At 55.5% G+C, this 69,829-nt stretch overlaps 1 protein-coding gene across 2 annotated transcripts; it reads left to right on the forward strand.

The window, feature by feature from the left end:
- The first annotated feature begins 7,814 nt into the window (after positions 1-7,814).
- Positions 7,815-45,892, forward strand: NFAM1 (NFAT activating protein with ITAM motif 1). Of its 2 annotated transcripts, none has more exons than XM_055328905.1 (6): positions 7,815-7,936; positions 23,920-24,249; positions 25,676-25,788; positions 34,527-34,625; positions 43,957-44,043; positions 45,381-45,892. In XM_055328905.1, the coding sequence occupies exons 1-6, from the start codon at positions 7,837-7,839 to the stop codon at positions 45,438-45,440; spliced, it is 789 nt and encodes a 262-aa protein (XP_055184880.1). In that variant the 5' UTR covers positions 7,815-7,836; the 3' UTR covers positions 45,441-45,892. The 2 variants fall into 2 exon arrangements, with proteins under 2 accessions (XP_055184880.1, XP_055184881.1); XM_055328906.1 differs by lacking the exon at positions 7,815-7,936 and adding an exon at positions 19,290-19,423.
- Positions 45,893-69,829: the final 23,937 nt, after the last annotated feature.

Below are 69,829 nucleotides of genomic sequence, written 5' to 3' on the forward strand. Positions count from 1 at the left end.
GCAGCCTGTGATTACTGTTGATCCGCGAGTCCTCTGGAGACTTCTGGGCCTAGAAAGACAGCAGCATCTCCTGAGGATTGCTGGGCGTTCTGTACAGAATGGGATTTTCACCCCAGCGAACGCAAGGAGTGTCTCAACTTCCAAATGAGCTGTCTTCCAGAGAAAAATCTCTGCACTCAGAAACTCTATCACGAATGATGCCAGGCTTCTGCCAACGGCCAGAAAGTGGCTCAACTCAGATGCGGCTGAAAATCCGTACATGCAGAATGAAAACAGAACAAATTGATACTTTTTGCATTTTTTTTAACAGAAAAATAAATAGTTTAATTCATCTGACCAGCGTCACTGGGGAGCACAGGTGGTTTTAGCCAAGGATGGGGAGGAGGGAGGCCCTCCAGGCCCCTCTCCCACCTCAGCTGCTCAGGACCTGACACCCCAGTCCCTCCGGCTGGCTCATTCTCTCCTAGTCCTCGAAGCTTCTATTGAGCCTTTGTGAATGCTGTGGCCTTGGCTTCCGTGGTAGGCTCAGCCTGGTCTGGGCTCGTGTCCCCTTCACACTGGGATCCCACTGGGTTGTGACTCAGCTCTATGAGTGTCAGGCTCTGCCCCAGATGGAGGGCATCCAGGACAGGATGATCCGGAGCAATGTCCCCGAGGGGGTTTGTTAAATGAATGAATGAAAGAGTGATCCAGGGATGCCTGGGTGGTTCAGTGGTTGAGCATCTGCCTTCGGCTCAGGTCGTGATCCCAGGGTCCTGGGATCGAGTTCTGCATTGGGCTCCCTGTGGGGAGCCTGCTTCTCCCTCTGCCTGTATCTCTGCCTCTCTCTCTCTCTCATGAATAAATAAATAAAAATCCTAGAGAGAAAAAGAAAGCAAGAAAGCAAGAAAGCAAGAAAGAAAGAAAGGAAGGAAGGAGTGACCCAAAGTTTCTGGTGGGTCATTGCAGGCACTTCTAGATCCTGTAAGAATTAGAGGTGCTGGCCTGGGTTCTTTGCTGTCTGTGGACTGAGGGCCTTCTGCCTGTGACTCAGTCTCCCCAGGCATGGGGTATTTGAGGGAAATGGCCTAGCATGGTGCACTAAAGAGGAGTGGGAGGAAGAGAACCTTCTGGGCGGAGAGGAGAGGGAGAGTGGGAGAGGCAGCAGCTTTCTCAGGGAATCAGACCACGCTGGTGGGAGGGTTCCTGGAGATGCTCCTGCCCCTACCCTGCCCCCTGACCCCATCTCTGGAGCCCCAGCAGAGGCCAGCTCCAGGCAGGACTCCCCTGGGGTCCTCCTCTCCTGCCCTTCCTCCCACTCCCCACCCTCCCCCCATGTTCCCCCACTGCCCCTCTAAGACCTGTTGCCCTCCACAGAGTTCCTCATCCATAACCCACACCCTGGATGTCTGGACCCGCCCCATCTCCCCTTGCTGGATCCCTCATGCTCTCTGCTGATCCCCCAAGCCCCACATAGAGACCTATCCTAGAAAGAGGCTCAGTGAGAGTTTAAGGCAGAACGGCTACTTTCAACCAACATCCCATTCTTTGCAAAGTGCTCTCGCCTCTGTCTTCATCAAACCCATACAGGGTAGATGAAGAGACTGTCCCCACTGGCTTAGAAGGTAAGGAGGGGAGGCACACGGAGGGGGCTCAGTCTACATTCCCAGGACACCTGCTGGCCTTCCAAGGGAGGGGGAGGAGGAGAGGGAAGGAGGGAGGATCAAATCTCTTTGAAGGGCTCCTCCTGGCCCCTTCAGAGCAGGCCTCCTGGAAGGCTGCCATGGCCCTGCCCACAGCCCCTTGGGAATGTGCCTTGCAAGAGCTTCAGGCATTTTTTCCAGTGTGAGAACCACTGGCTGTTAAAATACAGATCTCCTGCCCTCTCAGAGCTGAATCTCTGGGGTGGGGCCAGAAATCCGCATAATTACTGGCTGCCACACACACACCCCTCTGCCCACAGGACACTGAGGCCCTCTGGCTCATAAAACCATAGAACTGTGTGGGGTGACAGTGCATGAATTAGCCTCAGGGGAGGCTAATTGTTTCCTTAATTGGCTGAACTCACTGTGGGAGCCCTGCTCAGAAAGTCTCTGGTTGTCACTGCAAAACCCTGCGACTAGTTTGCCTGGTGGCCAATAACTGGATCCAATGAAATCTCCCCGAGGTGGGTTTTATAAAGTGTTCCCAGCAAAGCGGCTTGTGGGAAAGGAGCGGGGCGCTCCCCAGCCCGGGAAGGGCATTGCTGGGACAGCCAGCCGGCTCTGCCCTCTGATCCCACAGGCCCCCTGCCCCCTGCCCGGTCCCGCTGGTCCCCTCCCTTACCCCTGCCCACCCCCCGCTCCTGCCCCCCTCTCCTGTGGCCTCTCTAGCCCTGGCCTGAGCCTGCTGGGTGGCAGCCTCTGGAAGCCCGATACCCCCTAGAGGGAAGGAAGGGACAGGGAAAGACACCTCGGGGGAGCCACCAGGTGGCACCATTGGCATAGGACAACCCCCGGGCGGTCCGTGGCCTGTGGGGACAGGGGTGGTACCACTAGTACAAGACCTTCAAGGCTCCCTGCCTGACACCTGAGGACCTGCAATGATTAGCCTCTTGGTCGGTGCTTATTTCTCCTGAGGACACAGTTGTACCAGCCTAACAAGGCCTAACAAGGCCTCGGCATATGGTGAACGTGGAATAAATATTGAAAAATGATGCCATCTTTGTGTTTTGGGTGTTTTCCCAGATCTTCAGGATTATTTTCCGAGTGGCAGGGACCGAGGAGGGGGCAGGCCTCCTTGCTGCCTTCCCCCAACAGAATCCGCAGGGAGGGTCTTGTCTCACTCGTGGCATGTGTCCATTAGGAGAACCCTGGCCTCTGATCCCCTCTGTGACGTCAAGCAGGCCATTTGCACGATTTTTCTCTGCCGCTAAATCTATGAGATGAGGGTTATAATACCAGCCCTGCTGGGGAATCAAGTGAATTTTGCAAGAGAACATAATGATTAAAAGTGCGATTACGGGGCCCCTCTCCTTGTTCCACTGCCTACTGGCTGTGTGGCCTTGGGCAAGTGGCTTACAGTCTCTGATCTTTAGTTTCTTCATCTGTAAAATAGGGACAATAAAAATGCCTACACGCACGAGGTTTCTGTGAGGCCTGAAGTAGTCAATACATGAAAAGCCTTTAGAACCATGTCTGGTATAGAACAAATACTTAATAAACAAGCAAAAATACTGGGTTGAACTGGGCAGGCACTTTGGTGAGGGGCCCAGTCAACTGTACAAGCAGGACAGGAGGCTCTGAGTGGGGTGCAGGGAGAATGGCCTCCAGACAGGTTTGCACACCTCTGGTAACGGAGAGCTCATTTTCTCCAAGCAAGGAGGCCGGTCTACTGTGGGCCAGCCCAGCTCACGCTCAGAAAGGTCCCCTGGACTGAGTCATAGCCGGTTCTCGGGCGGAATCACGTCCCTGACTTAGTGGTCATGGTCAGGTCGACTCCAGGAGCAGGGTCACTGCCCCCCAGCCTCAGGCCTCTACATGGTGCAGAAAGGAGGACCCCAAAGGCACCCCGGGTGGCTCCAGGAGGGGAGGGAGGCTGCCCCCCAGCACTGCTGCTGTGTCCCCCGCACTCACAATTTGGCCTGAGGAGGAAACGGAGAGAATACAGGCAGCTCCTGAGCACGGGAACTGAAGCGGGGCCAGGCCAGGGGCCTCACAGTCACTTGCTTGCCCACCTTTGCTCACCTAGGGCGGCTGGAAATTCCCATCCGGGTATTGTTTTCTTCTCGAGATGGGGAGCGACTCAAAGGCAAAACTATGACTTACATCCTGTGCTTCCACTGCCTGGCACACAGTAGGCACTTAATAGGTGTGCGTGGGAACTAACTGAAAACAAAGACCAGGAATTTTGGCCCAGTTTGAAAAGCTGTAGTCTTCGTGTGGATAAGGTGCCTCCGGACTGCAGGGGCATCTGTGCTCTCCCATTTCCTCCTCCTTTGGGGCTGTCACCTCCTCCAGGAAGCCCTCCTTGGCACTCCCTCCTCTCTTCTCCCTGAGCAAATAACCTCTTCTCGTGCCTCACTCTTGGCTCTGTACACACTTCTGCTGTTAAAGGTGGGATGGAGGAGTGGACGGGGCCCCAAGAGCCAGGGGTTATCTTCAGAGTCACTACCGCTAGACATATTTCTTAGCTTTGTGACTTTAGGCAAATTTTATTTTTTTGATTTATAATTTTTAAGAATATTCATTTACTTGAGAGAGAGAGAGAGAGACAGCATGAGTGGGAGGGACAGAAGGAGAGGGAGAGAGAATCTCAAACAGCCTCCATGCTGAGTGTGTGGAGCTGACATGAGGCCTCGATCTCACAACCCTGAGATGATGGCCTGAGTTGAAGCCAAGAGTCAGATGCTTAACTACCTGAACCACCCAGGGGGGCCAGGTAAATTTTATTTTGAGGTCTCTGAGTGGCTCAGTGGTCAAGTGGCTGCCTTTGGCTCAGGGAGTGATCCCAGGGTCCTGGGAGAGAGTCCCACATTGAACTCCCCACAGGGAGCCTGCTTCTCCCTCTGTCTAGGTCTCTGCCTCTCTTTGTCTCCATGAATAAATTAAAAAATATTTTTAAAAATTATTTTAACTTCCCTGTGCCTTGGCGTCCTCATCTGTAAAATGGAGTTGGTTGTAGTACCTACCTATGGGACTGCAGGGAGGACTGAGTTGATTTATAGATTAGAAGTGTGTTGAACAGCGTCTAGAGTTGAGTAGCTGGCCTGAACGTTATTGCCTCGTTGTGCTGGAATGATCGCTTCTCACCCAAACATGGGCTCCTCGAAGCTTGGGTCTCTTACTTCTGCATCTGTCTGCAAGGCCACTGCCCAGTGCTGGAGAGATACTCAGCAGAATGTGAAGGGACAGATGGATGGACTCACAGACAGATGTCTGGATGAGCACAAGCGCTGAAGTGTAAGGACCTCACCTGCAAACTCAACTGTGGAGGCCACAGCCACCCACCAGGGATGCCACCAGAGCCCACGTCCCCTGCCCTTCCTGTCCTGCTAACCCAAAGCCCCCACGAAGAGCTCGGGGGAGGAAAGGCCATCAGATCCAAATCTAGCAGGTTGACTCTGCAGCGGCCCCGTGGGCGAGAGCAGATGCAAAGTGTTGGTGAAAACGAGGTTTCTCCATGTGCTGTGGTTTCATTTCCATCACCTGGTTCCTGAAGGCCTGACAGGACGGCCCCAGCTCACCAGCTCCCTGCCCAAGGCCGGTCCCTGCCTCTCGCCAGGAGCAGCCATCCATCCCCCTGCCGCCTGTTGGGAGCCTGCTCTGTGCCAGGTTCCATGTTGGGCACCCACCTTCACAGCCAGCCTGAGAGGAAGGCACTCCACCCCACCTTAAGCTTAACCCACCATTGATCCACCCACCCACTGACCCATCCATCCACCCACATGCCCATCCATCCACCCACCCATCTACCCACTCACCCATCCACCCATCTACCCACCCATATATTCATCCATCCACCCATCCATTCACCCACCTACCCACCCATCCACCCACCCACCCACCTATCTACCCACCCACCTACCCACCCAACCACCCATCATCCACCCATCTACCCATCCATCCACCCACCCACTCATCTACCCACCCACCCATCCACCCATCCATCCACCCACCCACCTATCCACCCACCTACCCACCCATCCACCCACCCACCCACTCATCTACCCACCCACCCATCCACCCACCCACCCATCCACCCATCCATCCACCCACCCACCTACCCACCCATCCGCCCACCCACCCACTCATCTACCCACCCACCCATCCACCTGTCTATCCACTGATATTTATTATGCACATACTAGGCGCCCACACTGTGCCGAGCCAGGAGGAGTCAGAGGTGAAGGTGACGGAGACCACCCCGGGCAGACAGGAGACCACATGCCAGACCCACACCCCGAGGCTGCGCAGCTCCCAGGGCCCTGGGGTGCAGACCAAGGGGGTGCAGTTGTTTGGGGGCTGAGGGCTCTGTGTTCGGGGTGGGCAGAGAGAGCAGCACCTGTGCGGACGGGAGCCGCTGGGCCCTCCAACGCCTCCCGGTGCCAAGTCATAAAGAGACTCCTCGAGGCACAGACCAATGCCTTTATAACGCTCCCTCCATGCACAGAGGCATTAACATGACGTCTATCACCATGGCATCGAGGTGCTTAGACAACCTGCTCCCCCCGGAGGTCGGAAGCAGCGTGAAGCAGATTATCTGTGTCTCACTGTGACATATGCGATCATGTATCACTGTGATGGATCAACAGTCAAAACCACTGGGGTCCTCGCCACCCCCTAGCCGGTAGGAGGTGGCTGGCATTTCTGCGTCCTCCTCACCTGGGGGGGCAGTCCCCACCTCCCGGCCTCCACCCCCCCTCCCGTGCTGCTGGTCAGAGGAAACAGCGTCCATCGGCCTTCAGGGTGCACGTGCAAAGCTGACGAGGGGAGAGGGTCCCCCCTTTGTGCCACGAGCAGGGCTCCCGTGGAGGCGGGGAGAAAGGAGCAGGCTTCGCACAGCCCAGCCTTGGATGCTGGCCCCACGCACCTGCCCTGATCTTGAGCAAGTTGCGCAGACTCTTGGGGGCACGGTTTTGTCTGTCTTCAAATTGGGATAATCGCATTCATCTCGAGGGTTAGTGGGTTCTGCTGGAGAGGGGCGGTGAAGTGCTGGCACACGCCCAAACTCAACCACATTCACCCCAGCCTCTTCTGGATCCCCTCCACCTCCGCGCCCCCTTCCCTGGGTTGCTCAGGGGCATGCGGACAAATGTCTGTGCCCCCAACCTCACCCAGCTCGCCCGGGCTGGGCTCCAGAATGCCGAGGGTAACAGCCCAGGGTGCTGGGGGCAGGGTGGTGGTGGCCACGCCTTATCCTACCCGTCGTCAGTGTCTGGGGGGTAGTGGTGGTGAAGGGGGGCGAGGAAGGGGGCTGTGGCTCCACCGGCTGGGGAAGCAATTCAGTTGTTTGCTGGTGGGGGAGGAGTGAGCTCAGGCTGAGGGAAGCTTCAGGAAGGAAGGACATTTCAGGTGGATGAGAGAGGAGGCAAGTGCTGGGGCTCTGTACTGTGCCCACGGGGCCCCCACTGGTCTGAGGAGGGCAGCTGACCACCTGGCCACAGCCAGGGTTGGGGCCCTGTGGCTCCTGTCCTCACCCTGACTGCCTGTCCCTTTGTCCATCACGCACCTGCCTACCTGACCCTCCCAACCTCCACCCCCCACCCCGAACCCTGCCCTCGGGCGGGCACAATATCCAGGGACTCCTGGATGCTTCCTGAGGGGACATTTGTGTGATGTGAACACAGTTTTAAAAGTTTCAGATGTGGGACGCCTGGGTGGCCTTTGGCTCAGGGCATGATCCTGGGGTCCTGGGATCCAACTCCCTCTCCGCAGGGAGCTTGCTTCTCCCTCTGCCTCTGTTTCTGCCTCTGTCTCTGCCTCTCATGAATAAATAACCAAAATCTTAAAAAAAAAAAAAAAAAGTTTCAGATGTGAGCAGCTAAACCAAGCCCTAGAGTTACTTGTGGGACTCCTGCATTTCCTCGGTCACTAGTGTCTACCGGATGGGCCACCAGCTAGAAGGGCACCCAGGACGGGAGCAGCACACCACACGGGGTGGAGCAGGAAACCCCAGATTCCTCACCTGGTGGCCTGTGCCCACTGCCTGCTCAGAAAGTCCAAGGTCATTAAGGGGAGCAGACGGAGTGAGGCCCGGAGGAAGCAGAAGCGAGGCCAGGGAGGAGCTTTGTGGGAACTCAAAGGGGAACTGCGGCTGCCAGCAGGCCATCCCCTCCGGAGGACGAGAGGAAAGAGGAAGGCTGAACAGGAGGCCCGGATGGAGAGCCGGCCTCCGTGGCGGTGGGCCCCGCCGGCCACCTCCTGGGGCCCCTGGCTCCTGGGTTTGCTGCTGTTCCCCTGGACCCTGCAGCTCACAGGTACGCTGCCTCCTTCCCACCAGCTCTCTGGCTCGCACATCAGAGCGGCTTTCATCTGCCGGTGCAGCTAATTCCTGGGGACCTGTCTCGGGAGATTTGCTGGTTGCGTTTGAACATTGCAGACTTCACAAGGGAAGCCTTCAGGGAGCCAGGAGATGTTTAGCTAATGCCTTGCCAAGGTGGCTTTTACTGGGGTGGGGGCAGTGCTCCCCCCCTCCTGGCTGTGTTAACAGCCCTCCTCCCGCCGCCTGACCTCTGGGCCTTCAACACGGTATGGGGGGGGGGGGCGTCAGGATAGGTGTGGGGCCGGTTGGGAGGGACAGCTTGCCCCCAAGGAATCTGATGGTGGAGTCACCAGGTTGTCCCTGCCAAGTGGCAGGGTCAGCCTCAGTCTTGTTCCCCGTGCTAACCAGGGAGACGAGGGGTGGCCGAGGGCTGGCCAACAGAAGCATTGTGCCCTGGGACACAAAATTGTCACTATTGCCAGAAGGGGTGGCAGTCTCCACTTCCTGAAGTACACCCAGAGGCCACCTTGTGTTATTTTATAACAGGAGCTTATGCCTTTCTCCAGGGCCAACGCTGCACCCCCTTCCCTGGTCCCAGATCCGCTCAGAAACTGGGTGGCCTGGATCCAAGCCAGGCCTGCGGGCATGTGCCTTGGGGCAAGTCCATCCAGATCCCTGGCTGAGCAGGTTGGGGGGACACCCCCAGGGGTTTGCCTCACTGGGGCTGCCCTCACTGGGGTCCCTCCCTACAGCTCAGTCTCTCCCTGGGCAGCCCTGGCCCTCTGGGGTTACTTGGATCCCCCACCCCACCCTGCTGTGCAGCCTAGATGTTTTTCTTCCTATTCACCTGCTCTTCTCTGAGGCTTCCAGGAGGGCTCCCGACTCTGCTTCATCCTCTGCCTTTCATTTAATACCATAAACAGTAAAGATCTAGACAATGAGTGGAGGTCAGGTTTAGACCTGAGTCAGCCTGAACCCTAAGCCAGGACCCTTGGCAGTGGGCCTCAGGGCTCCTCTCTGGCTTTCTTTGTAGAGAACATTCCTCATGTGATGCCTGGGTGGCTCAGCAATTGAGGGCTGAGCATCTACTTTTGGCTCAGGTCGTGATCCTGGGTCGGGGAATCGAGTCCTGCATTGGGCTCCCTGCGAGGAGTCTGCTTCTCCCTCTGCCTGTGTCTCTGCCTCTCTTTGTGTGTCTCTCATGAATAAATAAAGAAAATATTAAAAAAAAAGAACATTCCTCATAGAAAAATTTCCCTCCCCCAGGGAGGCAAGAGCTGACTGTGGTCCCTACTGCAGGCTCCTGGGCTGGGCCCCTTGTGACATCATCCCCTTTCATCTTGCACACCTTGCACCCCCTCCTGCCCCCTCCCAGAGATGGCCAGTGACAAGATGGCCCGAGGAAATGCAGCTTGTTGGTGACAGTGCATCCAACTGGGTCATTTCCAACTTAATTTCCCTCAAATTAGTATCATTTCTTTTGGTGTGGCCCCTCCTCCCCAGAAGGGACCCAGCATACCTGGGTAACAGCAGTCGGACCACACTTTGCGGGGACACTGCGCTAAGAGGCACTTTTGTAACCGTCTTAACTGTAAATAAAACAGCAGGATCCCCCCTCCCCCCCAGTATTGCAGCAAAGGTTGTACAAAAGAGAAAGTCTGCTCTTTCACAAGAGGTGAAAAACCCTCAGGGTCCCCTGGAACCTCCTGGAACGGCAGAGAACCCACAAACAGTCACTCCTGGTCCTGCCCCTGCCCTGACTCACTCTGTCTGTCTGTCCCTGAAGCCAAGGGACAGCGTGCCACTTCCCTGATGCACGTTGGGTACATACGCCAGGGCATAATCAGCTTGCCTTTCCATTAGGCGCTGATGTTCACCGCAGGGGCCTGGGCAGGTTCCTGATGTCTCTGCGCCTCAACTGCCTCCTCTGTTAAATGGGTGCAGTAGTAGGACCTCCCTGTGTCACCCCCTGAGACTGAGTGGTTCGGGCACATGGACGGAGCTCAGAGAATGTCAGCTACCTGCCAGCCTAGCAGAGCCAATCTGGGGTCCCTGTGACCTTGCCGGTGGCCTCTGGCGCACTGTGGGATGGTGTCCCAGGACTGCCCTTGCTCCCAACCCTCCTCCTCCTGTCGTGAGCCGGGTCTCAGGCCCGCTCCCCTCCAGTGTTTCGAGCTCTCCGCAAATTCTACTTTGCTCAAAGGGTCTCGCAGCCACTTGTGGTCTCGTGGGCAACTGCTCACCCCCAGAGGTGAGTCATCCAAACCCCAGACTCCTGGGAGCCGCTGCGCATCTGCTCTAGCCCTGCTTCTACCGGGCAAGGGCTTTGGGGCCCGGCGGACCAGGCTCAGGTCCTACCTTCTTCCACTGCCTATTGTGTGACCTCGGACAAGTCCCTTAACCTTTCTGAGGCTCTGCGTCCTCAGCAGATGTCAGAACTTGGCCTTCCCAGAACCCCGGGCTGTATTTATTTCTCAAATATCCCCTGAGGAGGATGGGTTCTAGGCCCTGGGGGGGGGGGGTGAGGGGACCCGGAGGTGAACAACCCTTACTCTCAGCCTGGTGCAAAGGCTGAGGCCCACCCAGAGAACATGACCCAACTTGACCCAAGGAGAGAGTTACCGATGCAGGTTTGCTCCCCACCCCCTTTGCTCTGGACTCAGGTGTCACAGCTCTCTTTGTTGTCCAAAAGATGTTCAGGAGCCTCCCGCCTTCTTTCCCGCAGCTCCGAGCCTCTGCCAGGATTGGCCTCTGCTTTTCATCTTTGTCTAATCCCAATAAAGAGCTTTCGAGGCAGGCGGAGAGAAGCACCTCTCCACTGGAGGTGGGGCAGGGGGAGTGTTCGCGGGGGCCTGGGAGCGGAGAGGGGGAGGAGGGGAGCAGGTGGGTGGGTGGCAGGCGCAGCGTGAATAAAGACGGGGAGGTCAGAAGGCAGAGCCCAGGGAGGGGAGGGGAGAGGTTCAGTCCCACGTTGTCGGGAGAGGAGGGTCTCTCAGGAGCAGTGGGATGCGAATCCCACTGGGCTATCTTCCAGGTGGATTATAAATGCCTGTCAGGTAGGGGTTCGGATGCTCTTCTGGTTGGCCCTATTGTTATTGCTTCCTCTTTGTAAGCTGTCAGCTTTCGTACCTATACAGCAAAGTACAATAAATATCAGAAAACAAAGTCCCGTGTGACTGCCACCCGGAGAATGCTGCAGGGTTCCGGAGCCCTCAGCCCCGTGGCCGCCCCCTGGACACCCCCTCTCTCCCATCCCGACTCTTAGGGCAATTGCTTCCTGGCGTCTCTTTATGGTTTTATCCTGTACGTGTCCCTGAACGATATGGATTAATCTTGCCTGGTTTTGAACTTTGTGTCATCAGAGCGATGCGGTGTATTCCTTTGTGACCTGCTTCTTTCACTCAGAGTGATTTTTTTTTTTTTAAAGATCCATCCAGGTGACAGTGTGGCTATAGTTTGTATATTTTCGTTGCTCATGAGCAGGGATCATAAACGGCGGCCCCAGGGCTGAATCCAGCCTTCTGCCTTTTGGAATGGCCTTGGAGCTAGGCGCGGTTTTTAGATTTTTTTTTTAATGGTTGGACGGACATCAAAAGAGGATTATTTCACAACACATGGAAATTATGCAATATTCACATGCCAGGGTCCCTAAATAAAGTTTTATTGGAACAAAGCCACGCTCATTCATTCATAGATCATCTATGACTGCTGTTACCGACATCGGCAGAGTTGAGTAGTTGCGAGAGAGACCATATGACCTGCAAAGTGTGAAATATTTACTACCTGGCCCTTTACGGAACATGTGTGTCAACCCCTGCTGCGGAGTGTCCCTGTGAATGGAAATACTGCAATTTCTTTAGCGACGATTGACATCTCAGGTGCTTCATGTCTGTGTCCCACATGCGTCCGATGCCTCTGGGGGCATGTGTTCCCACGAAGGCTGCTTCTTCCCGGGCTGTCTGCCTCCCTGTGGGGACTGAGAGCTTTGGCGGGCTGGAAATGCAAGGTTCAATTTCTTGGTTCAATTTCTCAACTCCTAGCACGATGCCTGGCACCCAGAGATATGCCCAGGAGATACCAAAGAGAGTGGGATGGACTCAGCTCCTCAGCCACAGACAACCCCAGGAGGAGTTCCAAGAGGGTAGGACCTGGGCTTGAGTTGTGGGCGACTTGGCCGTGTCACCAGCTCCCACTGTCAGGACACTCAACACACAGCTATGCAGGCCTCTTGCCAGGGGTATCAGGAAGGCACATCCAGAACCAGCAGTAGCCCTCGGACCTGGCACCAAGCCCCTCAACCCTGGGGACAGAATGCCTCTAAAGGAGGTGTGATGAACCTGGTGTGTATCTGCTCAACTGTGTGGACTGTGGGGGAAGAGAATGAGGTCAGAACCCAGAGCCCCTTTGAGCCTCCAGGTCAGATCTGTGCTTGCTGCTGGTGGGCCAGGGAAGGGGGCACCACGTGAGCACAACCTAAGGCAAGGCAGGCTAGCTTCCCAGAGTCAGCAGAGGCATTGCCTGCAGCGCTGGTTATAGGGTCCAAGGCATATTTCTTTTTTTTTTTTCTCCAAGGCATATTTCTGAAGGCCACCTGGCAACTCATCTCAAAATTTAAAAACTTAAAAGGGTACCTGCCCTTTGAAGATTTATTTATGAGAGACAGAGTGTGTGCACACACTTGAGCAGGGGAAGGGGCAGGGGGAGGGAGGGAGAGAGAGAGAATCTCCAGCAGACTCCCCACTGAGCAAGGAGCCTGACCCTGGGGGCTCCATCTCATGACCCTGAGATCATGAGCTGAAATCAAGAGTCGGCTGCTTAACCTACTGAGCCATACAGGTGCCCCAGCGTCCGCTCTTTGAATCCGTAACTCCTTTTTGAACCAGACAACCCTTTGCACATGGACAATCCCTCATGGGTCCCTGGAGCACGACGGCAGCCTGTTTTGCTGCCATCAGCTGGCCCCTTGCTGCAGTGGGTTTGGATAAGACACCCTCCCACTCCCAGGCCCCAAGCTATGCTCTTCTCCAGGCCCCTGCCTCGAGGGACTCCCACACCCCACTTTGGAGCCATGCTGGATGACTGCCTGCCCCTAAGCCTTTTATCCTGTTGCTCCCTTTTCCTGGAAGGGGTCCTCTCACTTGCTCACCTGGTGACTCCAACCTGTTGGTCAAGGTCAAACTCTGCTATCTTTTCTGTAGTACCCACTCTCCTGGTCCCCGACAAACCCGGGCTGCCCTGCCAGGGCGTTTACCTTTGGTTCTTTTTTTTAATTTTTTTTTAAGATTTTATTTATTTATTCATGAAAGAGAGAGAGAGAGAGAGAGAGAGAGAGAGAGAGGCACAGACACAGGCAGAGGGAGAAGCAGGCTCCATGCAGGGAGCCAGACAATGGGACTCGATCCCGGGACTCCAGGATCCTGCCCTACGCCGAAGGCGGTGCTAAACTGCTGAGCCACCGGGACTGCCCTCACCTGTGGTTCTGAGAGTCAGGAGCTTAGAGGTATGAAGGGTGTGGACAGCACCAGGGAACCAGTACTCAACCTTGAGAAGTGGGCTCTGTGCGAAAAGCCAGAGAATGGGCAAAGAGAGAAGGTGCTGGCTGGGGAGCTCTGGGGGGAGGAGGAAAGGTCAAAGGAGGTGCCTGCAGGTGAGGGTCAAGGCCAGAAAGGAGCCAAAGCTTAGCCTCCAGGTGTTTGCTGACTTCCTCTTGCTAAGGGAGGGAGGAGGCTGACAGGAGGCAAGGACAGGACTGGCACGGCAGAGACTGTGGGAGGATGGGGGCCAGTGAGTGATTTTGTGCTGGATCTTTGGGGAGAGAGAGATTTAGGAGAAGTCAGGATAAACGTGATCTGGCTAAGGCGGCTACAGGAGGAGTTAGTGTGTTGACACCCAGAAGCATTTATATTTGAAAAGGAGGCCAGAGGGGGAGGGGTCCCAAGCCCCAGAATGAGTCCCTAATGCCAGGGTGTTAGGCAGATAAAGACTGGAACTCTACAGTATCTCGCTTGTTATCTTTCTTTTTGTAGAGGTGGGGAGGGGCAGAGGGAGAGGGAGAGAGGAATCTTAAGCAGGCATCACACCCAGTGGGGTGCCCGACATGGGGCTCGATCTCACCACTCTGAGATCATGATCTGAGCTGAAATCAAGAGTCGGGCGCTTAACCGCCTGAGCCACCCAGGTGCCCCCTTCTTGTTATCTTTCTAACACACATGTAATCCTGTCAATTCCCTGCCTGGCATTCTGTCCACCAAGGCTCCCCCTGGGTTTCCAGGACAACACTGGGCCCCTCCCCATCCTCCCACCTCCCAGAGCCCCACCACCACCACCCTTAGAACTCCCCTTGTGCCTTTTGAGTCCCTCAACTACCAATGGCAACAGGAGTCTTGTTTCAAGACTTCTAGAAGCTTCATTGAGAGCTTTTTGTGCTTGAAACCCCCTCTCTGCACCCCCCCCCAACCTGGCTGCCTGCTAGTCTTGTATCAAAGTCCAGCTCCGTACAGTGAGATGTGGGAAACTCATCCCAAGGTCCACACCTGCGATGTCAGGGTGGCAGGACCGCAGGCAATTTCAGTGTTCTCGATCCTTTGCTGTGGTGTCTAGAACTTCTACAGTGAGCATGGTTCACTTACACGAAGAATTATTGACCAAGGGCACCTGGCTGGCTCAGTTGGCTGAGCGTCTGCCTTTGGCTCAGGGCGTGATTCGGGGTCCCGGGATCCAGTCCCACATCAGGGTCCCTGCAGGGAGTCTGCTTCTCCCTCTGCCTGTGTCTCTGCCTCTCTGTGTCTCTCATGAATTAGTAAATAAAATCTTAAAAACAAACAAACAAATAAATAAACAAATAAACAAAGACCCAGTCCAAGAGTCTTTGGCCCCTCCTGGAAACCTCTGCCCCCGGCCAGCGGGGTTTGTTCCCCTCCTCTAGGTTTCTGCAGACTCTGAGACTTCCCTTTGTCTCCCCACCTTCAGCTTCGTCAGAGAGCTCTGCCCAGTGGCAGGACAGCCCTCCCTGGCAGGACTTTGGGTGGACACACACTGCAGGGGTGGCCCTGGTGGGGTCTACCCCCTTGCTCTGCTTCTTCCACACCCATCCAGGGACGAGGACCGGGACCCCCACTCAGCCTCTTTGGTGCTATCGCCATCTCCACCCCATCCTGACACCCTTCTTGAGGGCAGAGGAGGGCATAAAGGGAGAAACTGAGTCTCCTGCAGACCACAGCCTCAAGCATGTTGCAGAGTTCAAGAAACTTGCCTTTTCAAACCCGTCGAAGGAGGCTGCTTTACGAATGCCAATCAATGCCCAAGAAGCTTCTACGTTTCTGGACCAAACGTTCGACATTTCTGCACTTGGTTCGTGGCTCTGCGTGGCCACGGTGCACCCGGGGCCCAAAGTCTGGAGGCTCTAGAACGGAGCGCGGGAAGGCTGTGGCCATGGCCCCCGAGGCAGGCCGTGTCCCTCTGTATCTGTGTAATTCAGAGGTGTTGAAAGATGTGACAGCCAGCCTGATGGCAGTGTTCCGAGGGCATCGGCGCTAAAAGCCTCATAACACACACTCTCTGTTCAAAGGTTGCCTTCCGACGCCTGCGACACGTTTTTCCCTAATCAGCCACTTGGCCACGTGCCGTTGTGTTTGATGCGTGTGTCCTGAAGGACTCACCCAGTTTTCTGCGGCACCTGGGATTCACGCTCAGGCACAGGCCGGAGCCCTGTGATAAAACCAGCACCCCACATCTCTGTCTCCCCAGCAGCCCTTCTTCAGATGGGCCTTAAAAAAAAAAAAGGCATGGCTCTGAGAAATGCCAGAATTAAATTGGAGGGCAAAACTCCATGCCTAAAATAAAGACCGTGGGAACTGCTTTCTTCTGCAGCTGGGGAATCAAAGTGCTTTCCTTTAGAATCGACCCGAGTTGGAATGGATACCTTTGATCGGCACGTGTGGACTCTCACACCCTTGGCTGAGGATGCCGATGCTCATGCTCCGGGCCCCAGGCAGGCTGGCGTTCCAGGCAGAGGGGAGACCTGGGGCCCAGGCCTGGGCCCCAAGTTGGTGGGTCACAGGGACTGCGAGGAGGCCAGGGCAGCCCAGGGGAGTGCGGGGGGTGGGAGGGAGGGCCAGATTCTGGGTGCGGGTGGTGTCGTCGCTGAGGTGAAGGGGGGACATGGCTGGCCCTTTGGACACTTGGCTGGTGCTGCCAAGGGACAGGTCTGTAGAGGGCTTGTGCGGCCACTTGCTTCTGCTCTGGGAGCCACAGGCCCTCCTCGAAGCTGTTTCCCCCTTAAGCTGAAGGGTCAGTTCTGATGAGTACCTTGGTCTGAAGATACCATACGCTGCTGGACCTGTCTGCCTATTAGATGACCCAAATCTAGGGAAATGGCTGCTGAATTTTTTTTTAAGATTTTATTTATTCATGAGAGATGCAGAGAGAGGGGCAGAGACACAGGCAGAGAGAGAAGCAGGCTCCATGCAAGGAGCCCCATGCAGGACTTGATCCCAGGACCCCGGGATCATGACCTGAGCCAAAGGCAGATGCTCAACCGCTGAGCCACCCAGGCGTTCCTGGCTTCTGAATTTCTAGCTCCCTTTAAAGGGTGCAGCTCTTTCATTTGAGAAATGTTTTCTTTTTCTTGCTTTTGGATTTAAAAATCATGCCACAGAGCAGGAGTTAAGAGCATGGGGGTAAGGACCCAAAGGGACCCAGCTTAAACTCACATCCTCGCCACTGACTGGCTGTGCTTCTGGGCAAACCTCTTCCTTTCTCAGAGCCTCAGTTTTCTCATCTGTAAAAGGGGTGTGTGTCCCAGAGATATCAGTGCTTATCATCACGTGGCTTAACAGCAACACCTGAGAGTCTATTCAGGGCAGGGGGACCCATGTACCCCGGAGTGGCTCAGGAAGGAAAGGAGTCCTTCAGGTGTAGAGGGCGATCCCACAGTCCTGGGAGAGGAAGGGAACAGGAGGGCTTTCTGAGCAGTGGGAATAACGTAGGCAAAGGCTGCAGAGCCTGGCAGGCCTGGCGTCTGCCGGGTAGTGGGTGAAGGGGAGCTGGAGGCATAGACTGGAAGACTGGATCTTCCAACCCAGGGACTTGCAATTTTTTTTTTTAAAAGGTGATCCAAAGTTAAGGGATGCATGTTATAGTATGACCCTGTCTGAACCTGGTTGTATGACTGTAACTAGAGCCAGAAGGTCACAAAAAGTGCCCTTATTACGCACAAAATGCTTCCTGTTCTATTTTTTTGAACTGCTTGTCCTCATCATGTAAATTGATTTCAGACTCCTTCCTGGGTCTCCTCTGGTGGGCACCCAGCAAGGTCGACAAGGTGTTTGTGGTTCCCTTGGGAGCAGCGCCAGGCAGGTCTCTGGCTGCGCGGAGAGAAGCCTGGATTCTGGAGCTGGCAGGTGGACAGGGGGTGTGTTGTGTAGGGTGTGGGGAGGGCAGACGGGGTGGGTATCCTTCCTACATCCAGGCAAGTTCTTTGATTGTGAATCTCTCCCCCCAGGGACTCGGCATGTGGTCCCTGGGCCAGGGTGGGAGTGGGGCACCCCCAGCCACCTCTCAAGAACACCATTCAAATGGCCACAGATTCAAAAGAAGAACCAGAAAGGGAAGGATCTGGTGCCAGCAGGTGGTAGACGGAATCTTTCCCAACCAGGGAACAGACAAGCAGGATGGGGGAAGAACAGTGGAGGCTGCTGGGGGGACGGTCCTCTGGGCTCAGAGCTCCTGTAGTTACACACTGAATACCTGCCAGGGTAGCCTTGAGGACCAGGCCCAGGGTCTGTGCCCCAGGGGGTCACCCACTCCCCTGCGTCCAGGCTGGGACAGGGCCCAAGGTGGTAGACAGGCTGTCATGTTTGGAGGCCACTCCATGCTGCATGTGCCCTGCACTGCAGGCCTGTCACTTACGTGGGACATTTGCCTTTCCAGACTCAGTGAGGACGCAGGACTCATCCAACTCCCTTGCCTCTTTCTTGTCACTGGGGAAAGGCAGCCTGGCCCTGTGGCAGCCTCTGACTGTTCCTGGCTCCTTTTAGTCCCATGCCAACTGTGTAAGGTTGGCGTTGTTGTTCTCCCATTTTTCTGGGCAGACATCAAGCTTCAGAGATAGAAAGCCACCTGCCCAAGTTTGCACAGCGTTTGGGTGGCAGAGCAGGGATCCAAACCCAGGCCTGATGCCTCAAAAAACTAGGCTTTTGGGACACCTGGGTGGCTCAGCGGTTGAGCATCTGCCTTCGGCTCAGGGCGTGATCCCAGGGTCCTGGGATCGATTCCCGTATCGGGCTTCTTGCAGGAAACCTGCTTCTCCCTCTCCCTGTGTCTCTGCCTCTCTCTGAATAAAGAATAAATAAATTTTCAAAAAAGTAGAAACTAGGCTTTTCCCAGGCACCCCTCACCCCCATATATCTGGCGGCGTCCCAGGCTTTGTAGCAGTCCTTGGAGCTGCTGAGAAGTGAGGGATGGAAGACACGCCTTCCCTAAAAACACTCTCCTGCAAAGCAGCATAGCCTGCCCTGCCCAGGGGAACCATCTGTGCTTGCAGTGGGGAGGGGTGGGGAGGGTGGGCTTGGGGATGCCCTAAGTGTCACAAGCTCAGGGGCAGGGCTGGCCTGGGGTGGTGGCCCTGAGGAACAAGGTCCTCTGGCTGGGCCTGCTCCTCCCCTTCCTGCCCTCCCCTCCTGGACTGCACCCACCAGGGGGGCCCTCTTCTCTGCTGGGCACCACCATCCACATCCACGCAGGCCCACGCTCCACCCCCATCCCCACCCCCAGCCTTCGGACTCTCCCCGCCCCTACGGCTCCTCCTTTCTCTCCTTCTGCGCTGGGAAAGAGCAGTTACACAGGCAGGTGGGGGATCCACCTGCCCGCATCCCCTCCTCCGCGCTGCCCTCGGCCACCTCCAGGCCCTCTCCCTGTCAGGCAGGGAGCTCGTGAACTGAATGAACCATCTCCCTGCAGAAAACAATCCAGGCTCCCGGCTGCATTTTCTTCCCTGTGCCTGTCCCGGCCCAGGCTGCACCAAGACCCCACCCGCCTCCTGGAGAATTATCCGCAGAGCAACTTTGTGTTCCTCCTGGGGCCCTTTAGGCCTTTCATATAGGGGCCTGTGCCCCGGTGCCTGGGGGAAAGCCCAGCCATCCTGGCCTATTCCAGGCACTCTGCCCTGGGGTCACTCACAGTCAAAACCAAGTCCTGGTTCTCCTTTCTCTAACCAGAGGAACAGCCAAAAGGCTGAACTTTTTTTTTTTTTAAAGATTTTATTTAATAATTCAGGAGAGACACAGAGAGAGAGGCAGAGACATAGGCAGAGGGAGAAGCAGGCTCCATGCAGGGAGCCCGATGCGGGACTCGATCCCAGGACCCCAGGATCACGCCCTGAGCTGAAGGCAGACCCTCAACCTCTGGACACCCAGATGCTCCCCCAAAGGCTGAACTTGATGCATGCTGAAGGCGGCATCTGGGACCTGCGTGAGAGGAAGAGGTGAGGGGCCTCTTCTCTTCTTCCCCCCAGACCCCCTCCCGGTCCTTCCCTGTGTCAGCTGGGTGGAGACAGGGGACTGGGAAGGAGCAGGGAGAGGGCAAGGGAGCCCTGCTGGTCAGGTGCTGTGGACAGCTGGCCCTGTGCTCTGGGTCCTCACAGGGCTTGCAGTGGACCCCCTCTCGTGGGTCACTGGGGTGTGCCATCCGGGCTCTTGTGGCTCTGCCTCCCTCCAGGAATCCAAATCCCCCTGGTCCTCCTCCCTGGGCTGTGTATCCCTCTTGGAGGCCCATGAGGAGAATCTAAGAGGATCCCCAGCCAGCTCACTCCGTGCTGGCCCACCTTGTTCCATGGGGGACATACCCCCTTTGCCTAAACAATGGACAGAGTGTGATACAACCGCCACCAGGTGCAAGATGGGTACCAGCCACTGTGCATTCGGGACACACTGCAAGCTTGGGAAGGGTCCTGCTGAAGCCCCTCTGGGTCTGGGGTGAGAACTAGGCACAAAAGGCAGGCCAAGTGACCCCTGCTCTCTGTCATGCGGCCACCCGTCCACCAACTGCGAAAAGACGTGGCTTGTGCCAGGAATCCCACGAACCCCTGTCTTCAGCAGCTGATGTCTACGGTGCTTGGTGTCACTGTGAGGGCTCCCAGCCCTATGCCAGGCCACACTTGCCTAAGTCTGAGCTGCTAGCCCTGGGGGCTGGTTTTACATTCTCAGCACAGGCAGGCCTGGGCTCAGATCCCACTCCACCAGTCGGGAGCTCTGAGCTGCTGGGCCTCTAAGACCCTCTTGGGTCTTTTGTCTGCAAAACGGGGCTGCAAATGTTGTCTCAAAGGATTGTTGTGGTGATTGGTTGACAGAGGGCTTGTGTCGTGCCCAGCCAGAGTACATTTTTAATGTATTTTCTTTCCCTTCTATCCTCGGGCCATTTCTAGCCCTGCCATCCATGCATGTGCCTGCTTTCCGTTCCCTGGTGACCTCCAGAGCTCCAGGTCACCAGCATGTCCCTCCTCCCACAGGTCCTCCTCCCACACATCCAGACAGGATTAGTAATACCCTCCCCATGAGCCCTCCCACCCCTGGCACCCTCTGCTTCCGTGATGCCAGGGCAGGGAGCCCCTCCAGGCCTGGGATGGGGCCTGTGACCTAACTGGTACTCCTTAAATGTTCGTTGGGGGTTCAACAAATGGTAGCTGAAAACCATTTGTGGACACGGGAGTTACTGTGGATCTGTCTATAGCACTGAGCCTTAATGGGGGGGGGCACTTAGCAGCCAGTTGGAGTAGCCTGTACCCCAGAGGGGGTGTGTTGGAGGCACGGTCTAGGAGGGGAGTGGGAGCTGAGCTGCAGCGGTCCCAGCTCCGGGGTGCTAACACCCTCCAAAAAAGAAGGGGCAGTGGAGACAATGGGCTGCAGCATCAGGCTCGAACCCAGGCTCCTGTCGGCCACGGCAGGCCAGCTTCCCTCTCATTTTTCACCTGCTGTCCCCAGACTGGTTGTTCTTCCAGATCGACAGAGACTGCTTCCCTCCTCACTCTTGGAGTCTGTGGTTTCTCCTGAGGTCTCAGGCTCTCCTCCAGGGCAGATCCGAGCTGGGGCCACATACTGTCATCATGATCCTAACCCTCTGACCTTAAAATACTGAATCCTGGAAGAACACAGAACAATAGTCATCTAATTTTATACGTCTCCCCCCAAATTGTAAAGATTGGCTTAATCACACTGACACATTCCATCATTTTCTAGAAAGATACCTCAAATGCAGAAAATTTTTAAAAAAGATTTTGCTTATTTATTTGAGAGAGAGAGAGAGAGAGCATGAGCAGGAGGGGCAGAAGGAGAAGCAGACTCCCCACCGAGCAGGGAGCCTGACAGTGGGCTCCACTCCAGGACCCCCAAGATCATGACCTGAGGTGAAGGCAGATGCTTCAGCACGAGCCACTCAGGCACCCCATAATGCAGAAAATTATTTTCAGACAATTGGATGGGTATCTTCCTGCCAGGACAAACAGGAAGGTAGCCTTGCAGTCCTGATGGTGTCCAGCCTCCCCAGGCCTCCTAGACACATGGAGTAGAGAAGCAGGAGGCCCCAGGGGAGGTAGAGAGGCCTCCGTGCCAGCCCTGGTGGGTCACTTTCCTGGTGGCTTTGGTCCAGTTCCATCCTCTTGACCCCCAGCAGGAAGCACCGGCCTGGCTCCGCTTGCCCGGGCCGCCTGGACAGCCACACCAGAGAATGTGGCTAGAAATCAGAGTGCTTCCCGAGCTGAGTCTGGGGGACTAGGTAGGTGGTGGCCAGGTGAAGAGGTGGGAGGCTCAGGCAGAGGGGCCTGCAGGGGTGGAGGCAGAGGGGGAAGTAGCCACTTTGGGGAGGCAGGGAAGGAGGCGGCCTTGCTGGGCAGGGCAAATAACATCCATCTCAGCCCTCTGGCCCCTCGTCCTTACTTGGGGTCACACAACCACCCCTTTCTCCACCCGCCGCATCCCAGCCCTGGCCACCGCATCTCAGGCAAACCTCAGCCCTGAGTCACTGCTCCTTGTTTTGATGACAGATCGAATGTGTTGTCATAGCTAAGCCACAACAGCCACCCTGCAGTAGAGCCCAGAGACACAAAGCACCTGTGAACTCCTTCCTGTCCCACCCACCACAGGAGGAGGGCCGAGGGTGCCAGCTCAGTGGCTTCTCCATGTGTGAATATCGTCCTATTATTATTACTATTAAAGATTTTATTTATTTATTCATGGGAGACACACACAGAGAGAGACACACAGAGACACAGGCAGAGGGAGAAGCAGACTCCCTGCGGGGACCCCGATGCAGGACTTGATCCCGGGACTCTGGGATCAGGACCCGAGTCAAAGGCAGACGCTCAACCGCTGAGCCCCCCAGGCGTCCCAGCATCATCATATTAATGCAGTACAAGGAAGCCGGTCCGCTGGGACATCCGGCCGATTCCCTGGAACTGTCACCGCCTTTAGTTCTTTGGAGGAGGGGCAATCTCTTTAGTTACTCGACAGGAATCTCAAAATATCAGTGGCCGGAGCTTCAGGGAATTGACTGGTTTAGAGGGTCACCTCTGTCCTGTCCCCAAGTCTTCCAGAGGACCTGACCTCACCTCCCCTGGGGACCCAGTGCTCAACAGAGGAGCCCAGAGGAGAGTCCAGCCTGGCCTCACGCTGGCCCCGCATCACAGGCAGGGGGACCCGCGCCTCCCTTTCCCCAACAAGATAAATCTAGCAGCTCCCTCTGAGCATCTCAAATGCATGATCTCCTCCCGATTAACAACCTGGCCGGCGTGTTCTTGGCTGCCTGCTGCTGACCTCAATTTAGACCTGTCTGCTGTTCGGCCGCGGGAGCAGGAAGGTGGCAGGGGACGAGGCCTGTGTAGGCTGAGGGGGCCTGTGGGCTGAAGTCTGGGGGTGAGAGGTGGCCGGCGCTGACTCGGGCCTGGGGTCCGACTGAGCCTCGGGAGTCCACAGGGGGGTGGAGGCCGGGCCCGGCAGGGGCTACTGTGGGGCTTGCTTTCTTGCTTTCTTTTTCTTTCTTTCTTTCTTTCTTTCTTTCTTTCTTTCTTTCTTTCTCTTTCTTCCTTTCCTTCTTTCTTTCAGATTTTATTATTTATGAGAGACACAGAGACAAAGACGCAGAGACACAGGCAGAGGGAGAAGCAGGCTCCATGCAGGGAGCCCGACGTGGGACTTGATCCCTGGTCTCCAGGATCACGCCCTGGGCTGAAGGTGGCGCTAAACCGCTGAGTGACCCAGGCTGCCCTGCTGTGGGGCTTTCAAATGGGTTTCCCAGGGGCCTGTGATGAGGACGGGTGTCCAGGTGTCCAGAGAGGAAGGAGGCTCCCACAGACCCGCCTTTGTAACGGTCATTGAATGTTCTGGTTGTGCCCAAAACGGCTACCTCTGTGTTGACAAAGTCTTCTCTGAGCTCAGATCCGGGGCAAGGTTTGTGTCTGCTGATGCCTGCCGTGCCTCCTCCTTCAGGCTGGGGAGAGCCATGGCTCCCCTCTGTGTGTCTACTGCCAGGGAGTTCGTCCTGCCAGGAAGGGTTCCTTTATTTTGTCTCCGGCCTCCTTGCTCTTTACTTCTCATCCTTCAGCAGCTTTGGTTCTTCTCAAACCGGTGCTTTTATCCAACGTGGCTTCTTGGCCTTTGAGCAGAAGAGTGGTGAGGAGTGTGGGGTCTGGAGTCTGCCCGCCTTGGGCAGGGTTGTAGCTCTCCTCCGTACCTGCTGAGAGATTGAAAGCTAGCAGCTTGACCTGCCTGACCCTTGGACTCTTCCTCTCTGTGAAGTGGAGCTCTGACACATCTGCCTTGGGTGTGTTGGGAGATGGCAAGTTCTATGTGTAAAGCACCTGGCCCAACACCTGCACTCAGTGACTTCCTGAAAGATGTGAGTGTGAGCTGAGGGCCTCGGAAGGCAGCAGAAGGGCCTCTAGCATCCTGGAGGGTGAGCTTCCACTCTTTCCTTTTCCTTCCCCTGCAGGAGGGCAGTCGGTGACCCACAGTGGTGACCCCATCTTGGTCTCCTTGGCCAACAGGGCCATTTCCTTCAACTGCAAAATCACCTACTCATACACCCCAGAATTCAAGGACTTCACAGTCTGGTACTTTCACGTGGACCTCAAGAGCCAGAGGAGCCTCAACAAGCAGGTTAACTGCCCACCCACCCAGGGCAAGGAGAACCAGACATACACCCTGCAATGCCAGGTCACCCTCAAGCTGCCCAACGCATCAGCCACGGGCACCTACTACTGCTGCGTGAACTGGCCAAACGTCCACAGAATCAGCGACGGCGTCTTCATTCTGGTCAGAGGTGAGGCTTCCCGCGGGGCTCCTCCCAGGGCTAAGGGCCCAGAGCTTTCTCACAGCAGCATTTGGGGCACAGAATCTTAAAATGGGCAATGTCTGTCTCATCTGCCAGCTTTGGCAGAACAGAACGTTGTCCTCCGGGGGCCGCTGGTGGTGCAGGTGTGCCGACGTCTACCTTGATCTGGGAAGGGCAGAGGCCTGGGATACAGATCTGTGTCTGGCCCCCTCTGGGAGGTGCCTGAGAGGAGTCACCAGCGCCTCAGGCTCAGCGTCCCTCCGGCACCGTGTGTGTGTGTGTGTGTGTGTGTGTGTGTGTGTGTGTGTCGGGGGGGGGCAGTGAGTACACAATTGGGCTCGTGCACATGTGTGTCTGCGGCAGCCCGCGAGCGAACACTTGGCTCATGTACATATGTCTGGGAAAGGTTCCTAGTTTTATCACATCCCCAAAGGAGCGATGACTGTAAAAAGTTATCATCAGCAAAGCCATGATGCTGTGACCTGCCCCTGTGCTTCCCACCAGTAGGGGTTGGGGTTTGGGAACGCCACCGAGCTGGGCTGGCCAGGGTGTGCTGTGGGCCTGGGCTTCATGGCTTTTATGGGGAGAATGAGATCCTGCGGGCAGGGGCTGCTGTCTGGTAATAGGAAATGTTTGATAAATAACAGACATGGATGTGCCTGGCACGTGGCTGGCACTCTGCAGTTTTTTGTCAGCCAGATGGATGGATGGATGGAGGAGGGGGGGCCGGGGGAGGGATAAAAGGATGGATGGCTCAAGGGGAGGGGCCGGGCTATGCCTTTCACCTACCCCTGGTACAGGCCAGCCACCGGCGAGGCCCAGTCCAAACCCATCCCCCTGCCCTCAGCACACCTGCGCGTGTGACCACCATTTCACGTGCCGAAAACAGAAGGCCCCGAGGGATGACGTGACTCACCCAGGGTCCCACGGGGAGCTCTCAGGGGGCTGATTCAGCCCAAGGCAGGGACACTTCAGAAGCAAAAGCTATGGTCCTTGCCCCGAACAAGAATCAAGACAGCAGGGACCCCTGAGTGGCCCAGCGGTTAAGCGCCTGCCTTCAGCTCAGGGCGTGATCCTGGGGTCCTGGGATCCAGTCCCACATCGGGCTCCCTGCACGGAGCCTGCTTCTCCTTCTGCCTGTGTCTCTGCCTCTCTCTGTGTCTCTCATGAATAAATAAATAAAATTTAAAAAAAGAAAAAGAATCAAGGCAGCTAACACAGAAAAGGGTTTCACCAAAAGCAAGCTTGGGAATGAGGAGCTTGGTAAAGGTGGGTGTTTGGGGAGTTCCGTGTTGTAGGTGGAGTCCTGGCTAAAGGAGAACGTAGGAATTAGGGGCCTAGGGTTTGGCGGGGTGGGGAGCACCCCAGCCTTTCTCAGGTGATTAACCCTCTGCTTCCCTGCCATCCCCCCTAGACACAGGGTACCGAGGACCTCCACAGAACCCCCAGAAGCTCCTGCTCCTTTGCTTCACTGGTCTCCTGACTGCGCTGAGCATCCTGGTCACAGCTCTGCTGCTCTGGAAGAAGGTAGGGGATGCACACGCACAGCAGCGCTGCCCCTCCACCTCATTCACTGTGGCTTCGGGGTACCTCCTGGGGAGCGGAGGGGCCACCCACCTGCCCCCACGGTGTCCCCGTGGGCCTTGGTGAGGGGGCCTGCGACAGGTGTTCCTCATGGCCTCTTACACCCTCGGCCATCCCCATAGTGGGGCCTGTGCCGCCAGCTTGCCACTCCCCAGGGTCTTTGGATCTTGTTGTACAAAATCAGGGCTCTTCAGCCTTTTCCAGGTCATGGGTCCTCGTGAGTACTCAATGGAAGGCTCAAGCCCCATTACTGGCCCTTCAGATTAGGAGCCCCTGGCTAGGGCTTTCTGGATCCCCAGCAGCCCAGAAGAGAGGAAGAAGCATTTCCTAAGAGCCACTGTCTACCAGGCACCCTGCTACGTGCTCTCCTCCGTGTCCCACCGTGATTCCGTGAGGGAGGTTTCTTCCCATTTTACAACCCTGGAAAGCAAGGCCCAGAGAGGTGGTGACTTGCCCAAGGTCACACAGCAAGCACAGTCAGAATCAGGGCTGGAACGCAGGTGGATGGGTCTGGCTCTACACCTGGCTGATTCCTGCTCGGCTGCGGTGGCACCAATGCAGGGAGAGTTGTCTCTCCAGTGGGCTCTTGTCACTCTCATTGTCACCCACACCTGTGGTTTCTTGTTCGATGCTGGCCCTCCACACCAGACAGTAAGTGCCGCAAAGACAGAGGCCACGCTGAGCTTGTTTCCATGGCTCCATGCATGCCCAGGCATGGTCGGCGCTCAGTAAATGTTGGGTGGAAGAATGCATTGCCCAGGGGGGTGCCAGGTTCTGCCTGGCTCTGGGGGGGAAGATGACCAGCACAGCTCCAAGCTGCCATTAGGGCCCTCTGTCCTGGCTCCTTTTTTTTTTTTTTTTTTTTTAAGATTTTATTTATTCATGAGAGACACAGAGAGAGAGGCAGAGACATAGGCAGAGGGAGAAGCAGGCTCCAGGTCGGGGGCCTGATGTAGGACTCGATCCCAGGACTCCAGGATCACACCCTGGGCCAAAGGCAGGTGCCAAACCACTGAGCCATCCAGGGATCCCCTTTTTTTAGATTTTATTTATTTATTCATGAGAGACCCAGAGAGAGAGGCAGAGACACAGGCAGAGGGAGGAGCAGGCTCCCTGCGGGGAGCCCGATTCAGACTCGATCCCAGGACCCCTGGATCACACCCTGAGCTGAAGGCAGATGCACAACCACTGAGCACCCCAGGGGTCCCTGTCCTGGGTCCTCAGAGGCTTCAGTCAGACCCACTTGGGCCAGTGCTCCACCATCTAGGGACCAAGAGCTTCTCTGCTCCTTGCCAGCCTTAGGGGCTAAACCTGGGGATCAGCTCAGTCAATGAAGGCCTTGAGTGTGGGAGAGGTTCCACACCACCATGCGTGTTCCTTGGGTCAAGAAAAGCTCAGCCCTTGCACCCAAAGGGCTGGTCCCTATCTACACCCAAGGAAGCCCCCCCACTTAGATGGGAATTCATGTGTTCACTCATTAAACACATATTGAGGACCTACTAAATTCCAGGCCCTGTTAGGCTTTGGGGTTCCAGCAATGACTAAAATTGATCCCCAAGAAATTCCTGCCTTCGTCAAATTTGTATTTCAGCTGAGGGGAGACAGACCATAAACAAACGTATGAATAATTAGCATAACGGACGTGGTCAGTGTTGAGGGGAAAATACAATAATGCTAAGAGAGGAGTGAGCGAGGGAATGGGGGAGCTTGGAGTCTTTAATTAAGAGTCAGGAAAGGGGGATCCCTGGGTGGTGGAGCGGTTTGGCGCCTGCCTTTGGCCCAGGGCGCGATCCTGGAGACCCGGGATCGAGTCCCACGTCGGGCTCCCGGTGCATGGAGCCTGCTTCTCCCTCTGCCTGTGTCTCTGCCTCTCTCTCTCTCTCTGTGACTATCATAAATAAATAAAAAAAATTAAAAAAAAAAAAGAGTCAGGAAAGGGGGCACCTGAGTGGCTCAGCAGTTGAGCATCTGCCTTTGGCTCAGGTCATTGTCCCGAGGTCCTGGGATCGAGTCCCACATCGGGCTCCTCACGGGGAGCCTGCTTCTCCCTCTGCCTATGTCTCTGCCTCGTTGTCACCCATGCCTGTGGTTTCTTGTTCGATGCCGGCCCTCCATGCTAGACAGTAAGTACTGCGAAGACACGGGGGTCTCTCATGAATAAATAAATAAAAATCGTTTTTTTTTTAAAGATTTTATTTATTTATTCATGAGAGACATAGAGAGAAGCAGAGACACAGGCAGAAGGAGGAAGCAGGCTCCACGCAGGAAGCCTGATGTGGGACTCGATCCTGGGATCCCGGAGTCAAGTCCTGAGCCAAAGGCAGATGCTCAACTGCTGAGCCACCCAGGCGTCCCAATAAAAATCTTTTCAAATAAAGTCAGGAAAGGCCTCCCCACACTGCACCTGGAAGGAGGGGAGCAGGCAGACGTCAGGAAGAGTGTGCCCAGCAGGGGAACAGCAGGTATGGGCTCTGAAGCTGGAGCTGCAGAGAGTCTCACATGGGGGTGTGGTGTGGCCTGAGCTCAGGGAGCAGAGGAGGGAGGGGAGGGGCATTGGCTGGTTGTACTCAAAGTGAGTGGGTGGTCCTGCAGGCTGTGGGGAGGAGTGAGATAGGATTTGATCTCCGTGGACCCTCTGGCCGCTGTGAGAGTGGGGAAGGGAGACTCCATGAGGAGCTACATTAGTCCAGGCGGAGGTGACCAAGGCTGGGACGAGGGCAGCTTCTGGGGAGGTGGCAAGCAAGGCAGGTTAGAGGCTGAAGGTGGGGCTGCTGAGAGTTGCTGAGGAGGCGACACAGGGCTAGAGCCCATGGGCTGGGGGGGAGGGACTCCAGGTAGGTGCCTCCAGCTCAGGACCCGCTGAGGTGGGTGTCAGGGAGACGCCTGTGGGATAGAAGGATGGCAGAGGCAGCCCACGGTCAGAGGGCCAAGGACTTGGCTGAGCCACACACACGGCCAGGACACGCAGGCCTGAGACTTGAACCTGGGCCTCCATTCCCCACCTTGCCTCGAGGCTGGAGACATAATCACGCCTCCAGAAAAGGCTCCAAGGTGAGAAAAGAAGGTGAACGTGACCCCTTGATCTGCCGTGGAACTCCGGAGGTTGCCTTGCTGCCATCTGTGAGCCGGAGCCTGGTGACAAGCCCAGTACCCCTCTAGTTCCTCTCCTGTCCTGTGATCTGCCTTGGGACGCCACAGATGTGGGGCGTGAACTTGGCGTGACCCGCTCATCCTGCTGACAAGCTGCAGAAGGAGTTCACTCTGCTCTGCCCAGAAGCAGGCTCTGCTATGAGGTCCTGGGGGGGCCATGCCCCCTCCGTGGGCCCCCGGCTCCCTGCCTCTGGCCTGGTCACAGGGACCACTCAACAGCGAAAACAGAAGATGATGGGAAATGCTTCACTGGGCCTCCCGTGAATCCCGGGCTGAGGACAGAGCCCACTCGCCCCTGGGCCCACCTCAACCAACACATACTGAGCACCTACTATGTGCCCAGCTTGGCTCTCACCCCCCAATATGTCCCCCCACCCCCACCCCACTGCTCATCCCATGCTGGTAGCAGGTGGGACGGCTCTTGATTTGTCACTCAGTGAACATCTGCGGAGAAGCTACTGGAACTTGGGTGTGGACACAGGGACTGTGCTTCGGGCAGGGGTCATGAAGGACCCATACTCGGTCCGTGGACCCCCACACAGGCTAGGTGCCTTCCGTGGGCATGAAGCCTCCACTGCTCTGCAAAAACAGGATTGTAATGACTGGATCTTGGGGTCCTGCAAGGCCAGGGAGGCACCTGGCACATAGTAGATGCTCAGGAAAGTCTGGTGAGGAGGAGGGGAGGGGGTGATAGCCCCAGCCAGACTTCCGAGCCCAGCACCCCCCCTGCTGCGGGACTTCCACGACTCCTGGCCTCTCTCCTTCCAGGAATAGCTCCTGAGTATCTAGTACGTGCCAGGCACCGGGCTACGTGCCAGACACTGTGGAAAGCAAGACAGATGCAGCCCCTGCCCTCTCATCGAGCTACAGCTCTCTCTGAGCCTTGCTTTCCTCCTCCAGAAATGGGGATAAGGGTGGATCCCCGCTCCACCCCCACCTGGAAAGGGTGGAAGAGAGCATTTACGAGGCACCAGCTGGGTGCCTGACCCAGGGTGGGAGGACAAGCCTAGACACTTCCTGTCTCCCTCTGGGCACCTGGAAGAGGAAGCGAGGGTGAGGGAGCGGGGCCTTGGAGAGGGAACTCAGAAGCTGGAGAAGTGCCCAGAGCTCCCTGGAACCGGATCTGAATTTGGGATGTGGACCCTGTGGATGATGCTCCAGCGTCAGAAAGTCCCTGGCAGCCCTTCACTTTGCTCGCCAGCTTGCTTTTTGTTTTTGTTTTTATAAGATTTTATTTATTTATTCATGAGACACACACAGAGAGAGAGAGAGTCAGAGGGAGAAGCAGGCTCCCCATGGGGAGCCCAATGTGGGGACTATCCCAGGACCCCGGGATCATGACCTGAGCCAAAGACAGCCGCTCAACCGCTGAGCCACCCAGGCGCCCCTCGCCAGCATGGTTTGAATGAGGTGCAGGAACAGAGTCGTCCCCCCCCCCCTCCCCGGTGACCAGGCCGGGCAGTCAGCCCTGGAGACTGAGAGGAGGCCAGGGAGGAGGAGGAGGAGGCAAGGAGGGCCCTAGAGGCACCGGCGGCTGCGGGTAAATGAATCGAAGCCAGGAGCTGCTGGCACAGAAACAGCAGATGGTTCCTGCGTGGGAGAAGCCCAGAGGGCTCCCACCCCAGCTTCCCAGGGCGGCAGCCTCTGACCTTGATCGCTGACCCGTGCTCATTCCCTAAGGGCACCCTCCTCCCCTGCACACTTCTTCCCTTGCCTGCAGGACCCCCAGGCAGCCCTGTGCTGGTCACCTGCCTCGTGGTGGCCTCTGGCCATCACAGGTCTGAGGTCCCTTCCTCGGAGCACCCCCCCCCCACTCTGCCTACACTCCCCAGCGATAGTTCTGCTCCTGGGGTGACGATCCTCACCCCCCCCGCCCCCCCGCCCCGACACTGCCCAGGCCTGTCCCTGAGCCCTAGACCACCTCCACCCTGGGAGACCTATGGGCACCCGCACCCACTGTCCCGGGCACCACTCTTTAGCATCTGAGTCTGCCCTGCCCAGGCAAAGGGTGCCAGGCCCCCAGAGGCTCAGGCCAAAATCCTCAGAGCTGCACTTGGCTCCCTCCCAACCCCCCCACCACCCTGCCCCCAGTCTGTGAAGGATACAGCCCTCTCCCCTGCCCCACCCCCCTCACCCACATGCAGGTGTCCCTGCTCCCACTCTGTCCCCTCCAGCTCTGCTGCCCATAAGCTCTGTGCTTAGGTCTTTGTCACTGTTTCCCCCCTCCTTAAGTCCTTGAGGCGGGGGGGGGGGGGGGGGCCTGACACGCTAAGCACTTGTGGGAGGAATGGCTTAGTAAGTGAGCGCTGAGACCTTGGAAGAGGAGTGTGGGGGGGGGGGCAGGCTGTGAGGTGGGCGAGGTGACAGTATTGCTCCCATTTTACAGAGGGGGAAACTGAGGCTCTGCAGGTTTCCTGAGCTGCTGGTGGCCACATTGATTGGTTTATTCATTTGAAAGTCACAGCTGGAAGGGCAAATGTTGATGGCAGAGAACGAGGTAGCCAGGGAGGGCAGGGTCCCTCCTTGCCCATCACAAAGTGCACCCATCTGATTTTTCGAGGGGGGCACCCCCTGTGTGCCACAGCCCAGGCCTCTTCTGCACCCCTCTCCAGCACCCATCCTGGAGATCTCTTGCCTCCTCCTCTTAGCAGCCCTCCCAGCTCGCAGCCCACTCCCCAAACTGACGGCTTCCCTGCGCTCCGAGGGAAGACACTGTGGGTCCTGCCTTGCCTTCTGAGGCAGTGCCCTTGCCAGGCTCCCGGCTCACCTGCTTTCATCTTTTACTTCCATTGGCCACTTTCTGATGGGCCATCCTGACGCGTGTCCCCAACGTGTGATATCCCTGTCCTGACGCCATCCTGGGCCTTGTCCCTGTGGCCTGTGACAACTTTCTTGAGCTCTTCCCCTGTCTTTGGGAGGCAGGGCAAGCCCTCAGGAGTCTGCTCCAGCTCCTGGCAGTCGTGGGGCTCCTTCCCACATCCCTGGCAGCCCTACCAGTGTCAGCAGGAGCACCACAAGGACAGGCCTGGGTCTTGTTCACCGCGGGTCCCAGGAGCTCACACCCACCAGCCTTGACGGCGTCCAGACCGACAGGTTCAACGAGGGGAGAGGCACCAGCCCCCCAGCTGTCTGGAGGCCAGCCACAGCCTCTGATGGGACAGATGCCTCAGGAAGCAGGTGGTGCAGGGGCGGGCCACTAGATTTGGAACAGGGCATCTGGGTTCCATCCAAAGGCAGTCATTGACTAGCTGGACAAGCCTCAGTTTACCCCTCTGTAGAGTCTACTTCCTCAGGCCATAAAGAGAATTAAGTGAGACTAAGAGCAAGTCTCAGGGTTTTTTTATAAACTGTAAAGGGCCACACAGATGCCAGCACCTGTCTAACTGTCTATGAGACCCACACATTCAAACAAAACAAACCTTCCAGATACAGTCGGGTCGGCATCTTGGTGAATCAGACAGACCTGGGTTCAAATCCTACCTCTGCCACTGCTGGCTCTGTTGCCTCAGGCAGGTCTCCTGCCCTTTCTGAGCCTTCTAGTCCTCACGTGTGGAACAGAGGTGACATGAAGACTTGTCTCGCAGGTTTGTTCAGAAGCACAGGAGACAGGGCACGTAATGCGTTCAGAAAGAGCCCCCCACCTTGGCTCCCTCTCCTGAGCCACCGTCAGGCTGTGACCGGGGTGGTTCTGGCTCCTGCCTGCCAGTTAAGTAGCTCTGGAGAGCTAATCCTGAGTAAACGGGCTGGGGATGGGCAGGCGGCCAGAATTTTTAATTAGCCCCTGCCCCAAAATGAGGCTGCTGTCCTCCACAGTGGCCAGTGTGGTGCCTGAGACGAGGGGGGTGTCCGGATGGCCTCCCCCTGTCTGGGAAGGAGCTGCTGCACCGCTTCTCGCCCATCCCCCTGTCCCCCCCCCCAGGCCCGTGTCTGCCCACAGGCCCAGCACCCCTGCCTCCGCGACCACCAGCCTTGCTCACAGCGGCCAGCATGAGCTTCTTGACCCTGCTTGCCAATCCCCGCATCTCCTGTCTGACGCACTCAGATCTTTTCCACCGTCCACACTGTTGGCTCGGCCCTGCCCATCCGGGCGGCTTCTCCTCTCTCTGGCCACACTGACTGTCTCTAGGTTTCTCCAGACCTTCGGGCCTTGGCACACGCTCTTCCCTCTGCCTCCCCTCCCTCTCCTGCCAGAGGAGTTTCTCAGCCTTTAGGTTTTACTATTTTATTTTATTTATTTTATTTTATTTTATTTTATTTTTATTTTCATTTTATTTTGTTTGACAGAGAGACAGCACAAGCAGGGGGAGCAGCAGGAAGAGGGAGAGGGAGAAGCAGGCTCCCCGCCTAGCAGGGAGCCCAATATGGGGCTGGAACCCCAGGATCATGATCTGAGCCAAAGACAGATGCCTCACCGACTGAGCCACCTAGGCGCCCCGGCCTTCAGATTATTTATTAATCGTTTAATTTAATTTATTTATTTTTAAAGATTTATTTATTTATTTATTTATTTATTTATTTATTTATTTATTCATGAGAGACACACACAGAGAGAGGCAGAGGCACAGACAGAGGGAGGCTCCCTGCGGGGAGCCTAATGCGGGACTCGATCCCAGGACCCCGGGATCACGCCCTGGGCTGAAGGCAGATGCTCAACTGCTGAGCCACCCAGGCATCCCTATTTATTTATTTTAAAATATTTTATTTAATCGTTCATGAGAAACAGAGAGAGGCAGAGACACAGGCAGAGGGAGAAGCAGGCTCTGCACAAGGAGCTTGATGGGGTACTCGATCCCCTGACCTGGGATCATGCCCTGAGCCAAAGACAGACGCTCAACCGCTGAGCCACCCAGGCACCCTGGCTTTCAGATTTTAAACACCGCTTTCTTCCAGACAAGGCATCTGTCCCCCAGAGCGTGCCAGAGGCTGTGTCCTGTTGGTCAGCGCACAAACCACCATGAGAACTGTGTTCATCATCTGTCTCCCCATGAGGTCCTCAGTTCCAGGAAGGCAGGGACGTGTCCACCCCTTCACAGCACCTGGCCAAAAAGAGGGGGCTGACAAGTGTGGGTTGGTCGGCCAATGGCCACCTAGTGCCACCTGAGTGCCAAGCACTTACCCCTGAGTAGTTACCTCCCTGGGTCCTTGTGACAATCTCGCAGAGGAGGGTTCTCGCTGAAGGAATAGAGGCCCAGAGAGGGGCAGGGGCAGAGTGGACGGACATCTGGTCTGGCTGGCACTTGCTCAGGACCACCCACGCAGTCAGCTCTGCAGCCAGGGTCCCTGTCACCCTGGCCCTGTGTCCCTGGGCAGTGCCTCGTGGGGGGGGGGTCTTCACCATTTCTGGTCTGTGCAGGCAGATGGGCGGCTTGGTGCGGGTCCCGGAGGCATTTGCCAGGTCTCCTCGGAGGGGAAGGTGGGCAGGAGGTCCTGGGTGGCCTCCTGACAATCTGCTCTTCTCTGCCCCGGTGGGGTCTGTGAGGTGGGGGGCCGCGCACCCCGGGCCCTGACAGCCCTGACTCCCTTCCTCACAGAGACAGATGCAGTCTCCCGGGAAGCACCCCGCCCTGAAGGGCCCAGCCCCGAGCGCCGCCGCCCGCCAGGAGCAGCCTCCGGAGGAGTCCGTCTACACAGTGAGTGGAGGCCTGGGCCTCTCTGCCTCTCTCAGGCCTGACGCAGGGGCGGGCTCCCCGGCTCGGGAGGTGCCGGCCGAGTGAGCTCTGAGCCTCGGGGCTTCCCGGTCTGTAAACCGGGCACAAGCATTCCCACCTGGGGCAACTGCTGTGAACATGAACACGCGTGTGGCCCCCGGGCCCTGGCACGGATGGAGTTGTGAGGTGCCCCCAGGCTCCCCTCCCCAGCTCGCCCGTCCACTTCTGGGACAAGGGGCTGCGAGGGCACGCGGTGGCCAGGAGTGAAGACATTTCCTTTATCCGACCAACTCCTTCCTGTTTTTATTACACAAGCAGCAGCACAGCAACAACAAGAATCACAGAAAGAGGAAAAGGTCAGGCACCATCACATGCCCTGAACAGTCCATGCTTCTCCATTCTTCACACCTCCCTACCCACCCCCTCCCCCAGACATTGTTCTATGTTCTTGAACTCAAACAGAGACAGGGGACCGGGCCATACACATTTCTGTCGCTCTACCTGTCTTCCTATTTACCTGGAGGAGGCTCGGCCTCGCGCCTGCTCTGGGTGTGAGCCCCCCCACCCCCCACCCCCGTCAGGCTGCAGCCCCTCTGCCCAGCAGTTGGGAGGGCGACAAACGTTTTTTTTTCAGCTCCATTTCAGTTCCGCAAGTAGCATGTCATTGAGAGCAAGTGAAGAATAAATGCCACCCAGTGTCAACTGGGGTCTTAACTCTGAGAGATCTAGAACCACCAGGTTAGGACCTTGGCTGCGCACCTGGGAGGTATGAAGCCTTGCGGGGGTGGGGGGCCTGCGAGGGTTCCCCGCGGTGTGTTCGAGGGCTGCCCCTCCAGGAGGGTACTGCCTGTACGTGTCCCTGTCCCTGTCTCCACCACCCAGACACACGTGAAACTCGAGTCCAGGGGATCCCTGGGTGGCGCAGCGGTTTGGCGCCTGCCTTTGGCCCAGGGCGCGATCCTGGAGACCCGGGATCGAGTCCCACATCGGGCTTCCGGTGCATGGAGCCTGCTTCTCCCTCTGCCTGTGTCTCTGCCTCTCTCTCTCTCTCTGTGACTATCATAAATAAATAAAAATTTAAAAAAAAGAAAGAAAAGAAACTCGAGTCCACACAGAGGGCATTCAGAATATGGCCTCGCTTACTGAGGATGGGGACAGATGGGGACGAGCCAAGGGGAATGTCCCTATAGCACCAACAACTCCAAATAGAGCGTAACACTGCCAGCCCTCTGCCAGCCTTCCCCTCCACCCCTGGGAATTTCTACCAGCCACGGCTTCCCACGTGGCCCCAGACTTACCCATATTCTCTCTTCTCTCCCAGCAACTCATGGTACTCTCCCTGTGAAGAATTCTCGTGTCAGCTGTTGGATAAAAACGTCTCTCTCTCTCTCTCCACACACACACAGACACACATGAGATCTCTCTCTCTCTAAATATATTATATATATATATATATATATATATATATGCATATATATAAAGAAAATAACCATCATCCTGAGCCTATCTTCTTCCAGGATAAATACTAGTAACATTAACTTCTATACCTTCCAGTCTTTTTCTATAAATACACACAAAGAGACCCATACACGCACTCACACGTACTTTTTTTTTTATTGGAGTAGTGCAGCTATTTTTGTTCATGTTACAATATCTCACGAACATCTTTCTACATGAATAAATATCCTTCTACAAGAGCACTTTTAATGGGAGAGACTCCCTTCTGCATGGAACATCTTTCCCGCCGGTGTTTAGACTTCTCTGAGGCTCGGCCGGACTCCTCTGGAGTGTGGGGAAGAGGCCCAACGGCCCCTGCAGGGTTGCAGGGTGGCTTCAAGAGATCTCGGGACAGGAAAGGAGGCGTGAAGGGAGGCAGATAAGAATGACATTCACGACAGCGATGATGACGTTAGGAGCATTTGTCGAGGGCCTATGATGTGCCAGGCACTGTGATAGGACTTCACACCTGGGAGGTCATCGATCTTCCTATTAGGGATTGGGGATACAGGTGCTGTCCCCAGATCAATTTTATTTTCTCACTGTCTATTGCTGGTGTGTAGAAATATGATTGGTTTTTGTATATTGACTTTATATCATGGCCTTGTTGGATACATTTATTAATTCTAAAAGGTCTTTGCAAATCCCTTGGGATTTTCTATGAACGCAGTCTACTCACGTCATGCGTGAATAATGGAAGTCCCACTTCTTTTCTGGCCCTCATACTTTTATTTCTTTTTTCTTCCTCTCTCACTGTCTCAGACCTCCAGTGTGATGGTGAGTAGGAATGGTGACAGCGGTCATCCTCATCTTATTCCCAGCCTCTGGAAAAGGATCTTTGTACATTCTTCCTCTACTTTTTTTGGATGGATACTTAGGTCATTGATTTTGAATCTTCTTTTCGAATCTATGAATTAAAGGCTATGAACTTCCCTTTTAAGTACAGCTTTAGCTATATCCCATAAGTTTTGATATGTGGCCTTTTCATTATCTTTCAGTTTTAATTTTCTTTTTTTTTTATTTACTTATGATAGTCACACACAGAGAGAGAGAGAGAGGCAGAGACACAGGCAGAGGGAGAAGCAGGCTCCATGCACCGGGAGCCCGATGTGGGATTCGATCCCGGGTCTCCAGGATCGCACCCTGGGCCAAAGGCAGGCGCCAAACCGCTGCGCCACCCAGGGATCCCTCAGTTTTAATTTTCTATTAAGAATTCCTCTTTGCCCTATGGGTTGTTTACAGTATTTTGCTTCATTTTCAAATGTTTAATTACCTTTTTTCTGTAAAAAAAAAAAAGTCATTGTTCTGTTTTTTATTTCTTGCTAACTCCACTGTGATCAGAAAATGTATTCTGTATGATTTTAATCCTTTGAAGTCTCTTGAAATCTGCTTATGGCTCAGTGTGTATCCCATGTGCATTTGCAAAGAACTTGCATTGTGCGTGGCTGACTTAAGTGTTCTATATATGTCAATTAGGTCAAGCTTTTTTATTATTATTATTAGGTTTTTATTTATTTGAGAGACAGAAAGGGAGGGGAGCATAAGCCAGGAGAGGGGCAGGGCCAGGGGCAGAGGGAGAAGCAGGCTCCCCACTGAGCAGAGAGCCTATGTGGGGCTCTATCCCAGGACCCTGGGATCATGACCTGAGCCCAAGGCATATGCTTAACTGACTGAGCCACCCAGGCAAACTTCAATTAGGTCAAGTTTGTTTTTTGTTTTTAAAGATGTTATTTATTTATTCATGAGCGACACACACAGAGAGAGGCAGAGACACAGGCAGAGGGAGAGGCAGGCTACCCACAGAGGAGCCCGATGTGGGCCTCAATCTCAGGACCTTGGGATCATGCTCTGAGCTGAAGGCAGATGCTCAACCCCTGAGCCACCCAGGCGTCCCTAGGTCAAGTTTGTTGATCATGTTGTTTAAAATATTTCATTCCTTTATTGATTTTTTTTGTTTTTGGTCTATCAGATATTAAGAGAAGTGAGTTAAATCTGTCCATATAACTGTAGATTTGTATATCTCTCCTCCTAATTGTGTCAAATTTTACTTTTTATTCATGTGGGGAAATGCTCATGACATATTGTGACACGAAAAAGAAAACTGTGTCACTGCCAATTTGTTTTTTAAAAGTGATTTATTAAGGGGCATGGATTTGGAGTGTGTCAGAGAGACTGGAGTTCAAAGCCTAGTTCTTTTGCTCACGGGTTCTGTTCCTTAAACTTTCTGAGTCTTGGTTCTATAATCCCTAAAATAGGGCTTAACAACAGAATATTGCATTTACAGCTTGCAAACATGCTACAATTTCTTCCATCCTATATTTCTTTTTTTTCTTTTTTAAGATTTTATTTATTTATTCGTGAGAGACAGAGAGAGAGAGAGAGAGAGAGAGAGAGAGAGGCACAGACACAGGCAGAGGGAGAAGCAGGCTCCATGCAGGGAGCCCGACGTGGGACTCGATCCTGGGGATCATGCCCTGGGCTGAAGATGGCACTAAACCTCTGAGCCACCCGGGCTGCCCCCATCCTATATTTCTTGAGCCCAAGTCCCTCTCTTGTGACCCTACCCTTTCTCCACAACTCATAACAGAAATATCACAACTCTCAGTCTTCAGGCTTCCTCTCTCCTTTCTGATCCACTCAATTGGGCTTTCTGCCCATGTAATCATCAAAATCTTTCTCAAGGTCACCATCGACCTCCACATTGTTAAATCCAATGGTCACTTCCTGGCCCTCATCTTCTTTGATGAATCAGCAGCATCTGACACTAGCAGGCTTTCACTCCACCTTGACATACTTTCTTTACTTGCTTCCGGAACATTCCACTGACGCTTGCGCACCCGATTTACCACCAGGCCTCCTTGGCTTCCTTCAACTGATTCCTCCTTAAGAACCCTGACCTCTTCACAATGGAGTGCAGTCCTGGACCCTTCCTCTCTGATCTTCATCTTCTCCCTGGGAGATCTCATTCAACCTCAGGGTTTGAGACCATCTACATGCTGACAACTCCCATGTTTCTATCTCTAGGCCGGACACCTCCTCTGAACACCAGAGTCATTCCATCTGGGTCACTGGCTTCTCTCTGAGACCAGCTCCAATTCTTTACCCACTGGGGAGCCTCTACTCCTAGTCTTCGTTGCAGTGACTGACTGTGCCATCCTTCTAATTGCTCAGGCCGAGCATTTGAAGTTGTCCTTTCCTTCCCTCTGTCTATCACTACTCATATCTGCTCTGTCAGCACTTCTTGTTTTAAAACAAATCTGGAATTCCTCCCCACTGCTCCGCATCCCTCCAGTGCTAATGCTGGTGGGAGCCACCACTATTTCTTGCCTTGGATCCTATAATTGGTTTCTGATCAGCTGGCCTATTTTTTTTTTAAGATTAATTAATTTATTTGAAAGAGAGAGAGAGAGAGAGAGAGAGAGAGAGAGAGAGAGAGAAGAGGGGCAGAGAAATCTTAGCAGACTGTGCTGAACACGGAGCCTGACATGGGGCTCAATCTCACAACCCTGAGATCGAGACCTGAGCCCAAATCAAGAGTCAGAAGCTTAAATGACTACACCATGCAGGTGCCCCTCAGCTGGCCTGTTATTATCCTTGCCCTTGGCCAGCAGCCAGAGTGACCTTGCTCGAGCACAGATTACATTCCCTCTGCTCAGAGCCCTTGCTGTGTCCAGGCCTTTGAGAAACAGCACTAAGCTGGGGTGAGCCTGAAATGGTCTTATTGGGGAAATCAACCTACAAGAGGAGATGGGGAAGGCTGGGCGAGCGTCACACCAATGCAGAGCTGGTCCTGAGTGAGGAAAGTGGGAAGGATGGCAGAGAGGAAGCCTGGATGCCACACAGTGTAGGGAAGGCTGGGCAAGGCCAGGGGAGCCTTCTGTCTCCCCGGGTGGCAGGCTGTGCTGGCACCCCCGCTGTGCTCAGCCCCTGGCTGGGGCCTAGGGCCTCCATGCGCCCATGATGATGGGTTAAACAGCCCAGCAACTGGGACCCCTGGTCACTACTGGTCTCTGGAGCTGGAGCTCTATGAAGCATATCCTCACAACTACTGCAGACCCTCTGAAGGTTCCTGCCTCCCTCAGTCAACGTCAGAGCCCCCACAGGGCCTCCACCAGCCGCACCCGCACCCCCACATCTCACCCTGTCATCCACTTGCTCTGATCACACTGGCTTCCTTGCTGTCCCCAGACACCAGGCATGCCCTCACCACAGCAGGCCTTGGTGTTGGCGATGCCCTCTGCTCGAAGTGTCCTGTGTGTGCTGTCCGTGGGGCCCACCCCTCACTCCTCCTCACTTTGTTGGGATGGCACCTTCACAATGAGGTCTTTCCTGACCTTCCTTTCAAATTTGCAAGCTTCCCACCCACTCCATGACCCCAACTTCCCTCTCTCCCTCCCCCTGTCCCTCATGGCCCATATGGCCACCTCTTCCTTTCATAATTGTGGTTTGCTCACACACTACTTTTAAAAAAGATTTTATTTATTTATTCATGAGACACACAGAGAGAGAGGCAGAGACACAGGCAGAGGGAGAAGCAGGCTCCATGCAGGGAGCCCGACGCGGGACTCGATCCCGGGACCCCCAGGATCACGCCCTGAGCCAAAGGCAGGCGCTCAACCGCTGAGCCACCCAGGCACCCTGCTCACACAGCATTAAGTGCCACACGGACAAGCAGAGGACCATTCTTACCTTCCAGATGCCGGGGTTTCCATGGGGCTCAGTGCCAGGCACAGAGTGGGCACCCGGGGCACCTGTAGGGCATCAGCTTTGTGGTGTCACTTTCCCTCGGAGGCATTTTGACACATCCCCTCAGCTCTGCTCCAGCCTTGCCTGTTCTGCTGCCCTATTCCTGCTCCCTGCAGCAGGGGGCCCTCAGTAACAGGCCACCACTGCCGTGGCTTCCCACTGAGGAACCTGCGGGGGCTCCCCACTGGCAGCTCTTCACCTGGCGGGAGCAGCCTTCATCAGAGGGCTTCCCCAGAACCTGCCTCCCCAGATACTGTCCCTGTGGGGGCAGCTCGCTTCAGACACACTTCGACCTTACCCTGCACAGAGGTACTTCTCCACTGGGTGCCACTCCTTTCTGAACAACACCCCACATCGCACCCATCCCCCACCTGAGTACATTGTACAAGTCTCTACATGCAGAGGTGCATGAGAGGGCAGCTCTTGTGTTTCCTTGGTCACAGGGAGCGGGGGGGTCTTACAGGGGGACCACTGTCTAGAACCCCCAGATTAGGTCTTGGCCCAAGGCAGCTTGGGCCAAGCTTTGGCTTGGGCTGGGCTGGGGGGAGGCTGCCACTGACTTCACACCTCTGCAGGGCCGACAACTACGTGGGTAACAGCGCTGTCACCCATGGAGCAGCTCGAGGTGAAGGTCTTGGGGGGCCTGGGTCCCTGACAGACAGCTTGAGCCCAGCACAGCCCAGCCCGGCCCAGCCCAGTGTAGCCCAGCACAGCCCAGCACAGCCCAGCACAGCACAGCACACTCCAGCCCAGCATAGCCCAGCACAGCATGGCCCAGCACAGCCCAGCAGGGCCCAGCATGGCCCAGCACAGCCCCATCCAGCCCAGCCCACAGCAGCCCATTCAGAGGCCAGGGCAGTCTTCGCCCAGCAAGCACACCCTGAGGGAGGCAGTTCCCATCACCACCGCAGAAAGCCAGGAGGGCCGTGCAGAGCCTCAGAGGGTGTCCTGTTGACAAGGCCGCCAGGCCTGTCACAGCCCAATGATGCAGGTCACACCCTGAATGCAAATGCAGCCCAGCAGGTCAGGCCTTGTCAAAGGCTTCACTCTGCAGCTGCTAATGGGCCCCAGCTCTGCACCTCCCCTGCCTCAGTCTCACAGCTGCTGGGCCTCAGCACAGCCAACCCCCAGTGTGGTTCAGAGGCCTGCGGGGTCCCAGGGCCGGGTGCTTGTCACTAGTTCAGAAGTCTCCTAGCTGCTGCTGGCCCAGTGGGAGCACGCAGGGCTGGGCAGGAGGCTGAATTTCACTCCTGCTCCACCAGTGAGAGGCTGTGTGACCTGAGGCATCTTTGAGCCTCTCTGGGCTAATGTGTGACAGGCAGCCCCTGTGAGCGGGACATGAGGGAGAAGGGAACCACCTGTGGGACCCCAGACCGGCTCCCCCGCTGGGATGTTAGCAAGGAGGCCCCTTCATCCCCTCTGTGACCTGAAAGATCCAGCTTGGAGGGGCTGCCTCCAGGTCTGGGTGGACAGGGGCTAGGGGCACAGGGCCACCAAGTTAATGGATGCCTATTCTGGGTGCAGGTGCTCTGGGCGGGCACGGACACCCAACAGGCCGGAGCAGGCCCTGGAAGTTGCCTTCCACTGAAGATGGGGCTTCTCCGTAGGGCAGTCCTGCCCCCTTCCCTGCCCCGAGGGAGGTCAGAGCCCCTCTCCCAAGACCCACCCTCTTTCTGACTCAGGGCGCCTTAGCTGAGCCCCAGGGCTGCCGAGCCATCTCTGTGTGTGATGCCCTTGAAGTGCGGGTCGCCCAAGCGCCAATGGTTTATTACCCGGGTTTTCATGCACCGCTACCTCTCAGCACCTCCCTCCGCCCCTCCCCACCCCCCCTTGCCTCTGAGCACCACCTGTCTCTCCAGCCTGCCTCGGCAACCCCTGCTTGCCTGTTGCCAGGGAAACCACCTCCTTGGCAACCAGCCGGCATCCATATGACATGTACACGCGGGAGGTTGATGGCTCTGCTCTGGCAACTCCAAAGCACAGCATTTGTTCCTCTCGTGGGACCCAGGGGCCCCACAGAGTCTGAAGGAGGGGCCAGGCTGCGACAGCAGACAGGGGAGGGAGGCAACAAGCCTCCCTTGATGATCATTCAACTGATGATCATTCCGCAGTTATTAAGCACCTACTGTTTGCCAAGCCCTGTGCTTGGCAATATCTCATTTAATCATGCTTCGAACAGACAAGAAAAATATAATTATTCCCATCTCACAGATGGGGAAACAGAGAGAGGTTCTGGGGCTGCCTGCCAAGCTGGCCTGTCAGAGCTGAGAGCTGAACTTAGTCTGGTCTGATTTCAAAGCCTGGTTCTTTCTACCACCTGAGGCCTCTGATCAGGCTGCTTATAGCTGGGCCAAGAGTGAGTGTGGCCCCAAGACACACAGCCTGGTGAGCAAGGACCTCATAGATCGTATGGTGCCATTGTCTCAAGTGTGCCAAGCAAGCTGTAAGTTCGGTGACCCAGAGGCAAACCAGGTACAGCTTGATCGGAGAGGTAGGTGACCCTAGCGGGTGCCTAAGCCATCTGTGAAAACAGGCCGAGGTGGGGGTGTCGAAGGAGTCCTAGAGGGGAGGATGGGTGGCCAAGATTCTCACAGGGTCAGAAGCTTTGGACCTGAGGGATAAGGACACATGCCAGGAGGCCATCCTATTGGAGCCGCGGCCATGGGTTGTCCTGGGGCTGCTGGCAGCCAGGTTCCTGAGGCCTCAGGACAGGCAGAGACTGTGGGTGTGAGCTTAGGCCCCTCCTCTTCCCTGCCAGGTGGAAGCCTGGAGAGGGCCCACCCGGGCTAAGCACAAGACCCTAATAGAGCCTCAAGATGGGATGAGCACAGAGAGGAGTCGCCTTGAACAAGCGGGAAGGGGCAAGGTGGCTCTGCAAGAGAGAAGAGCAGGTGCAAAGGTGTAGTGGTGTGGCTGTGCATGGCCGTCCCGTCACAGGCTACACCCCAAAGGGCTCTGACTGTTCCCTGGGCACCCGCAGGCAGGAGTGATCATGCCAGAGAAGCCTAGCTGCTGGACCTAGCCCCTGACCCTCAGTTCATTGTTCTCTAACCATTGCCCTCTCCTGCAGGTCCTAGAGCATAGAGACACTGAAGTGTACTCGTGCATCCAGAACGAGGCCAGGAGCCTGCCCCCCACCCAGAGCCTTCTCTCCCAGGTATGTAGGGGTGTGAGGGTGGGGAGCATGCTTGGCTCCTCTTCTTATTTATCCATCCTTCTCCTTGTCTATAAAATGGCGGGTAACTAGACTGAGGGAGTGAGCCACTTGCAGCTCAATCAGAGCCCTCTTCTCTAGAGCAGATGGCCTAGTAGTTAGGAGGACTGGAGGGTTTGAAGTGTGGCTCCAATCCCTTACTGGCTGTGTAGCCCTGGGCTGAGGGGCTCACCTCCGAGCCTGAGTCCTCTCCTCTGTAAACCGAGGGGCCTAACAGCCCTCAGCTCACGGATTCACCATGGGAATCAGTACTGGGACCCAGTAGGCACTTGTGCAATGTGAGCCGTGTCTACGCTGGCCAATTAGGCCAAGGGTGTTAGGCTTCTAGCTGTCCCCAGGCTGACATGGGCTAAAGTTGGAAGCTAGAGTCTGGGCTGGGCCAGCATGGGCTGGCCTGGTCAGAGCTCTGTTTTTATCATGACGGGGGCTGAGGCATTTCACTCGATCATGATTCCCTCTTAAACCTCAGTTTGCTCATCTGTAAAGTGGATGAGTGACACATTCCTGCAAAACCAGCTGCCCTGATTTCAAACGAGTTCCAGGTTAACATCTACACCAGAGCTTTGGGCATCATAAAATGCAAGGGGTTATGAAGCCGGTACCGGAGCCCATGGGGGTGATGGGTGGGTTTGTGGACACCTTGGAAGAAGCGTCAGGAAGTGAGGGGGTTGGCCTTCCCCAGCCCAGGGGACCCATTGTTAGTGGACTCTCCTTTCCTCAAAGCCCGTTCTATTCTTAGCCCCAAAATTGGCCCTGACTGGAAGCAGGGCTTCCCCGTGCTGAGCCCCCCAAGGACGTCTGGGCCAGCCTAGGCAGTGGCCAACCTGTGGCAGGCCCTGAGTGCTGGTCAGGACGGCTGGACGTGGCCCTGCCCTCTGGGAGCCTCGGGCCTGCAGGGCCAGGCGCTGACCCGACAAACAGGGCATTTGCAGGCCCCTGTGAGGGGGGTGCTGTGGGGAGGCACCAGACTAGGGGCAGGGGAGGGGGCTCTCAGGCACGCTGGGCCAAACCCTGCAGGGTGAGTAGGATGTCGTTGGGGAGCAGGTGGGGAGGGGGGAGCACCCCAGACAGAGGGAAGAGCATGTGGGGAGACCCGGGGAGGCTGGAGGGCAGGAGTGAGGGTGGGTGGAATGGAGGGAGAAATGGCTGGCAGGGTGGTCCTGGGGACAAGGACAGGCCTCCCTCTGAAAGCCATGCAGGAAGCTGTCTGTTCGCCTCTGCCTGAAACTGTATCAGTTCAACTTTGTTCTCTTCCTATTGTGTTTTCTTTCTTTTCCCAGAAAAAAATGAATAGATTTTTGGATGACAGTGAATTTAACCTCGTCTATGAAAACCTCTAGGACGAGCTCCACTGGCCCCTAAGTCTGGCCCTGGATCAGCGGCCCCACGGGGCCTCCCTCCAAGGACTGGCCCGCCAACCCAGGAGCAAGGCCCCATCACCTCGCCCCCGCATCCATGGTGCTCCCGGCCCCCCATTCTGTGCGCCAGGCCTACCCACTGAGCACCTCGCATCTGGCCTCTGCCCGGACTCTTCCTCCGTCTGCCAGGCCTAGCTCAGCCTTCACAGGTCTCTAGGACACCGCCCCTTCCCAGGCCCTCCTCACCTTCTCAGGATCCATGGGCTCTCTTGGCACCAGCCTGCACCCCAGATGGAGCTCCTCAGGAGGCTCCCGGCAAGGCACCCTGGTCAGTGCTGTGAGCACGAGCACCAGCAGGGACAAACAAGGGACCAACCATGCAAATGCCCCCTGCCCAGCCAGGCCAGATGCGCAAGGCAGCCATGCAAGGTGGAGAAAGGAGCTGGGGGTGGGGGAGGATGGGGTGGGGGGAGGATGGGAACTGTGCAGACGTGGCTGGGCCGGGCTCGAGGACAGAGCTAGAGACCAGAGAGGTGGCTGAGGGGAGGTCCTGAGGCTGGGGGCTGGGGCAGGGAGGGTAAGGAAGGAGATCAGCACATTTGGGGCAAGGGAGGGGGAGATGCTGGCCACACAGGAGCTGAACCTCCGAAGCTCTCCATCCCCCAACAAGGATGGTTGTTGCCCATCAGCCTGGCCCTCTGCATCCCTGTGCCAACTGCTTTGTCACCTCTGTGGCCCTTCCCCACCCTCCAGGCCTCAGCTCCTCCTCCCTCCCACTGCACCCACCTTCCCCACCAGGGCCAGTTCTCCAGAGCCTCAGTCTGGCCTCTCTGGATCCCACTCATCTTCTCTATTTGTTCACATTTTGCACCTGTCCCATGGCTTTGAGGACCTCTCCTCAAATGGTCTAGCTGCAGGACCTGGTGCCTGGGGCTCCCTGGGTGGTATAGGAGCTCGGGCCCTCAGTGCTCACACAGAGCCATTTCTGAGGCTCCCAATGCTCATTTCTTCCTCTCAGCATCTCTGCTGGAGCCCATTTCACAGACAGGGGCTAAGGGTGGGGGAATCATCCAGGCTGTGGGGCTCTGCTCTCCTCCATCTCTGTTGCTTTCCAGGATCTCATTTGTACCATCCTTCCTCCCACCCCCAGGCTGCCGCGGAGTCCTTGAGGGGCCCTCACACACAGACGTGTCCCCGGGACAGTGAGGGGCCCAAGGCACAGGCCCCGACCCTCGCCCCTGAGCAGTACTGGGCCACTAGGTCGTGGGCAGCCACTTCTCTGTGGGCCAGGCCCCTCCCTCAGGGCAGATAGGCTGGGGGTTGGGGTGGGGGGAGCAATAGCCTGACATCCAAAGGAAATCCCAGCCCCTCTGCTAAGAGGCACCCAGCCTCCCTGGCCACCCAGGACAGGACAGCCCACAGCCTCCCAGCTTGGTTCTGAGCCTGGCCTGTGAGCACACAGCAAGGAGGGCTCTGAGCTGGATTATAAGGCTGAGTGGAGTGGGCCCTGCTCCCCCAGAGGCTGGAGTCGACTGAATTCCTTGCCTGTGCAGGAGGAGAGGCTGCCTGGAGCAAAATTGCTTTTCACGCTCCTGACTCCCCAACAGCCCGAAGCAGAGGCCAGGATTGTGGTAGGGTGAGGCGGTCTGTGCTGCTCAGGGTGCGGGGAGCCTCCCCAGAGGAAACGAAAGCCAGCAAGACCAGGAGGAGGCTACCTGCTGGGCTTGGGCCTCTCTGTCCTGGCCTCAGGACCCCAGCCCCTGGGGCTCGGGCTCTCGGCATCACTCAGCCTCAAGGGAAGCCTGAAGGGACCACATCCCCTTCCCCTGCCCCCACTGCCTCTTCTCTGCAAAGTTGCCTAAGGGATCCAGATAAAACCTATAGGGGGTGGGGGGTGGGGGACACCTGGCTGGCTCAGTGGTTGAGCATCTGCCTGTGGCTCAGGGCATGATCCTGGGGTCCTGGGATCGAGTCCCACATCGGGCCCTATGCGGGGAGCCTGCTTCTCCCTCTGCCTGTGTCTCTGCCTCTCTCTCTGTGTCTTTCATGAATAAATAAAATCTTAAAAAATAAGTAAATAAAATCTTTTTTAAAAAAGAGAAAAAAACCTATATGGGATTGGAGTGCTTGGGTGGCACAGTCAGTTAAGCATCTGAATCTTGGTTTCGGCTCAGGTTGAGATCTCGGGGTCCTGATCTCAGGGTTGTGATCTCAGGGTCATGGGATCGAGCCCTGTGTCAGGCTCCACACTCAGCACAGAGTCTGCTAAAGTTTCTGTCTCTGTCTCCCGCCACCCCTCTCTTGTGCACTCACTTGCTCTCTCTCTCTCTCAAATAAATAGTCCTTAAAAAAACCGAAAACCCTACATAGGATCATGTCCTTCCTCACGTTCAACAGTTCCCACCTCACTTGGAATAAAATCCTAACTCCTCCCCGAGGCCTATGAGGCCCTTCAGGAGTGACCTGACCCCCTTCTGTACACACAGCCTTTGCCAGCATAGTGGCTGCGTCTGGTTCGAGGCAAGACTGGGAGGATGCTGATGGGGTCTCCAAGGAGCAAGCAGAGAGGCAGGGAGGAGGAGGAAGGTCAAGGTGGAAGGGTGGGACCCTGGGGGGCCTTTGACATGAAGGAGGGTGGGGAAGGAATATCCTGGGGCTCCCTGTGTGGAGCAAGGAAGACTGGGCCCCTCTGTCTCTTCACCTCTGGGACTGAGAGCCCGATGGGCTGGTAGGGGGACAAGGGGTGGCTGATGGCGGCAGGGGGTGCAGGCGGCAGTAAGGGAGGAGGAGGAGGGAAGCCCTTCGGGGCTGGGTGGCTGCTGGCCTCCCTTGAACCCCAACCCACCCCCAGCAGCCATGCCCTCCTCAGCCTTGGTTGCGGTGACAATCAAGACGGCTCCATGTGGCTCGGAGAGGACAGATGGGGAACTCTCTGCTCCCACAGGGGCTCAGCAGGTATGCGTTTTCCTCTCCGCTCATCCTCCAAGAAAAACAGGCGACTACAGAGCAGTGTGGAGGGCATCTGGGAAACAAGGGGTAGGCCTCCCTCCAGGGGATGGGGCCCCAGGCTCTGTCGTCCCCACCAGGAGCACCCCAGGGTGGGGGCTGGGCAAGCAGGGAGGTGAGGCATGACTAGGCTCTGAAACAGTTCAGCTCCCTGTGACACCCTCCACTCCAAAGGCCCTTTGGGGCAGCCACTTGGAAACGGCCCACGCTGCCCCTTCCAGGTGGCCTCGGCCTCCGGTCCCCCAACCCCTGCCCTGCTCCTGCTCCTCTCAGCACTTGCCGAAGGGAAAATCATCCCTGGAAACCAAACCCGGGAACACAAAATAGGTGTGGGAAGCGGCGGCCCCTCCTCGGCAACAATTTCCAGAGGATTCTGCGGAGCAGAGTTTCCATGGGAACATGTGCAGTTCCACATGGAGCCTTGGTGGGGCTGGGGTCCCCCTCACCGCTGATGCTGCAGGACCCCGGCCTGGCTGGAGGGGGGGCACCTCAGCCCAGCCCAGCCCCTGTGTTTGGGCCACCAGCCCTCACTAACCTGAACTCCAGCTACTGGCAAATCTGCCTTCTTTTTTTTTTTTAACATTCTAATTTAAAGGCGCACTCCATTCTAAGGATGCCTCTGGGATTTCCAGGATGGATTTTTATGTAGCTCAATAGTTTCCTTGGCAGACCGCTCAGCTGGGAGAGGTGGGCCATGGCCCCAGCCCAGCTAGGCTGACAAAGCAGCTTCTCTGTGGCCCTCTCAATGCCAAGGGACATCCCATACCCACATGAGGGGCTTCCTCAGACCTGGATTTGGACTCCACGAGCTGGGGACAGCAGCAAGAGGCACTGGGCCCCCTTCCTCACTAGGCTTCTCCATTGCCCCACGCTCATGACTACGGCCTGTGAGCCTTGAGCGAGTGCGGGTCGGGCCCAGCTCTCTGCACTTGTTATTTTGTGCGTGTTTATCTAAGCAGGCGACACAGGCATAACACAGGCGGTAAAATTCTCTCTGATGCTCCTGCCAATTGCAGCCTCCAGCCCAGTCCCCTCCTGGGGTGACCACTGGGTCACTGGGGTTTGTGGGTTTTTTTTTTTCCAGGCTGTTTTCATTGTATCCACGTACATATATGCATATGAACATATAAAATCTATAGCGATTGTGTGGGGTTCTGGAAGCTGAAATGGAACCGTTCTGTAGGTGTTGTTTGTGCTTGCTTTGTTCATGCAGCCCCACGTGGTGGGGATCTGCCCGTGACAGCACACAGAAGCTGCCAGACTCCTTAATTACAGCAAAGGATTTCACAGTACCCATGGATCCTAATTTAACCAGGGCCCTATAAATGGCCTTTTCGGTTGTTTACAATTTCCAGCCTCACAGAAGGTGCTGCAGGGAATATCCTCGGACAGAATTTGCAAAACTTTCTCTGTGGGAGATGACGAAAAGGACACCCTGGGGCCCAGGTGTGGACATTTACTATTTAGCCGACACTGTCAAATAGTCACGTGCAGAGGTTGTACTGGTTTCCATGCCTCAAGCCTTCCATCTACAATATCTCACTAAATCCTGAAAACACCCCACGAAGTAGGGGGCTTGTCTCCCCATCTTGCCAAAGCAGAAACTATGATTGAGCGAGGAGGACTGGCTAAAGGTCATGTACCCCAGAAGGGGCAGCACCGGGCTGGCTTCAGTTCTGTGTGGTCCTTTGGACTCCACACATCGGATGAGCGGGGTGGGGGTAGGGGGGTTGCACAAAGTGTCTTAGATGGACTCACTGCCCCGAGGACTGGGGAAGTCCTTGAAGGGATAGAGTTCTGCCAGAGATAGACTGTCAGCCTGACATTGCTCAGAATTATAGGGGGTTGGGTGAGGCAGGGGGTCCTCCTTCCCCACAGTCAGTCTATCTTCTTGGGGAAAAGAAGGCAGGTCTGTAGAGTCAGTGGAGCCAGGCCCACCCAGCACGCAGCACACACTGTGGGGCCTGGCTTCAGGCAGCCTAGACATTTGGATCCCTAACCTCCCCTGGAAATTTCTGGGCACAACATGCCTGGAGGTGTGAGCCGCCTCTTGGAAGCTTTCTAATCTGGGATAATGCTGCTGTAATTGGCAATGTTTTGCATTTACAACCCTCTCGTTACCTGAAAACCTCCTTGCAATGGCTGTGTCTGGAGAGGGTTTAATTTTACCACTTTGTGGACCTTGAGGGGCTGAGGAGCACAGGCTTTTTCTCTGTGCCCCTTTGTCCATCCATTCTGATTCCCTGGTGGGCATCACAGGTCCCGGGGGGCCCAGGCTGGCTGAGCTCGTGGCCGTGGTTTGGGGGCACAGCCCTGTACTTGGCTCCCCACAGGAGCCCCAGACTGACCAGGGGACTGGTTTTCTCCCAAATTCCCCCTCCTTCCTGGGTCCAGCTCACCCATCTCATCTCCCTTCCACACCTTCTCCTTCTGGCCCTTCCCAGTCTCTGCCACCAAACTCATTTTTCAATGTGTTTGAACGTGCCTTTCAAGGCACAGATCTGACCATGCCTCTTCCCTCTCAAAACCCTGTAGTACCTCCCATTTATTCATTTCAACAAAGGGGCAAGATAATCAATGAGGGAGAAAACAGGCTTTCAACAGATAGGGCTCAGAGACAGGGACATTCACAGGCCAAAGGATGAAGCTGGACCCCTACCTCACACCCTGTACACAACCTCGCAGTGGATTTCACCATCCACAGGATGGAGCCCTGACTTCTCAGTCCTGTACTTAGGGCTCTTACAACCCCTTCATTCTTTCAACATTTGTGCAGCTCCAACTTTGTGCCAGGGCCTGTGCTGAGACTGGGATAAGAGACAGATGGTTCTATCATCATAGAGTCCATCAGCCTCGTTTCTGACCAGCTCCCACTGGCCCAGGCACCTCAAGCACCATCCGTGTTCCCATTCACAGCTGCAGTTCACCGAGATGCCAAACTCACCACCTCTGAACCTGTGCTCCTCCCATTTTCTCTGGTGAATTCCTGCTCAGATACCACCTCCTCTATGAAGCCTTCCTTGGAAACCTCTCCCCCACCAAGCAGTTTATTCATTTCTCACTGCTCTGACCTCCTGGACTTGAATCAGTTCACACACCCAACTCCCCCCACAGGCTCTGAACATCCCGAGCATGGCTAAGATGCGACATGTTTCTCTCTGTGCTTGACTCAGAGGAAGGGCTCAAGAGCCATTTGTTTAAAGAATAAGTGAACTTTTTCCTTTGCCGGCCACTTAGTTCTTACTGAAAGAGAAAGAATGATTTTATTTTCCAGTTTCCGAGAAGTGATCTCTAGCATGTGATCCATTTTACATACGTGAAAATTGAAACAGACACGTCGCTACAGCCATCCCGGGAGAGGGGAGGAGGTGAAAGTGCAGGTTCTGGAAGGTTAGCACCAGCCCTCCAGACAGGAGGGGGAAGGCTCTGTGCCCAGTTATTGGAGGCGAGGCCCAGGCACCTGAGAAAGAGAAAGGCAAGCAGTGGTGGAACAGCGCCCCTGGCTTCACCCCCTGGCTCCCAAAGCTGTCAGAAGCTCCGATCAATGACACGTGCCTGTGGAGCTGGCGTCAGGGGCTGAGAGCCCTGTTAGGGTGGTTCTGTTAATTGATCCCAGAAGCCCCTGTCACTGCCAGGGGATGCTTTAGCCAGCTCAGCAATGTTCTGACCACTGTCCTTCGCCTCACCAGATGGCTTCCCTCCTGTCTCAGCTGCTTCCAGGCTAAGCCAGACAGCCCTGACGATCCCAGGCCTAGGACCCTCCAAGCAGCCAGCAGCTGCCATGAGCCCATGGCAGGCTATAGGGGGCGGGCGGCAGGCACCGAGGAGATCCCTTGTGGGTCCTCACGTTCTGGCCAGGTCAGAGCCACCCAGACAGACAATGGCTGGGTTGATAGGAGACACTCAGGGCTGCTCAGGCCCTTAAAAGGCCCCCTACTCTGACCTCTCTGGAACCAGCCTCAACTGTCACCTCCCCCCCCTCCAGCAGCCTCACAGCCTCCTGCCTCCTGCAGACAGGGAGCATTGAAGTGTTGCGTATTGGGGGTGAAGCCAGGAGAGCTGCCCCCTTGACCTGTTAGGAAAAGTCTGGCCAGGTGAGTCCCAGAGGGGAGGGAGATGCTGGAACTGAGTGACCAGGTCCAGAAATAAAAATGCTAACTGTGCTGATACAAAGTGAGCCCTGAGCTCCCACACCTCGGCCTCCTCAGCCTTGTACAGTGGGTTACCCTGCATCCCAGGATACAGTGAAGAAACCGGGAGAGGCTGAGGAGAGAGCTGATCCCAGGCTGGCCTGGCCCCGTGGCTGGTGCTCCCACCCTCCGCTCAGTGCTACAGGATACCGCCGTCTTCTCCCGAGGTTTAAGACTGGAGGGGGCGGCTGCAGACAGCTTTAAGATGCTCCAAAAAAACTGCCCTGCCTTGGAGGAGGGGTAATGGTTGCTGATGGGTATGGGGCTTCTTTATGGGGTGATGAAAATGTTCTAGAATGGGATAATGGCAATGGTTACACAAGCTTGTGAATATGCTGAACGCCACTGAATTGTACAATTTAAAATGGTGAATTTTATGATATGTGAATTACATCTTTTTTGTTGTTGTTAAAGATTTTATTCATTTGAGAGAGCACGTGTGTGCAACAGAGAGAGAGAGTGAGAGAGGGAAGGAAGGGAAGGGAACACGCGAGCAGAAAGGGCAGAGGCAGAGGGAGAAGCAGACTCCCCGCTGAGCAGGAGCCCAACATAGGGCTCAATCCAGGACCCCGGGATCATGACCTGGGCCAAAGGCAGACACTTAACCCACTGAGCCACCCAGGTGCCCCGATGATGTGTGAATTATATCTTAATAAGACAAAACAAAAACTGCCCTGTTTAAACAATTTCTGTGTCCATGTCCACGACCCCCAAGACAGAGGACTGAGCACGCACACACACACACACTTCCCTGGGATGGGGTCCAAGTCCACTGTCCTCTAGCCCTCCCCCCAGCCTGCCCTGCCCCCTGTCCCGCCCTCCCTCCCTTCCTCTTACATGAAGATCCTACCAGGCTCTGGTGCACATAGTTCTCTCTGCCTACTGTGCACTTACACGTCTATTATGTTCTTATGTGGAGCTGGGCCCCGTTTCCATTTTATGGATGAGGAAACTGAGTATCAGAGAGACGCAGCAACTTGCCCAAGTCCACACAGAGGGCAAGTGGGGAGACTGAGATTCAGGCCCCAGAAGTGACTTCAGAGCCTGTGATTCGAACCTCTTTACTCAGTTGCCTTCTGCCATAGGCTGAATAGTGGGCCTCCCCGAGATGTCTACATCCGAGTTCCTAGAACCCGTGAATGCTACTTCATGTGGCAAAGACTTTGCAGATGCGATTAAGCATTTTAAAATGGGGAGATGATCTTGGTTATTACAATTTTTAAAAAATGTTTTACTTATTTATTCATGAGAGATGCAGAGAGAGAGGCAAAGACACAGGCAGAGGGAGAAGCAGGCTCCATGCAGGAAGCCCGATGTGGGACTCGATCCCAGGACCCCGGGATCACGCCCTGAGTCAAAGGCAGACGCTCAACCACTGAGCCCCCCAGATGCCCCTGGTTATTACAATTTGCAAGTGTTCTTGTAGGAGGGCTTAGACGGAAGGCAGAAAACACTATGAGGACGGAAGTGGAGAGATTCAAAGTCACTGCACTGTCAACCTTGGAGGAGGATGGAGGAAGGGGCCGTGAGCCAAGGAGTGCAGCTCTGGAGCTGGAAAGGGTGACAAGGCTGATTCTCCTCAAAGATCTGGAAGGAGAGTGGTGGCCCTGCCAACCCCTTAGTTTCAGCCCGGGGAAACTGATTTTGAATCTCTGGCTTCCAGAACTGTCAGAGAATGAATGTGCACTGTGTGAAGCCTCTGAGTTTGTGCTGCTTGGTTATAGCAGCCCTAGAAAACGAGTGTGCTTTCCCTTCTGGAAGGGCCTGTGCAGCCTCCCAGACCCCCTGAGCACTGGCTCCCCCCCTGCTCTGTGCTCCTTGTGGTTGCTTCTCACAGCTCCAACCCCGGAGGTGCTGCTGCCACAGCCTCTGTGCTTACCCAACCTGGGACCTCTTCTCTCCCTCCAGCACTGACAGTGCCAGACTGGTGTCATCCTCCAGCTGCCCAAGAGTAGGCACTGGCTCTGGGGTGTGGCACAGGAGGAAACTGAGGCTCAGAGAGGGGCCATGAATGCCAAGATCACTCAGCTAGCAAAGGGCAGGGCCAGGTTTGAATTTGGACTGGGATGATTCTAGAGCTGGTGCTCCCAAAACTCAAGCGATGTCCCTGAACAAGTGTCCCTGAATGAGCCACCCTTGAGAAATGCCCCCTAATGGGTGACCCTCAATAAATGTCTCTGAAAGGCAGGCAGACACAGAAACCCAAAGAAAATACATTGTCAGAAGGGCTATGGGAGCTCCAAGGAGAGTAAACCAAACCTGGGCTAACCAAGGAAGGCTTCCTGGAAGAGGAGACCTTGAAGGATAAAGACATTCCAGATGAAGAATATTATGAACTAAGGCCTGAGGATGGAAGAAGTGATGATAGAACATGTGAAGTGTTTGGAGGAGGCTGGGGAGGTCGTGAAGGGCCCCAGACTGAGGCCTGAGGAGGCACACAGAAGTTAGAGAGCAGGGGAGCAAAATCCCCTACACTGTTCTTTAGGAGGCAACTTGAGTAAATGGATAGAGGGAGCCGGGCTTGTTTCATTTGGAGGCTGCTGACATAGGCAAAAGTTTGGGACTGGGACTGAGGCCGAGGAGGTGTAGCCTGGGGCAGGGGACCAGATGCTAGAGCCACTTTGCAGGGGAGGGGCCAACAGACCTGGTGATTTACTGGCCTCAAGCATCCATGCCCCATCCACTGGACAGAGGCCGGTGTCAGTAAACACAACCGGAAGTACGGGAGTGGAGCACCAGTGTAGAGAGAAATGGTGGGGGGCAGCCCGGGTGGCTCAGTGGTTTAGTGCAGCCTTCAGCCCAGGGCCTGATCCTGGAGACCCGGGATCGAGTCCCACGTCGGGCTCCCTGCCTGGAGCCTCCTTCTCCCTCTGCCTGTGTCTCTGCCTCTTTCTGTGTGTGTGTCTCTCATGAATAAATAAATAAAATCTTAAAAAAAAAAAGAGAGAGAGAGAGAGAGACATGGTGGGGGGCAACCAGGAGGAGGTGTCCTAACAACAGCCAAGAGAATGGATTAGGACTCAGGGGACAGGTTGAGGCAGGGGATACATGGGGAGGAGAAACAGGGAAGGGTGTGGTGGCTATTGCCATGGGAGGAATGAAGTAGTCAGGGAAGACGTGCCAAGAGGTGACCAGTGCACCATGGTCAAGCATTCTAAAGGACAGGCCCTTTCCGTCATCTACCGCTGCCGCCTCAGGGTACCCAGCACCCATCTTGGCTCATATGGAATTGGACCTTTCCTGATGGGCTTCACTTTAGGGAAACCTGATAGCAAATTCTAACCCAATAAGAGCAAATAAATGAGGGGTGATTACTGACAATAGAAGAGGGTACACCACGGGGTGCCTCCAAATAGCATCTCCTCCAGTACATTTTAAGTGCTTTATAGGTCATTAACTACTTGACAGAGAGAGCCTGACACTTAAAGCAAAGAATTCTACGCCTCTGCCAGGGAAAATCAATCAGAAATGAAGATCGAGCATTGCTGATGTTAAGATGTACTGGGTGGGCAAGCGAGATTCGATTTACATGTGATTTTCAGGCCCTCTTCGTTGTGTAAAGTGGGGCACACTGGTATTTGAGGCCCTTTATAAATCTCAAACTTAACCTCCTCCTTCCATTTTTTTGTTGTTGTTGTTGTTATTGTTTTTTTTTTTTTTTTTTTTTACGATAGTCACAGAGAGACAGAGAGAGAGAGAGAGAGAGAGGCAGAGACACAGGCAGATGGAGAAGCAGGCTCCATGCACCGGGAGCCCGACGTGGGATTCGATCCCGGGTCTCCAGGATCGCGCCCTGGGCCAAAGGCAGGCGCCAAACCACTGCGCCACCCAGGGATCCCTGTTGTTGTTATTGTTAATGAAATATTTCAGAAGCATAGAAAAGTACAGAGGTGAGCTTTACATCTAAGCCCACTGCCTGCCTCTGCCAAATAAAACATTACGGCTCTGGCTGAAGTACCCACTTTTTAAAAAAAACAGTTCCTTGATTTTTCTTTCTGTCTTTTCAAATCATTTCTGTCTTCCAGCCCCACTTCTTCAGGGAGACGGAGGCTGACCACCCATCCCTGCCCAAGACATCGCTCCTTCCTCTGAAATCTGAGCGTAATTACTGCCTCTTTAATTAACTTGGCGATTAATCACCACCTGCTTGTGAAACAGCTTTTATTGTCCTTGTCCATCTTATATGTGGGATGTGGGTGGGGGTGGGGATCAGGCAGGCAGGCAGAGGAGGGATCGGCAGGCAGGCCGGGAAGAGCCTGCTGGAAGGAGCGGCTTGAGAAGGCCTGTTATCAGAGGATCAGCTCGTTCCTGGCTCAGTGTAAGCAGCTGCCAGGGACCGGGAACTGAGAGGAGCTGAAGATAAGACCCCAGAAAGCAGTGGGCATTAGGAGGGCAATCAGCTGTTGCAGTTCCCCTGACCGGAATGTTCTTTCTTCATTGAGCCTTGTTGCAGGCTGAACTGTGTCCCCCAAGAAGATATGTTGAAATCCTAACTTGTGAATGTAGCCTGATTTGGAAATAGGGCCTTTGCAAATGTAATGAAGTTGAGATGAGGTCATACTGGATTGCAGTGGGCCCTACTGCAATGACTGGCATCCTTATTAGAGGCCCTGTGAAGACAGAGACACTGGGAGAACTCTCTGTGCCACCAAGCCAGCTCCTCTGCATGCGTGAACCTGGCTGTCCAGCATCTCAGGTAGCATTTCTCTGGTCAACTAATGCTCTCACCCAACTCCAGGAGCAGCTCCTACACCCTCTTTTATCAGAGGAAACCTCCTCTATAGCCCATCTCAGAGACTGCCCTTCAATCAGAAGGACCAGGCTGGGGGATGTGAGGGAGACTCAGTCCCTAAAATACCAGACTCGATCTCAGCTCAGGTCTTGATCTCAGGGTGGTGAGTTCAAGCCCCACAGTTGGGCTCCACGCTGGGCATGGAGCCTACTTAAAAACAAAACAAAACAAAACCGACCAGCCTGGGATGGAGTGGGTTTTTCCAAGAACTCCCCTCTTGCCAGAACAGCATGCTTGCTTAAGTCCATTTCCCTGTGGCTCCCCCCAAAAAATCCTCCCACATGCCCCTAAACCCTCAGAGATCGGCAAGACAGCCTGGTTTGACCACAGTACTTTTAACTTCCCCTGTGATTTGCAGGGAGAGGGTGCCAGGAAAGGAGAGGACCCAGAATTTCACATGGAGGCTAGGGATGTCTCATTCACACTGCCAAACACAGTGCTACCTACAGCACGCTCACTGAAGTAACCTTTCAAACCACCTGCTACTCCAAGCAATCTAATATTTTGACAGATTGGAAACTGAGGCCCTGACACTCCACAGTGCATTGCTATATAGAGATCTGAGGTCCAGTGATGTCGGCATGTCCCAGTATCAGCTCAGCCATCACTCCCAGGTGACAGCATTTCTCTGCATGTCAATCTCCCCATTCTTTTTTTTTTTTAAGATTTTGTTTATTTATTCATGAGAGACACACACACAGAGAGAGGCAGAGATATAGGCAGAGGGAGGAGAAGTAGGTTCCACGCAAGAAGCCCGAAGTGGGACTGGATTCCCGTGACTCCGGGATCATGCCTTGAGCAGAAGGCAGACTTTCAACCACTGGGCCATCCAGGCGTCCCTCAGTCTCCCCATTCTTGAAGGAGAATAATAATCCCATTTTCTAGCTCTAAAAACCTGTATGCACATTTCCCGTTAATTCAATCAACAAACACATTTTGAGTTCATCCTGTGGGCCAGGCCCCGGGGGATACAGTGGTGAGCGCCACACGCCGAGCTCAAGGTGTTACCTATTTGGCGGTTATACTCGCGCGGTTAAGTGTTATGAAGGGGTGCACGGAAGCAGCGATGAAAAGGCTGCGGATCTCAGGGGCCCCAAAAGAGCAGCAGTGGCAAGAAAGAAAAGGCGAAGAATGAAACCCGCAACCCCCACTGCCCGAGCCCTTCTTCGTCTCACCCAATCAGGCCCCAGCATCGCCTGCCAGCCGACCAATCAGAGCTGGAGCAGGAGCGCTTGTAGCAGCGCCGCGGCTTCCCGCGGGAGGGCAGCCTGCGCCCGCGCCCCGCCCCGCCCCGCCCCGCCCCGCCCAGGCCCCGCCCCTCCCCTCCCCGGCCCCGCCCCTCCCCGCCCCGGCCCCGCCCCCCGCGGCCAGCCGCGGCTGCCTGGAGCCCCCTGGCCAGCGGCCGGCCGCTGGGGCCGAGTATTGTCTCAAAGGCCGAAAAGACAGGAAAGCGGGGACACTGGGCGACAGCCACGTGACCAGGAGAGGATTTATAATATTTTCCTTCGCTGTCGACAATATTGCAAAATGTACGAAAGGGACCGCACGGCCGGCACCGGAGCGTGACGGCGCGGGCAAGGTAAGCGGCCCCGGCCGGCTTCGCGGGGCGCGGGGGCACCGGCAGCGACCGCCGCAGCACCCCGCTCCCCGGGCGGCTGCCGCGGGCTCCGCGTCCCGGGTGCGCTCTGAGCCTCGTGAGCCTTGGGCGGTGTAGACGCGGCCCGGGAGCCGGGGCGTCTCGGGGGCGGCGTGGACGCGGCCCCGGAGCCGGAGAGTCTTCGGTGCCCCGGGGGCTGCGCTGGCGGTGTAGACGGGCGCAGGCGGTCCGGCTGAGGCGCCTCGGAAAGCCCGAGACGGTCGAGGCTCGGGGGGCGGTCCGCGGCACTCGCGGCGTTGGGACCGTGGAGACGCGGACTGTGACCGAGGCACCCTCCCGCGCCCCGGGGCCGCGGGCGCGCCGCAGAGCCGCGGGGCGGTGTAGACGCGCGCGGGGGGCGGCGGCGGAAAGTTTGGCGGAGCGCGCGGGGCGGGCGCAGGTGGAGGCGCGGCGCCGGGCGGGGGCGCGCGGCGGGCGGGTGTCGGGCGCTCGGCTCCCCGCCGCCGGCGCCCGGGATCCCCGCGCCCCCGCCCCGGCCCCGCCGCCGCCGCGCAGGGAGGGGGAAGGCCGGGGGGTCGCTGAACTGAGCGCGGGAGGGGAACGAGAGGACATTGACTTCGAGCCTTTCAGACAGGTTCCCGGAGCGCCCGCGCTGTGCCCGCCGGAGCCCGGGTCTCTCCAGCTCGCCGGGGCGGAATCCGAGGGCAGAGGCCGGCTTACCGACACGACACGCGCCGAGGGGACCCAAACCCGGTCCGGCCCGAGCCCGCAGCCCGGCTCCTTCTCTCCTTCCACTTCCGCCTCAGTGAGGAGAAAGGCGTGGGGGTGGGGGTGCAGGTGGGACTTGGGGGTGGGCTGTAGGGAGGAGGGGGACGCCCGGATCTGCCTCCGCTGCCCCTCGGCACAGGGGAGGGAGCCCCCGGGCAGGGGAGGCCAGTCCCCGCCCACTGCTCCCCGGCGGTGCCCAGAGACCTGTGTGACTACCGCCTGGAGGGAAAGGAAGACACCCAAACCCGGTTTCTGCCAAGCCAGGAGGGGGCCCACACGAGGGATACCTGCCCACCCAGCCTGGCTCTGGGGGTGGCCCAGTCTCGTCTCCTACTACTCCCTGTGCCTTTTGCCATTCTTACTCCTACATCCTCCTGGTCTCTCTGATTCCTGCACCACAGGTCCTTTGCACATGTTGTGTTTTATTTTTTTAAGATTTATTTATTTATCCATGAGAGACAGAGACAGAGAGAGAGGCAGAGACACAGGCAGAGGGAGAAGCAGGCTTCTCCCAGGGAGTCTGATGCGGGACTTGATCCCGGATTCCGGGATCATGACCTGAGCTGAAGGCAAGCACCCAACCCCTGAGCCACCCAGGCGTCCCTGTTGTGTATGTTTTTGGATCAAGAAGTAGTCATCAAGCATCCCAGGCACAGGCAACTCAGTGGTGGACAAGGCCGACCTCTCTGGGTCTTCCATACTGGTGGAGGGACACAGATGAATAGTCCAGTAGGGAATGGGGCATGGGAATGGGAGGCAAGCATGGGTGGGCATGAGGGAAGGCTTCTCCGGAGAGGTGATGGTGAGTCACAGGGATTCATGCCATCCTCGGCCTTTGGGCCTCAGTCACCTCCTCCAGGAAGCCTTCCCTGACCTCACACGACCTGTCATTTCCCCCTGACCATGACCCTCCTTCCACAGGCATTTTTAAGTCATTATTGGGTTAATGTTTTTTTCCCTCCCTCACATAGAAGTGCCAGGAAGGCAGGACCTGAATCTCTTTTTGGGTAGACAGTAGACAAATCGAATAAAGGATGGGTAGATTTCCCCCAGAAAAATGTGAGCTGCTCAGCCAGGTCAGGCATCCAGATGGCAGCAACTTTTCTCTCTCCTTCCCTGGACCGAGTCCTGGGCTCCACACCCCATTTGCCGTTCACAGAAACAAAGTAAAAGAAACCAGCAGGCCTGGTGAGGAAGAGAGCGGGGCGAGGCCTGGCACAGATGGCCCACTGAAGCTCCAAGGCAGTTCCCCTGGAAGGGAAGGGATCTGTGGGGAGGGGGGAGGCCTGAGGACAGGTGCCTGTCCTGTGCCCTGAGCTCAGACCAACCTCGGCCTCAGTCCAGCCTCGGAGCCAGCTCTTGGAGGCTTGCTTTCCTTCAGATGATACTCTAGAGAAGGTGGTGGCCAGCCGGGTCCCCAGGATGGCCATGGTACGGGGCCACAGTCACTGCCTGGTCTCCCCTGGCCCTTCCCCAGCCCGGAGCGGACAGGACCCCGGAGCGGACAGGACCCCGGGCAGCACCGGCCTGACCCAGAATCTGGCCCCTGTGCCACAAATAGCTGCCCGGGTTCCCCGCAGTTCATTTAAAGTCCTGTCTTCCAGCCAGGACTCGGGCTTAGAGGAGCCGACTCTTCTTATTTTTTGTAGTTTCCACGCTCAGTGAATTTCTCCCTCCCCTGGCTCTGTCAGACCTGTGTGCCTGGCACCTTTCCTGTGGCAGATTATGCTCTCACAGATGCCCGACAAAGCTTTTAGCTTCCCCCCTCCCTCTCCACTTCAGGGGATTGAGCCTCCATGCACAGCTAGAGAGAGCGTCTGCAGGCTTTATTCAGGCTCTGGCAGGGACAGAATAAAAGCGGCCTCCCCACCCACCCAGCCAGCCAGCCCTCCTGACTGGAATTGCTTTAAAAAATTAATTTGCCATGATTTATGTCCTTCTGTTCTGTGGGGATCACCAGCATTTTAAATATGTATTTAAATCAGATTCACTGCTCCCGGTTAAACCTTAACCACGGCCCCCCCACCCCCCTACCCGGCAGAAAGAGCACTGGATTTGGAGTCAGCAGAAACTCAGAGGTTCAGGCCAAGTTCTGCTAATGACAAGCTGTGTGACCCTGGGCAAATTACTTAACCTCTCTGCGCCTCCATTGGCTCCTCCGGTAACTGAGGTTAATGATAATCCTTCCCTCACAGGGTGTTGTGAGGATTAAATTAGATAACGTTCAGGAAGAGCTGCTCAATGCCAGGCCTGTGTTTTCTGTTCCCCGGTCCGGGGGTCCAGCTAATTAGCCTGGTGACCTTGGACGGGCCACTCAGCCACTCCTGGCCCTCAATTTCCCCATCTGAAAAGCAGGGGGGTTGTTCTAGGAGATGAGGCCACAGAGCTCCCCACCTCCATCCCTGAGCGCCCCCCCACCTCCTGCCCTCCCCCAGACACCCTCCCCTTGGCCACCCTCTTTTTCATCATCCAAGCACTCGGTTCTAATTGGAGGCGGCCCCCCTCCCTGGCTGCCTCTCCTCCTGGCTCCCTGCGAAGCCGAAGCCGCAGGGTTTGGGCCCCAGGGGCCTGCAGCTCTTGGCTCATTTTCAGGAGCAATTAGCCGTGATGTCACAGGCCTCCGTGGTGGCCTCAGTGGGTGTGTGTGCCTGGAAGCCTGGACTCCGCTCCATCTGTGGCCTCCGGGACTCCCCCAGGCCAGGGGTCCCCACTGCTGGTTGCAGAGAGGCAGCTTCCCAGGCAAAGCCATTTCTGTACTTTATGACTCCTTGAAGCCCCGAGCCTCAGCGTAAATTAGTTCTACCCTGTGCTTTTGTTGGCACTGTCTGTTCCTTGGAAGCGAGGGGCTTTGTCAGGAAGAACAAAGCTGTTTGGTGTTTTTCTGATTTGGGGGAAGTGTGCTCCTGGGGCGGGAGGGAAGGCTCATCGCTTCTCAGTGTCAGTCTGGAGTCCTTGATTCTCAGACTCACTGGTTTTGTTTTGGGTTTTTAAGTCCTATGGCTTAAGAGTCACATATGTTTGTGTGAGTGTTGGCTAGGGGTTTCTTTCCTCCTTTTTGGCTTATATAGTATATTCTGTGGAAGCTAATTCCAGGGACTGAACTTTTCAAATCACTGCTTCAACAGCTTTTAAAAATCTGGACCTAGTTACTCCTGTCATCCATGTGTAAAGATTTAGAAAGAAAAAAAAAAATTCCCAACCCGAGGGTGGGCAGCCTTGAGGATGTACAGCTCCTGGCAGCTCGCACTCGCTGTAGACCTGAGGTCAAAGCTGAAATGTCGGGTGCCTCTTGGGATGGGAGGTAGGGGGGAGCGTGGTCTGCTCGGTGCCAGACATCTGGATATTTAGAAAACATCTGGGTGGCTGGATTTTTCAGGATTCTGCCTGACATTAAATATCACAAACATTGAGCCTGCCTCCAGTCCCCCACCTCCCCAACACACCCAGCCCCTTCCCCCCCTTTCCTGATGGGTAAGAAACATCCATTCTTTCCAATTCCCCAGCGTTTCCCCCCTACCGGAAATCTGATGGGCTTATGACATCATGGCTGGCTGCTGAGCGATGAAGTGGATGCCACAAAGAAATCCGACATATCAGATGGATTCTGAAATCAGTTTCCCTCTGGCTGTAGTAACAGGCGTGAAGTCAGGAGAATGTGAGCTTTGTTTAAAAAAAACAAAAAAATATAACTAAGCCTCGTCCTGTGTTAAATACAGTTTTTTTTTTTAAGCAAACACACCTTTTGGACATCATCCTATTTTAATAGACATGCTGGTTTTTATGAAATGAAAGCATCTAATAAATCAGACCTGATGCTGCATTTGAATGTTGTTCTCTTTCGGTTGAGTTTTTGTGTGTCCTTATTCACTAATAAAGGAGGAACTAGGAATTGTTTATCTCCCTTCGTTATTCAAATGGGGTGGTTTTTTGTTTGTTTGTTTGTTTGGTTTAGTTTTTGTTTTTGTTTTTGTTTTTGTGGCCAATAAAATTCACGGGGTAAATTGCTGGGTTATGTGTTTCCAGGAATCCATTTTTATAGAGTGACCTTGGACCTGACCTGGTCTGCAAACACTGTATTCCCCTCTGCTGGTTTTTCTGGCTGGGAAACTATAAAGAGGATGCAGTTAAGCTTGCTTTTCAGTGTGCCCTCGCCAGGGCAGGGCAGGGCAGGGACCAGCAGGCCAGGGCGGTTTTAGGGGATGAAAAATCTCTTTGAAAGGACAAAGTCAGGAGGGGAACAGAACAGTAAAGGGGCAGCAGAGGTGTGGGGGGATCCACTATCTTCCCGGCCCCTCCAAAGAGGACCTCAGAGCTCAGAAATAGCTCCAGATGGAGGGAGCTCACCCCGGATGCAGGCCCAGGTTAAAGGAAGCCCAGGGTTGGTGTGCTGTGCCTGCCACGTGTCAGTGGGGGCATTTGGAGTCTAACAGGTCTAGACTGGAGTCCCAGCTCCAAGTTGGACAAGCTGTGGGGCCCTGTGCAAGTCATATCACCTCGTGGTCTCTGCCCCCGTGAACGGGCGCAAGGACCCCACCCTGCCTGCTGGGAGAATCAATAGTGCTGGACATGCCACTGATGCCCCGTCACTTCTCAGGCCTCCGGGGTCAGTCTTGGAGCCAAGAGAAGCCAGTGTAGATTCTAGACTTTATATCCTGGTCCTGCCAGCTACTATCTGCAGCATAATCTTAGGGTCAGCCTTGTACACCAGCGTAGTAAGCAATCGCCAAGCCTTAGCTGTTATTATGAGACGTGCCCCTGAGCCCTGCAGACAGGTTGCCCGGTAGGACTACTGGGCCTGCGATGGGCGGGGATGTGTCGAGCTGAGCACAGGTGGAGGGTACTGAAGGACTGAGTCCTCATCGGTCTGCACAGAACTTTCCACGGGTCGCCGCTGCCTGAAGGGAATAAAAGTTCCCTTCCTTAACTGAGCCAAAGCTACCTCACACTTGAGCCTCACGCATTGTCCTCTGCCCTTGGTCAGTGGGCCTCCCAGGCTGGAGGACACCGCCTTCTCTGGACACAATACTAATGGGGAGGTCACATTTTTAAGCACCTGCCGTCACTTTATGTGGGGCACTTTACATGGATTAACTCATTTGATCCTCACATCAATCTATGCAGGAGCTAGGGCTATTATTGGTATTTTAGAGGCAAAAACAAAGACGTTGAGGATCTTGCCCAAGGTCGCAAAGCCCAGATTGAATCCAGGCGTTGGGCTCCGACACCCTTCCACCTCACCCCAGCTCCACTGGCTCTGCTGAGCCTTCCTCCACCTGTTCCCCACCTCACCCCAGAGGCTGGAGCATCTGCCTTCCAATGCTTGCCCCATCTCTGCCAAGACTCTGCCACCACCCCACCCGAGAGGCCTTCCTAGATGACCCTCCAGCCATGTCATCCAAAGAACGCTGTCAGTGTGCGTGTGCCCCTCTCAGGGTATGGCTCTGTGGTTGGCCCCAGGGCCTTCGTTTACCTCTCCTAGAGGCCAGGAGCAGGGTTGTGGCCAGTTTTGTGTCCCCCACAAGGCCCTGCAGGCCAGGTCAGCAGCCATTTACTAAGGACCTACTATGTGCAAAACACAGGGACTTACATGGCAGGTGCCCACACCCAGCTTGGACTTCCCTCCTGAACTACAGACCCATGCAGCCAGTGCTCTCTGCCACACCTCCATGTGGATGGCTATTGAGCCCTCTACCTCAGAGGTCACCCCAGAAACCTGCCCCATTGCCACATCTTCCCCATCTCAGGTAACAGCACCTCTGCTTCCCATGCACTTGCTCAGACCCCAAACCCGGCAAATATTTTTGACTCTTCCCTTCCCTTTTTCTCATTTTCTTATTTTCTTTCTTTCTTTCTCTTTCTTTCTTTCTTTCTTTCTTTCTTTCTTTCTTTCTTTCTTTCTCTCTTTCTTTTTCTTTTCTTTCTCTTTCTCTTTCTTTCTCTTTCTCTCTCTCCTGCTCCTCCCTCATTCAATCCATCAGCAAATACCACTGGTTCTAACTTTCAAAATATATCAGCAATTTGACCACATTCATGGCCACTGTATGAGTGTAGCAGCCTCTTCGTGGGTCTCCTGCTTCTCCCCGGGGCCCCTGGAATCCATTCTTGGTGCAGCAGCCAGAGTGACCAAATTCTGCATACCTCAGCCCAGAACCCTTCACCGGCTCAGGCAGGGTCAGAGCAAAATCCTGCATATGTCCCCTATTTGATCCCTCTCTGACCTCAGCTCCTGCCACCCCCAAGGCATCCATTGACCTCCTTGCGCTTCCTCCAACATACCAGGTGTATTCTCACCTCAGGACCTTTGCACTTGTTGTCCTGCTCCCTGGTATACCCTTTCCTCTGATGTTCATACCACTTTCTCTTTTGCTTCAGAGAACTGATCAAATATCACCTGCTCAGAGAGATTTTCTCTTACCACCTTCTCCCATCTTTTTCCTTTTCTGTCATCCTTCCCCTGCTCTGTTGCTCCTCATGGCACTTATTCCCACTTGTCCTTGTAATACGCATGCACACACACACACATTACTGCACTAGAGCAGGGCCCAGCCTGTCTTCTTACTGCTGTGTCCCTGGTTCTCAATAAGCTCTTGCTGAATGAAAAGATGGATGGATGTTCCTTGCTATGCGGGAACAGCAAGTATTGAACACCAGGTCTGTACCAGGTTCTGTGCTGGGTGCTGGGATGACACATGTGAACAAGACCCCCTCCCCTCTATCCCATCCTACCCACTGAGCACTCATCTGGAGAGATGGGCACTAAGCAAGAAATCACCAAGTAGGTAGAATGGGTGGTGCTGGAGAATGAGCTCAGAGGAGAAATCAGTCCGGCCCAGTCGGAGGGAGCTTTCTGACAGTGGAGATACATGGGGTGACCAGAGGGTGAAGAGCAATTGGAGGAAGGAGGGTTGGGTGGACAGGTGCATAGTACACTCTGGGTGCTGAGTACAGGGCTGGGTGGGGACAGGAGAGTAGGTGGGGCCTTCAAGGCCAATAGGAACTTGGTGGATGGAGAGAAGGCGGGTTTTCCAGGTTGAGGTTTCCCCGAGGTGGGAATATACAGGACTTGCATATGCACAGCTGGGCTGGCGGAGGACAGATTGGAGAAGGTCTTAGGTGCTTCCTGGGGAGGTGTTAGGAGGAACAGTGGAGTCTGTTGGAATCCCAGCTGTCCCCCTGCATCTGCATAATCCTGGACACATTGCTTCTCCTCTCCTGGGCTCAGTTTCCCATCAGTAGACTCTTGACCACATTCCTTTCCTGCAGCACTGTCCTACTTCACGGAGAGGAAGAGACTTAATTAAGCCTGGAGGGACCCAGAGTAGAGAGAAGCCTGCCTGGAAGGCCATGGCAAGCAGGGGGAACAGAATGTGCAGAGACATGGGGTCCTTCTCCAGGCTGCATTTCTTCAGCCCTTGAGAGGCTGGGAAGACAATGATGGGGGTGGCCTGGCTGTCCCCAGTCGGGGCCTGGGGTGCACCTGTCTCTGCTGTCAAGGGGCCGGCCAGCTTTGACCTCACGCTGAGCACTGCAGCCCTGATTGATAAGCCCTTTCCTGGAGCCGGAGAAGCCAGGGCTTGGAGCAGAGAGGTGACCGGCAAGTACATTACCAAATAGCTGGTAGATGGCAGTGAAGGACTCGAACCCAGACCTGCTCGATCCCATGCGCTGCTCCATCAACAAAACTGAGCTGCATCCTTTGGGTGGGGCAGGTGAGCTTGTGCCAGGTCTGGGGGAGCCAGACTTATATAGGTGAGGAGTGCCTGGCTGACTCAGTCAGGAGAGCATGCAACTCTTGATCTCGGGGTTGTGGTTCAAGCCCTAGTTGGGAGTAGAGCTTTCTTTAAAAAAGAAAGAAAGAAAGAAAGAAAGAAAGAAAGAAAGAAAGAAAGAAAGAAAGAAAGAAAGAAAGAAAGAAGAAAGAAAGAGAAAGAAAGAAAGAAAGAAAGAAAGAAAGAAAGAAAGAAAGAAAGAGAGAAAAGCAGAATGGTACAGGTGAAGTCTCGCTCATGACAGGCCCCAAGATGGAGTTCCGTCCTCCCCACCGTGAGGCTGCCCTGATCGAGGCTACTCCCTTCCTTGGGGGAGGTGAGTCAGGCCTTCAGAAAGCCCCTTAAGCCTCTTTCCTTGACTGGAGCTTCTCTGAAGACTCTGGATGCTCTTGGAAAGCTCCCAGGTTGTTGACTCCCTGAGGCCTCACAACTACCCTTCACACAGGGCCTGTTGGTATCCCCATTGTACAGCAGGGAAAGTGAGGCTCAGAGAGGAGCACTTGACCGAGGGAGGCATGCTGATTAGTTGGGACATGTCCCACTGTATTCAATTTCTGAAGACCGCCTCAAGGATAGAGGGCCTGGCTCCATGTACAGCTGACAGCTGGTGCTCAGGCCTCAGGTGGGAGCTTCAGGGGGCCAGTTTCAGCCCACACTGAGAATGTTTTTGCAGGTATGCCCGAGATGGGGTCTTTGCGGGGGTGAGCTCCCCGTCATCACTGAAGTTCCAACAACCCCTGCATTTCGTGGGAGGGAAGATTAAGGTTAGAGGGCCTTGGACTGAACAGTTCAAATTTGTTTGACCTTCCATGCCTCAGTCTCCCAAGTTGTGAAACGGGAATATTAATACCTAGCTGTCAGAGGTAGTTGGAGTCTGGGAGCACCATAAAGCACCCAATCCTTTCCTGGCCCACAGATGGCCCAGTAAGTGCCACTGTCCCCTCCTGGGACTCCCAGACTTCTTCAACAATGGCCAGGCTCTGAGGGAAGAGCCAGCCCTGCCTCTGTCTGGGGAGCCAAGGGGTTCCTGCTGGGAGTGAACTGCCCTGGGAGGGCGCCTCCCAGTCTCGTGTGCCAGATGGGCTGCGCCGTGATGGGGCGCCAGGGTGTGGGGAGGATGGAGACCCCACAATGACTTTGGAAAGCACGGCTTTGAGGGCAGAGCGGACCTCTTGTTACCACAGATTTCCTAACCTCCAGGAGAAGCAGGGTTTACGTTTTGTCTCTGTAATAACCTCACTGCTCTAATTACAGACCCACCCAGGCTAGATTCAGAGCCTCCCTACCCTCCAGGGCTACTTCGTTCCTGATTAGGAAGCTGCTCAATGCCAGGCCCCAGAGAGCTAGGGGCATCTCACCCAGCTGGGCTCTGTCATGATGCTCCAGGCAACTGGTATTTTTTGAGCATCTACTCTAGGCTGGGGACTTTCCTCATGTCCGCTTGAATAATTCCTGAGGTGGGGCCTAGGATCTCATGTCACAGGAGAGAAGGCCGAATTTCAGGGAGAGGAAAAAAACTGGGCTGAGCAATATGAAAGCCAGGGTTCCTCCCCCAGGGTGTGAACATCCCCTGACTATACCCTGCGATGCCCTGGGCAGGGTGGTGGAAGCAGCATTGGCTTCAGAGCCCCGGGGTGTGATGCAGGGGACTCTGAGCAGTGCCCAGGGCGGGTGGGCACAATCCAGACTCTGGCCTCATAACTTTGCACATTCTGTTCCCCCTGCTTCCCATGCTCTTCCAGGCAGACTCTTCTCTACCCTGAGTCTCTTCAGGCTTAAGTCTCTCCCTCTCTATGAGGCCGAGCAGGGTGGCCGGAAAGGCACATGGTCGGGAATGTGCAGGTAGGATCTGTTTTCAAATCCTGCCCTGACACCGCTGGATGCAGAGGGAAGAAGAAGGGAGAGGGTAATGCAAACAGGGGACCGTGTGGACAAGGGCAAGAGGGTGTGAGTGGCCTGCACCAGCTAGGAGGGGGGGTGGAGCCGGATGCTCTTTCCTGACTCTGGGCCTTGGCTTGGGCTGCCCTCCCTGCCTGGCCACTTCCCCTTTGCCCGTCCCACCTTCGTACCTTAAGTCCCTGCTCATTGGTCCGTCTCCTCCTGAGCCACCTCAGTTGGCACCCTCCTTCCTCAGAGTTCTCCCAGCCTCAGGGTGCTTTCTTGATTTGAGCAATGTCCCCAAGCATGTGGCTCTCCATCCCGCCTGCGTGTGGAGGTAAGATCCTCCACTCAAATCCTGGCTCTGCCCT

Source organism: Nyctereutes procyonoides, unplaced genomic scaffold, assembly GCF_905146905.1.
Source record: "Nyctereutes procyonoides isolate TBG_1078 unplaced genomic scaffold, NYPRO_anot_genome, whole genome shotgun sequence".
Taxonomy (NCBI): Eukaryota; Metazoa; Chordata; class Mammalia; order Carnivora; family Canidae; genus Nyctereutes; species Nyctereutes procyonoides.

What these genes read in the sequence shown, in the direction of transcription:
- NFAM1 (XM_055328905.1), top strand. Translation starts at nt 7,837, where the DNA reads ATGGAGAGCCGGCCTCCGTGGCGGTGGGCCCCGCCGGCCACCTCCTGG. An exon ending in CTCTGCTGCTCTGGAAGAAG is followed by an intron (nt 25,789 to 34,526) that starts GTAGGGGATGCA and finishes CCTTCCTCACAG; the next exon opens with AGACAGATGCAGTCTCCCGG. An exon ending in CCCAGAGCCTTCTCTCCCAG is followed by an intron (nt 44,044 to 45,380) that starts GTATGTAGGGGT and finishes TTCTTTTCCCAG; the next exon opens with AAAAAAATGAATAGATTTTT.